This window comes from Mus caroli, unplaced genomic scaffold (assembly GCF_978045245.1).
Source record: "Mus caroli unplaced genomic scaffold, Mus_caroli_1 scaffold_15, whole genome shotgun sequence".
In the NCBI taxonomy this organism is placed as follows: Eukaryota; Metazoa; Chordata; class Mammalia; order Rodentia; family Muridae; genus Mus; species Mus caroli.
Window position 1 is genome coordinate 101,584,706 of NW_028227270.1, and position 72,089 is coordinate 101,656,794.

At 40.7% G+C, this 72,089-nt stretch overlaps 3 long non-coding RNA genes and 1 pseudogene across 7 annotated transcripts; all 4 read right to left on the reverse strand.

The window, feature by feature from the left end:
• Window positions 1-27,352: 27,352 nt before the first annotated feature.
• Window positions 27,353-35,800, reverse strand: LOC110308254 (uncharacterized). Its single transcript, XR_015045470.1, has 2 exons — window positions 34,494-35,800; window positions 27,353-33,648 (listed from the first exon to the last, which is right to left on the reverse strand). It is a non-coding gene; the product is annotated as an uncharacterized LOC110308254 (long non-coding RNA).
• Window positions 35,801-44,008: 8,208 nt separating this feature from the next.
• Window positions 44,009-51,292, reverse strand: LOC110308026 (uncharacterized). Of its 5 annotated transcripts, none has more exons than XR_015045473.1 (3): window positions 50,231-51,292; window positions 47,588-47,736; window positions 44,009-44,253 (listed from the first exon to the last, which is right to left on the reverse strand). It is a non-coding gene; the product is annotated as an uncharacterized LOC110308026 (long non-coding RNA). The 5 variants fall into 5 exon arrangements; XR_002379501.3 differs by having other exon boundaries at window positions 47,588-47,739; XR_015045472.1 differs by having other exon boundaries at window positions 44,009-44,286; window positions 47,588-47,739.
• Window positions 51,293-52,407: 1,115 nt separating this feature from the next.
• Window positions 52,408-55,668, reverse strand: LOC115032936 (uncharacterized). Its single transcript, XR_015045474.1, has 3 exons — window positions 55,434-55,668; window positions 54,667-54,731; window positions 52,408-53,482 (listed from the first exon to the last, which is right to left on the reverse strand). It is a non-coding gene; the product is annotated as an uncharacterized LOC115032936 (long non-coding RNA).
• A 12,847-nt stretch (window positions 55,669-68,515) lies between these two features.
• Window positions 68,516-68,993, reverse strand: LOC110308458 (cofilin-1 pseudogene; annotated as a pseudogene).
• Window positions 68,994-72,089: the final 3,096 nt, after the last annotated feature.

The window sequence follows — 72,089 nt, forward strand, 5'->3', positions numbered from 1 at the left end:
TTTGCTTTTTGAGATTTTAATATAATTATACTTCCCTATTTCCTTCTCTCCCTCTAAACCCTCCCAAAAGTCTTTCAAATTCATAGCCTCACTTTTATTGCTGTTATACACACACACACACACACACACACACACACACACACACACACCACTTGGTATTGTATAACAAAGTGTGTTCTTCCCCTGAAGGCTGTCTCTCCACTCTCAGCATTCCTTATATTTCTTAATTGCCTGTATAACTGTCAAAGGTTCCCTCTCTGTGGGTTTTCTCTCCACCCAAATTATTGTTTCTTTAGGCACGTAGAAGCCCTTTAGTCTTATGAAGCCCACTTATGTGTTGTTGGCCAGTGTCTGAAGTGTGTACTGTCTTCATTAAAAGAGCCTTACTTTCAATTTTTGTAATCAAAGGACAAAGACATTAACTTTGGTGGGAGACTGGGCATCTCTTCTACTCCAGAACCAGAACTTGAAAGTGTTTCCATGCCCAGTACTGGAATTTATTACATAATCTATGACTTTTGTGGGAGAATCATTGTTATCCCACGTGGTATAACTCTATTTAAAAACACAATGTGTGTGTGTCATTTTAAATAAACACAAATCATGTTTCCCTGTGGTTTTTTTCACACAACCTTAGTTTTATGTAGCCCACATCTCTTCTGCCCCCTCTCTGTTTTCTACCCTCTCCTCCCAAGATAAGCTTCCTTCACCCCAGTTGTCCCCACCACCATTTTGTTCTTTTTTTTACATTTATTTATTTCTTTATTTTTTACACTCCATAATTTATCCCCCCCCCATCTACCCTCCGACTGTTCCACATCCCATACCTCCTTCCCACACCCCTGTCTCCACATGGATGTCCCCACTCCCCACCCCACCTGACCTCTAGAACTTCCTGGAAGGGGCTCGGACCAGCTGAGGCACCTGGGAAGGACACTGTCCAGCAGCTACAACACACTCCGGGTTTCTAGCTTTTGTGAACTCTTACCCCTGCTAGGGTGAGCTATTGTGATATAGCACCACAAGAGACATTTCTTCCTTTGTAAATAACCCCTCACTCATATTCCATAGATAACCCCAGTAAACTTCACTGGTTCACCAAGTTGTACCAAGGTATCCATACTTTGTCTATCATGGGCTCCTTACTAAGGCTGGATAAATGTGTGTGTGTGTGTGTGTGTGTGTGTGTGTGTGTGTGTGTGTGTGTGTGTGTGTATGTGTGTGTTGTATCCCCCCAGGAAAAATATCACTAAAAATAGTACAGAAGTTGGCATTTCACAGCTTTCCTCCCTATCAGACAGCTCTAATATTCTTTCTGCCCATTCTTAGATGTTCTCTGGATGGAGGAGATTAATACAGATGACTTATCCAGAGCTGAATATTCACAGTTACTTACATTTGGTACTTTGACCTGTCATACATCTTTGTTTTAACCATTACCCACACCAAAAGAGCCTTTTCTAGACAAAGTTGAGAGCAATACTCATTGATAGGTATGACCATCAAAATTTGGATGGAAGTTTCACAAAATCACCATTTAACATAATAACAAGGCATGTCACCCTCTAGGACCTATGATACCATTAACTTTTGATGAAGTTTTGTGCCTGGCACGAAATCCTTCCTGTTGAGTGGCCTCATATCCACTAGGTTACTATTGTACCAGTGGCTTACAAGCTGTGGTCCAGCTTGTTCAACAATGGCCATCTACCAATGGAAAGTCCAAGAATCTACTAGTTGTTCAGCCATCAAGACTGGATGTCTCAGCTGGTCTTCAATATATGCCAGAATCCTGAAGAAGTCATCTCTAATGCCAGTGAAGAAATGAACTTGCTAGCAAGAGCAAAGGCAAGCAGGTAAGGATAAAGTGCTAACTTCTTTCATGCACTTTATTTAGGCTGCCAGCAGAAGGTTTGGGCCAAATGCACAGTGGATCCCTCTACTTCAAGTATTCATTCAAGAAAGAATTCTTACACTGATGTCCCCAGCCTCTTGAGTTGAGTTCATTAAAGATGTTGTCAAGTTGACAACAAAGAACAGCCACCACACATGCCAACCTTTGGATATGACATGGCTGCTACACACAACACCTCACAGCAACTGGTTAACTTCACAAGACCTGCACAATAGAAAGCTAGTTAAAAAACAAAAACAAAAAACAAAAACAAAAAACAAAAACAAAAAACAAAAACAAAAAACAAAAACAAAAAACAAAAACAAAAAAACAAAAACGTGGTGGCGCACGCCTTTAATCCTAGCACTCGGGAGGCAGAGGCAGACGGATTTCAGAGTTTGAGGCCATCCTGGTCTACAAAGTGAGTTCCAGGACAGCCAGGGCTATACAGAGAAACCCTGTCTCAAAAAAACAAAACAAAACAAAACAAAACAAAACAAACAAAAAACAGAAACAAAAACAAAATGACTAGATAGGAAAGGGTCCCCAGAAGTCCCATAATTATTGACAAAGGATGGTTGCTGAAGAAGAGAGAGCCACTCTCCACTGAGGGCATCCTGGGAGCTCATTTCTGTACTGCAGTGGGCTAATTAGACTCAGGATTATCAATAAAACTAAAATTGGCAGACATGAATTTTGAAGTGAGGGCATGTGGAGGACACTATGGGGAGATATTGGATGTACATGGTTAAAATATATTGTATAAATGTTCAATATTCTCAAAAATTAGTAAAAGAAATCCATGTGATTTTGAAGCTAAATGTTCTGGGTCTTAGAGAGAATCTAGACAAGTCACCTTTCCTTTCCTAGAAAAATAAAGAATCCACAACTTTAAGCATGGTAAACAACAATTTCAAACACAATGCTTAAGAAAAATTCATTGATATAAAAACATGAAGTAACAATGACAAACCAGAACTAATGGGGCACAGGTACTAAGCAGATACACTGAATCAAATAGAAGAGAAAGTGGGAACGAGTCTTGAACTCATTGACACAGGGGGAAATTTCCTAAACAGATCTCCAATGGCTCATGCTCTAAGATCAAGAATTGATAAATGGGACCTCATGAAACTGGAAAGCTTCTGTAAGGCAAAGGACATAGTCAATAAGACAAATCGGCAACCTACAGATTGGAAAAAAAATCTTCACTAACCCCACATTCAATAGAGGACTAATATCCAAAAATATAAAGATCTCAAGAAGCTAATCACCAAAAAAAAAAAAAAAAAAAAAAAAAAAAACCAAACAACCAAATCAAAAAATGGCTTATAGAACTAAACCTAAATTTCACAGCAGAGGAATCTCGAATGGCTGAGAAACACCTAAAGAAATGTTCAAAGTCTTTGTGATCAGAGAAATGCAAATCAAAAGGACCCTGAGATTCCACCTTACACCACTCAGAATGGCTAAGATCAAAACCACAGGTGACAATGCATGTTGGTGAGGATGTGGAGAAAGAGGAACACTCCTCCATTGCTGGTGGGATTGCAAACTGGCACAACCACTCTGGAAATCCATCTAGAGGTTCCTCAGAAAATTGGAAATTGATCTACCTAAAGACCCAACAATACCACTTTTAGGAATATACCCAAAAGATGCCCCACCATGCCATAGGGACACGTGTTCTACTATGTTTATAGTGGCCAGAAGCTGGAAACAACCTAGATGTCCTACTACAGAAGAATGGATACAGAAATTGTGGTTCATTTACACAATGGAATACTACTCAGCTATTAAGAATGAGGACATCATGAATTTTGCAGGCAAATGGATGGAACTAGAAAATATCATCCTGAGTGAGGTAATTCAGACCCAAAAGGACATGCATGGTATGTACTCACTAATAAGTGGATATTAGCAACAAATAGAGAGAGAGAGAGAGAGAGAGAGAGAGGAAGAAGAAGAAATATAGAATATCCAAAATACGGTCTACAGAACTCAAAAAAGATCAACGAGCTAAAGTGCTCAAGTGAGGACAACTCAGTCCCTCTTGGCAGGGAGAAGAAAGCAATCATAAGTGGGGAGGGAGAGAGGGACCAGGGAGGGAAAGTGGACAGAGGGGAGGAAAGTTGGGGTGGGGAAGGGAAATCTAATCTGGTATTGGGTGAGGGGAAAGGACTGAAGCCCTGACAGCCAGCAGAAAGAATGGAAACAGGCAACCTGGGGAGATAGGAGGTCGAGGGACCCTCTAGAATATACCAGAGACCTAGGAGGTGAGAGACTTCCAGGACTCAAAGGAAGGACCTTAGATGAAATACCAGACAGTAGGGAGAGGGAGCTTATAGAGCCCACCTCCAGCAGGAAGGGGGTGCATCCCACAGCCACAACTCTGACCAGGAAGCAGTGCCAGTGTCAGCTTCTCCCAGGCAGCTTGGGCTTATCTGAGAATGACTCTTAGCAGCCTTTCTGTTTCTGTGCCTGATGAATCTGGTCAGTTTCAGGGACTTGTCGTAGCTTTATTTATTTCAATCTTAACGGAGCTTTCCTGCAGGACGGAGTGTTTCATCTCCCACTAGAACATTCTGTTGTTTCACCTCCTTGTAAACATCCTGTCCTAAGTATCCTGATGTTTTTCTTTACTTTTATACCTTAGGTCATAACAAGTTTCCCTGTAGGATAAAAGGCGTTAGTTAGCCTAGGAGGAAACTGCTATGCAGTTCTTCATCTTCTGAGAACTGCCTGTTCGTTTCTTCAGTGATTTATTGGTTGGTTTGTTTAATCCCTTGATATTTAGGCTTTGAGTATTGTATATTCTAGGTATCAATTCTTCATTTTAGCAGAAGATAATTGTTTTCCTATTCTGTAGGTACTTGTTCACTCACAGTTGTTTCCTTTGTCAGGGAAATTTTCAATGTGATGTGAAACTACAGGTCAGTTCTCTCAGCACCACTTCCTGAATGACTGCAGGCCTTTTTCCTCTCAGTTTCAGAGTTTCAAGTTTATGCCTCTCACCTGGTGTTCTTCTCCATTTTCTAACCTATGCAAAGGTTTGCTCTTTCATAGTATCCCAGTTTTCCTCTATGTTCTTTTGGTGTTTTAGGAAGAATTCCAAATTCCTTACTTACTTTGTCTGCATCCTTTACTTTGAGTCCTGACATTCTTCTCCCTTCTGCTTGATTCATTCTACCTGAAGGTCTTTGTCTTTCCTTTTTTAATTGGGTTATTGGGGATTTCAAGTCCGTTTTCATATCAAGTTGGGCCCTCTCTCGAGTTTCTATTTCTTTCCTGAATTTCATTTTCAATTCCTGGGAAAACTTTGTATTTCCTTGTGCATCACTCAAGCATTTATTCTCTTTATTGTATTGACTTGTTTCTCTTCTTTAAACTCCTAGAATTATTTGATGAAAATGATGGTCGTTCTTTTAAATTCTGTGTCCTAGGGTTCATCTAGGTAATTCTTATTGGCGGTCATTTCTACAGCACCAGTAGGGTTTGGAGCAGGGATACTGCCTTGATCTTTCCCATAGTTTGTTTTTATTTTTGTTGTTGTTTGGGTTGGGTTGGGTTGGGGTTTGTTTGTTTGTTTTGCAGCAACATCTGGGTATGTGACTCCTTTTATTTTTTAAGTTCAGTGTCTCTCAAACATAGCACGTTGAGGCAGAAAAGAAGATGTGTAGGCAGGGTTAGGCCTAGAGGTTGGAATTATTTATATAGAAAGAATTCAGGTCAACAAGGGAATGGGCTGGTGTGCAAGATGTGTTTCCTTTTAGAAGCCTGGAGTGTGGGGATAGATCCAGCTACACCCTACAGAAGGATATGAGCATAATTTTTAAAAAGTTATACAGCTCAAAATGTTTTTAAAGAAGAGTTTAACAAAGCTTTTTTAGAAGTTAGAAGAATTTTCCATATACACAAAAGATTTATTTATATATTTAAACAAAGGTATTCTGAATGAAAAGCCACAACCCAGGCAATAATATGTCCGTTTGCCTATGGTCTCTCTTCTCTCGTTGAGAATCTTAGCTTTTGCCTCCAAATCTAGACAAATCAGTCATCTCCTCACAGCAATGCCATTTACACAACCAGCTTCAAATGCGCTGTAAACTTCCGTTTCTGCCCACAGACTTGAAACTGTAACGGAAACAAGGCGCCCACAGAGAGAAGCACGTGGAGCTTCTTTCTACACATTTCCTCTGTACTTTTGAACTGCAATTAGTACTCTGTGCTACAAGATCAGATTTGAGCAGTTTTATTGTAAAATGTCAGCTATTTCCATTTACAATGGGTAGCTCCTAGCTTCTTTGACCTAGTTTCAATAGACGGTTAACTTATTCCCCACTGATGTTCCACGACTACACTGTTGTCACTGGGCTACATTACACTGAGTTCTTGTTTCTAGTACGTTAACTTTCTCATCTTGGCTTTGTTTCCTTTAATTAAAAATATTGTTTTTGTTTTGTCTGTATGGATATTTTGCCTGCATATATGTTTGTTCACCGCATGCAGGTCTGGTGTCCAAGGAAGCCAGAAGGCGGCATTGGATCCCTTGAAGCTGGAAATGAAACCCAGGACCTCTGGAAGAGCAGCCACTGCTCTTAACCACTGAGCCATCACTCCAAACCTTCATCTGGCTTTTCTACAGGAGTATATATTTCAATATTTTAGAAAGAATGAATATGCCTGAATTTTTCCATCCATTATATTTTATGACACACAATTTAGGCTTGCATTTTTTTAATTTCTTTGAATGCACTGTGGTGTCTTTATAAAAACCCAGAACCATTGCCTTAACATTTGTTCTGGGTTACCAGCTGCAAGATGTTAGAGTGCTTTGCATTATAAAGGCAGTTGTTACATTTCCTTTCTAACAGTTCCTGATACATAGAAACAAACTGACCCCAGAGGGTCTCACTTTGTACTCTAAGCTTGCCAAAAACTGGAGATGTTCTTTCTATATCCTCCATGTGCAGGGATTTCAGGCATGAATCACTATGCCTGGCTGAATCTTTTGAGTATTGATTTTATACACAGAATGATATTCTGCTATATTCGCAGACCAGTGTCTTGCTCAACCATAATTAGAGACACCTCCTCCTGCAGCAGATGGGAATAAATATATATACCCACAGACAGACATGACACAGAGAGTGAGAGACCCTGGAACATATCCCTAAATGGGATGTCTCCATCAAATTCCTCCCCTCAGGGCCCAGGGTACCCCTCAGAAGACATGGAATGTTTAAGAGGCAGAGGGGATGGAAGACACTAAGAAAACAAGGCCCTCTCCATCAGCATGAGCAAAGCTCACTGGAACTCACAGAGACTGAATTAACATACACAGGACACACACAGGTCGGCACACAGTCCTCTGTGTATATAGTATAGCTTCCAGTTTAGGGTTTTTATGGGTTCCCTCACGAGCGTGTGAACAAGTGGGTCTCTGATTTTTTGCTTCTCTTGGACACTTTCCCTTCTATTGGTTTGCTCTTTGTTGTGATAGTTTTTGTTTTTATCTTAGACTTTATTTTTGTTATATTCTATTATTATCTGTTAGAAGCCTGTTTATTGTCTAATGAGAGAAAGAAAGGGGATGGATCCAGATGAGAGGGGAGGTGGAGAGGAATAGGAGAAGAGGGAGGGAAAACTGTAATCAGGATATATTATATGAGAAAAAAATCTATTTTTTTAAAAAAGGAAAAAAATAAGTATTTTAAATTCTGCTATTTTAATTTCTCATGGTTTGCCATGTGAATATTTTTCACATAAAAACACATGAACAGAAGACACTAGAAATTAGCTTTATTTTTTCATTTCAAAATCTCATTCCTTTCCCTTGCTTTTTTTAAATTTATTTTTATTTTTAATTTATTTTTTACACTCCATATTCCATTCACTGCTCCCCCATCACCATCCACCCTCTGACTGCTCCACATCCCACACCTCCTCCCCAACCCACCCAGTCTCCAGGTGCATGCCCCCACCCTCCCACTCCACCTGATCTCTAAACTCCCTGGGGCCTCCAGTCTCGTGAGGGTTAGGTGCATCATCTCTGAATGAACACAGAACCAGCAGTCCTCTGCTGTTTGTGTGTTGGGGGCCTCATATCAGCTGATGTATGCTGCCTGGTTGGTGGCCCAGTGTTTGAAATGGGGGTCCTGTAAGACCTCTAGTCCTCCTATGGGATCGCCCTTCTCCTCAGCTTTTTTCAGTCTTCCCTAATTCAACATCAGGAGTCATCTGCTTCTGCCCATGGGTTGGGTTAAATATCTGCATCTGACTCTTTCAGCTGCTTGTTGGGACTTTCGGAGAGCAGTCATGATAGATCTCTTTTTGTGAGTGCTCCATAGCCTCAGTAATAGTGTCAGGCTTTGGGATCTCCCCTTGAGCTGGATCCCACTTTGGGCCTGTCGCTAGATCTTCTTTTCCTCAGGCTCCTCTCCATTTCCTTCCCTGTAATTCTTTCAGACAGGAACAATTCTGGGTCAGAGCTGTGACTGGGATGACAACCCCATCCCTCACTTCCTTTCTCTGTCTTTTGGTAGCCTTAGCATAATGACTATTTCACTATGAACTTGAGCATACTATTGACTAGACAGGCTCATTCCCAGTTTTGAAGAGAATCATTTTCTCATTAAGTATTTGTGACATCTGCTGAAAAACTTTAATTTTCATATAGGTATTTTATTTAGGTTATGAAAATGTATTATGAAAATAGTTTACTGTAGATATTTTGCATTTAATCACTATTGTAGAATTTCATGATATTCATCCTCTACATCTGGCAAGCTTTTCATGGACTTGCACATCTGTCTGATTCTGTTATCATTAATGCTGCTTGTGTGACATTGATACAGGGGATTTAATCTAGACCATCTTGCATGCTAGAAAACTGTTTTACCATCGAACTATACCCCCAGTCATTTTTAAAGCTTTTTATTCCAAGACAGACACTCACTAAATTTCCAAGGCTTCCATATCCTAGCTTAACCATGCCTCAGCCTTCGGACAGGCCAATGCTAAAGGGCCTGGTTGCCTTCAGTTTATCCATGCATCATTTGACTAGCCTCCAGAGACTATGCAGGTGTTGAATGTAACAAATAAAAATGTTCCTGAAGAATGGGGTCTCATTGAGGAATCACTACACCAGTTAGGCTAATGGCAGTTAAAAGTATATCTGTTTAATAAGGACCAAATGTTACAAAGTACTTGCAACACAAGGCATGTAAATGCAAATGCTAGAAGAACTGAAAATAAAATAAAGTAAAATAATATAAACACTTCCCACAGCATTCTAAAATATTTTAATGAGAGCTTCCCAATTACTATGACTAGATAAACATATGATGTCTGGTTTATTCTCAAAAGAGCCTTGTTGTTTCCACCGAAGGATGAAGGAAACTGAAAGTCCCCGTGGTTAAGTGGCATTGCCAGGTATCACACAGCTAAGAAGTGCTGAGGACAGGATTCCGAATCCAGCCTTTTCAGTTGCTTTTGGAGAAAGCAGAAAGTCACAGTAGGCAAGAAATTGCATGAGGTTTAGTTTTGATGAACAATATTTTCTTAAATGGCACTCTTATATGTAAATCAATTCTGATTTACATTCAGATCACAGAAGTTATTCATGGAGGGGATCATAAAGATTATGGAAAATCTTCCCCCACCCCAGCCCCTGTGCGATATCACATAAACTTCTTTATGGGGGGGAAAAAAAAAAAAAACCAGAAAACTTTACTGTGTGCCTTTGGGTGTGTGGGTAGAGCAGAGGACGGAATGCTTGTCTGTTTTGTGGTAAAACAAATTCTTAACTCCCCTTATTCCTTCAACATGAGAACTCTGAATGTTCTTGTACTATTATTTCCTTGAGCAATGCTGGCCCGATACTGTTGTTAACTACTGAAGTAACATATTTAAATTAGCTATTTTATAAGGAGCATGCAGATGCACTGTTGTTGAAATGTCTATTACATATACTGGTGCAATCGCTTGCGTTTGGCTTTTTCTGCTAGCTGAGTAACTGAATCCCTGATCATTGTTTTGAATTATCTAATTCAAATTAGCGGTTGTCACAACACAGGCTGAGTTATACCTTGCTTAGATTGAGTCAACAACAAAACAGAGAATGAGCTAAGGAATCATTCCACTTCTCTTAGAAAACTGTGTTTCACTGACTCCCGGGAGAGAAGGGTTTCCCATAAGTCATGCATTTAATCCCAAACAAAACTTTCTAGATGTTTCCAAAATGATTTAGCAATTCATTACCACTACATATCTAAATGGTTCTTGGAATTGACAAAAAAAAAAAAAAAAAAAAAAGGAAGTACAGGCAGGCTCTGGGGCTCTTCCTGACTAAAGTCTGCAGCCGGACTCAGAACAGAACCATACCTGGAAAAGAAACTCCCTGTGACACACGGACCAAACCAGAATCACCAACAGTGACTGGGTTGTTCAAATATATTCTCCAAAGATGAAAGATTCTATCATGAAACAGCATTGGAAGCCATATGAAAGGGCTAGGTCTGAGGAGGTGGAGATGTTTGACTGGTCTGTTTCTAAAGGCATACACCAGTGTCAGGGTCTCCTAACTGCATCAGCAACACTTGCATCCCTCGGGAACTTGAAGAATGAACTGTAAGATACTAACTCACCAGATGAAAGGAATTATGAAGGGCATCAGTGGGACAACAAAGGGGAAAAGATTTGATGACTTGAAAGCTGAAGTAGTTATCATGGTTTCTTTTCCGCCACTCTCTACACCCATCTTTGACACAGATTTGGAGCTTTATGGTGTTGACATATACTCTTTTGTCTTCTAAACAAGCACAGAGCCTTCTCACATCTTCTTCATTTCATCTCTGTCCTCTATTTCATCTCATTATTATTTCCTTAGTTGTCAGAGTCTGGAAATACTGAATCTATAAGAGTACCCTGTCCTAATTCCTTTTCACTGGGATTAGAAATAAGAAAAAGGCAAAGGCATGGCTTTAGATTCTCTAATCCAGTGGTTTTCAACCTATGGGTCATGACCCATTGTTGGGAGATGACCTTTTCACAGGGGTCCCCTAAAACCACTGAAAAATGCAGATATTTACATTATGATTCATAACAGTAGAAAATGTACAATTATTACATAGCAACAGAAATAACTTTATGGTTGCTCCGCCTTAATTTCTAATAGCAAGTTAGCATTCTGAGGTCAGTGGTGTAGTGTTTCTTGAACCCAATCTGCAAGGGGCATGGCATGAAAAAGATCAAAGGCAGCACATTACCTGGTATGCCTGGGATTCTCTGAAAACAAAGAGGAAGAGTCAGCCTAAGTACCAGCTAGATGGCAGAGAAATAAGTAATATTTCAAAGAGCACTGTAAGTACAGACTTTGAGAATAAAAAGAGCTTAACCTTGAAGAAACTGAAGATGAAGCTGGGGGTCAGTCATCACCCAGGAAGAGCTTCAGTGATAAATCAGATCACCGTGTGGCTGATCCTAGGAGAAGGATGGGGCACCACTTCCAGGTCAGTGGCGCCCCAGAGGCTAAGGTGTGAGAACTGGAGTGGTCACTATTGATGTTTAACTGAGCCACACAGCTGTGAGTCCATCTCTTGAGGAATATCTTCATTATCTCCTGGCTTATGTACAGGAAGAACCACACTTCTCCTCTGTGGGTCACTGAGTAAGATGGGTACCTCAAAGGCTCTAGCAACTTGATCCAGTTTTTCCCTGTTGGAACTTTCTTCTTTTCAAGACATCTTTAGACTTCTTTTCCTTCTGCTTCTCATTCCCTTCTTTTTTTTCTCTCTCCCTCCTCTTCTTTGGATTTATTTTTTGAGTGTGAGTGCTTTGCCTGCTCTTATAGGTAGGTACCACACTCGTGCCTAGTGCTTGTAGAGGTCAATAAAGGTCAGATGCCATGGAATTGAAGAAACAGGAGGCTGTGAACCATGATATGAGTACTGGCAACCAAACCTGGTCCCCTGCAAGAGCAACTAGTACTCCTAACCCCTGATCCATCTCTCCAGTCAGGAGGCTTTTTTATAGACTAGAAAATTTTTTATTAATTTTTTTCCAAAACTAAATCCAGGATATTTGAGCACTCATTCAAGGATGGGACTCTGACAAGGAGAAATGCACCAGTTTGGAGGAGAAAATCTCTGTCCCTAGTAGTAGGTGTTGCTTTGGAGAATGAGCTTCAAGTTACCAGAGCCAAGCAGCAGAGCTCAACCATAGAGAGTCTGCTCTCAAACTCATGCACCCTCGCTCTCATTGCTGCATGACTCAATCTGATGGTGCTTTCTTGGGCATCTTTACAGAGAATGTTTATTTATAATTAGTAATCGAATTTAGGGGAAATTAACACAACTGAGAATCTTTCAATCTCTTGAAATACTAGAAGCGTTTAATTATTCTTCAGAATTTTGTGAGTTTTTCTCAAAAGTTGTTTGTCTATACCTGTGTGCATACGTGAATACTATGTGTGTGGGCATCGGTCAAAACTAGCTAATTGGTATCTTGAAAGAAGCCCCACAGGATAACAGTGCAGCTTGATTCATCTCTCTCCTCTCCTCTCCTCTCCTCTCCTCTCCTCTCCTCTCCTCTCCTCTCCTCTCCTCTCCTCTCCTCTCCTCTCCTCTCCTCTCCTCTCCTCTCCTCTCCTCTCCTCTCCTCTCCTCTCTCCTCTCCTCTCCTCTCTCTTAAAAAACCTAATACTTCTTTTAAGTGTATCTTAGAAGTATTTTTTCTGATGTCACCTCTTAACTCTCCTTATTCTGCTTTTGGCTTTGTTTCAGGTATTGGTCTTCAGCCAGTGCTGAAAAATGGCAGAACTGGCAAGATTGTCCAACTGTGACCTGCCCTCTTGACTTCAAACTGCCTTCTCCGGCTGGTCTTAGTGTTTATTTTCCCTCCCAGAGCTGACTTCTGGCAGACTTTTCTTTTTGAGTTGCTGATGTTTTGTGGTCAGTAAATCAGCATAATTTTAGCGACAGCAGAAAGGGAGGCAAAGTTGTGCAATTCTTTTATTATTCTTAATCTCTCCCCCAAGAGAAATAAATCTGGAAAAGGAATAGGGAGGCACAATGGGAAGGGCTGGAGAGAATGGTGTTTCTGAGAAGACAGAATTATAGCAACAGCTGTGCTGGGTGAGAAGAACTCACTCTGGAGCCCACCATGAACTGCTCACCGCTCCTTACTTACATCTCCCCTCCTTCCCTACTCTCCTGCACTGACACCCACACTACTTCAGGTGGCTTATAAAGTTGAAGCAATCCATTTGGAGGTCTTGGGCCATGTTTGATCATATCGTCTTAGAGGAGAGCCCATTGACATAGAGCCAGACTACCTGAGCAGACTGAGAGCTTCCTGGCATGTGTTTGGGTGAAGAATTAGTGATGTGTAGCTCTTCAAAATTGATTCACTAATTCAAATGTCAAATAAGCCAGGGTACACACCCTGGCTCAGATACAAACTTGCCACGGTTTCCTTTGGACTACGGCTCCTTCAGAACAGCATCATCTTGTGGTAAGCATTCCTTCTTTGTAAGCAGGAATCTGGTACAATAACACCAACTGTAAAGTTGATACAGTTCCAGAGCTGTCTCAAGTGCTTTACAAAGAGTAATATGCTAAACACTCCCAATAAGCCCAAGAAATGTGCTCATAACAGGAAGGTGAGAACAAGCAGAGGAAGGGTTGGTGTCCCATTCTCAACACTAAATATTTGGAGAGCTGGGATTCCTACTGGCATTGCATTGCTGGACTTTACAGTCTAGGCCTTTGTCTTCCCCAACTCATCAGTGTGTAGCAGAAAGTAATAAGCAAGCTAACACACACAAGGAAAGCCTGAGTCAGTTGATGTAGTGGATGTCTTAAAAGTAGAATCAGAAAAAATGTTTTACTATAATCAGGCATTGTGTTTTGTACGTTTCCCACCTGTATCAGAAACACACACCCAGCACTCGGGAGGCAGAGGCAGGCGGATTTCTGAGTTCGAGGCCAGCCTGGTCAGAGTTCACTGACCAAAGACCTCATTGTAATGTGCCTGGGCTAACAAAGGATTAAGGCAGACAGAGGCCCTGGGTTCCCATGGAGCCCACAGTGTTATTCATTAGCCCTCATGTGGTCTTGTCTAAGCCCCTCTCAAAAGCTTGACACAAATAAAAAGTAGAAATGTTGGGTTCTGCCTTGTCTGGAATCTCTTTCCTTTGGTTAAGAAAGCATAATAAAAGAACATCTGAAGGCAAGCTCCTCAGCCTAAGGAGAAAGGCTCAGGTCCAGCTCCTCAGCCTCCAGTGTCACTTTTCTGTCACTCCACACAGGCTTATTCAGGTAAACTTGGTCATTGTAGAATCCTTCCAAATATCACTGAGTTAACTGTCTGATTCAGGTGACTCCTTTTGGAGTTTTTTTTTTTTAAATAATTTTAATGATTTACTTTTTACTTATTTACTTTACATACTGTCATGGTCACCTCCTGCCACAATCTTTCCCCCATTCTCACCTCCCTTTCTCCTCTGATCAGGTGGGGGTCCCCCTGCCAGGTATCCTCCCCCAACCCCACCATCCATCCACTCCACACTTCAAGTCTCTGTGAGGCTAGCAGCTCCCTCTCCCACGGAGGCCAGACAAGGCAGCCCAGCTAAGTAGAATATATCCCATGCACAGGCAACAGCTTTTGGGATAGCCCCTGTTCAAGTTGTTTGCGACCCACTTGAAGACCAAGCTGCACATCTACTACATATGTGTGGGGAGGCCTAGGTTCAGCCAGTATATGTTCTTTGGTTGGTGTTTGAGAGCCCCCAAGGGTCCAGGTTAGTTGACTCTGTTGGTCTTCCTGTGGGGTTCCTATCCACTCCAGGGCCTGCAATCCTTCTTCCTATTCTTCCATAAGAGTCCCCAGGCTCCTTGCCTCAAATTTTAATGAAAAGTCATCAGTGTTTGTAGCAAAATGACATATGTGAGGAGCTTCAGAAGAGACTGGAGAGAATGTAGGTTTACAAATCAATACACAGGAGTTTTGATTTTTGAATAGTAAGCTCTGTGATTTCTGCTGGTTCATATTACCTGACTCTTCCCATGCTAGCTGCGAAGCTGCAGCCTGTCTGTGAAACTCACATGGCTTTGCTGATAATAGCAAGCAAAGCACTTAACTCACTTAAAAAAAATCCCTTTACACAAAAAGCATTTTGCAATTAGCTTCAGTTACATGCTTTCGTTTTTCTTCACTCTCTTCTCCTTAGGAATCAAGAATCTTTCTGAAAAAAGGAAAAAAAAAACTAACCATGGGAGATTTTATGAGGCCATTTCTTACATTCATGCACAAGACTCCGGTTTGAATGTCAGTCTGCAGAAGAGTTCTTGCAAGATGTCTCTTTGCAGACAGCACTTTAGTGACTTGACAGGACGGCTGTGGGGGAGAAGCCTGTGGTGGCTTGTCCAGCCGAGCACATACATTTTTGCTCTTCCCATTGAGTTTAGGGAAGTCAGACTACACCTCAAGTCAGTTTTTACTTTCTTTGTCTCAATCTTCGCTGCATGTAGGAATTGAAAGGAACAAATTATATTTATTTCAAGTGGAACACAGAACACAAAACTGAAAACGACTCATTAAAACCTACCAGTAAGACGACTTATGATATTGGTGACTATGACCTCCTCTTGTAACGCTCAGAAGAATAAAGAGTGTCTGTCCTTTACAAGTAAGAAACCATACCTATGTCCATATGTCCCATACTGTGGTGGTGTTCTCACTACAAATACGCTACCTGTTACATACTGAACATTTTCTGACCCAGACATCTATAATTAGATAATCCATTAGCAAATTATGGGCTGTTACAATGAAATTGCATTCAGCAATTAAAAAATAAATAAGCCATTCATATGCACAGCACATCTTGACACATATCAAAAATAATTCTTAGTGAAAAGAGGATTTACCCAGAAAAGTGCATATTGCATTGATCCATTAGAATGCAATTCTAGAACAGGCAACATTCTTGTATGGTAGGGGTAAAAAATCGGAGCAGTGATTGTGTGGCCAGATGGAGCTGGGACTGGGGTTGGAGCACAAGAACTTTCCAGATGGTTAAGATGTTCTGTATCTTGACAAGAGTGTGTCAATTCTCTTCTAAGTATTCTGTTTAAATTCTCATCTTTGGAGCCTGGGGAGATGGCTCAGGGTTTAGTTTACTGCTGCTGACGAGGACCAGAGTTGGGTTCTCAGCATCTGCATCCGCTGGCTCACAACTGCCAGCAGTGCAAGCTCCAGAGGGACTGATGCCCTCTTCTGGCCTCCTTGAGCACCTGCATATGTGTGTACACAGGAAACGTACAAAAATTTGTTTTTTAAATTGTGTGTCTCACATATGTAAATTATATATGTATATACATTTGTATATGTGTGTATATATGTACACACACATACTATAAATACTGAAAATGTTTGAGGAAAGAAAACTCTTATATACCTCCTATATTTACAAACAGTAAAAATGGATTAGCTGATTTGTGAACACAGAACTACACAAATGGGTATGTGATACAACAACTATAATAAAAATTAATTCTAGACACAACTGTGTTTACAAGAATGTCCTCTATAAAACTTAAACCACTTTTCTATGAACTTGTAAATTTTTAAAAGTTCAAACCACAGTGAGAAAAATAATACCAAGTGATTGTATGCCACACATACTTATGAAACATTTTTAGAAGTCTGATTAAAGCAACAATGCACTCGTAATAGAACACAGTATAAGCATGATTAAATCTTTTGGTGATATTTAGGCCCTTACCCTTTTTATAATAAAATTGTGGGATTGAGGAGGTAGCTCAGTTGGTAAAGTGATTGTCTTGCAAGCCCAAAGACCTGAGTTCAATTATCCAGAACCAAAGTAAAACAAAAGCAAGCAGACAAAGGAACAAACTCTAGGCCATGGACGTGTGGAGTGTAACTCCAGAGCCAGGGAGGTGGAGTCATGTGGGTCCCTGGAACTTCTTCTGGCTTACTTAGTGAATCCTAGGTCAGTTAAAAAAACAAAACAACCAAAACAACAAACAAACAAAAATGCTGCCTAAATCAGTATGAATTGTGCCTAAGAATCACACCCGAGTTGTTGTTGTTTTTGTTTTTGTTTTTGTTTTTGTTTTTGGTCTGTTCTCTATCCTTCTCACACTTATTCACACACACACACATACTTGTATACTCATGCATATGTACCTCCCCCAATGCACACAATAAGACCTGTGATAGGAACTTTGAGTTCACTGATGTGACAAATGCGCCTTTGATCCCACTATTTTCCTCTCGGAGACTTAGAGAACACCTCTCTTCCTCAAAAGAACACTATTTCCTGGAATTCCCAAAGGCTGGGTTTCATCCTTGTGTCTTTTAAAGACACAGTTTTTCTTTAGCAGGTGTCTCCTTTAGCTCTTCAAAAGTAAACAGAAACAGGTGCAAGGAGAAAAGACAAGTTGTGATGCCTGCTTCTGATTCCCAGTGCTACCTGCATCAGAGACCAAAGCTATTGTTACCATTCATTTTCATTATTTGAAAAATCCATCCTTCATGCAAGATCCTCTGATTGAAAGAAAAAAATGTAGTTAATCTAGCACTATTTCTCTATGAACACCCTATAAATGCATATAACATACAAAATTACAAGAGGCATTTACTTTCTACGCCATTGATCACTATGGTTTAAATATCATAATTTGGAAGATATAAGGGCTATCTCTTTGCATTAATAGCAAGCTGTATAAAAACCCAAGACATACCAAATTAGGTTGTCCATGTTTAAATAATTAATAATTTAGACAGTCTGGATAGTAATTTAATGTTCTAGAGGGGCAACACACAAGCAAAACACCCACCTAACTACTCTTATCATCTTCCTCATTGTGGTAGAGACTGCAGAACCCATGTTAGTCTTTTCTCTGGCTTTTTCAACAACAGAAAAAACCACGGAAGCCATCCAGCATGCATGCCAGCTCATGAGCCCAGACAGCAATTTCCCTTTCCCAGCAGCAGTGCATGGCCCTTCCTTTCCTGCGCTTTCCAGACAACTTTTATAGCCATGTATTTTGTTGTCTGTCTAAACAATATAACATTTCATCATTGTGTTACATAAAATCCCAAGATTCAAGCTGAAGATTATCTGCCCCCAGGGTCGATATGAATCCAAAAGGTAAGAGGAGGAGGAGGAGGGAGAAGAAGAAAATATGACTGCGTGCTTACTTATTCCTCTTGACAATTGGCTGTTGAAAAGTGATACATGTAGTTTACAGTTTCTGAAAATGGCATGCAGTACCAAACAATTTCTCAGCATTACTCTGGTATCAGTGTCCAAAAGAGTGAATTTAATTATACAAGTTGATACTAGTGACTATTGGAATTTCATTTTTCTCTCTGACTTACTTCATAATATGTTTTCAGCTCTTCTACCTACTCCACGAACCTTATGACTTCCTGATTATCTTAGTACATTACTATCAACTCCCAAAATAGTTACTACTCAAATATCAATAGTTTAGTGTTCTTTTTAGATCTTGGAAAAAATTCTGCTTTGCTGTACCCATCCAGCAGCCATGGATGAACTGAAAGGGGGTGCTGGAAATGAAATGGATGGGGTGGGAGAGAAGGATGAAGCTAAGACAAAATTTTCTGATCAAGGCTCAAAGCTTAATATTCAACACGTGTTTAAGAGAGAGCCCATAGACCCATCCTTTGTTTCAGTTGAATTATGTTGCTTTGTTTCAGCTGCATCGTGTTGCAAAGCAAGCTCAGTGGGCAGCCTAGTCCTGTAGGAAATTGACTCCACCTGGGTTGTAAGGTCTAACCTTGGCAAGCACTTAAGGTCTATTTAGCCTGCTCAAGGCTGGCCTCCTACTCATTTGCTATCCTACTCATTACTTTAGCTTCATGTTCCTGTTTTGTTTATATACATAAAAATTTCCCTCTTTCACACTTAGCTGTGTTCTTTTGAAATAAGTGTTATACAAAGCCAGTGTGAAATGAACTACTTTCAAATGACTTTATAAACCCAGAATAGTTTTAAAGCGAAAAATAAAATTATATCAAAAAGGAATAAAACAAATGAGATTGAGCTTAATTCTCAACATAAATCAGCATGCATAAACTGAATACTAGAAAAATTTCTTTGTGAGAAACTACTATTGAAGTACCAAAATAAGTTCTCCCTGCTTTAAATTTAGTATTACTTTCATATAGTGTCCTATTTGATCAAGGTGTCTTTGTTTGAAATATTAAAAAGAAAAATTTAGCTGAGTCTAAGAACTGATGACAAAATATAATTAAGATCCAACAGTTTTTAAATGTAGAAAATCTGAGCAAACTTTTAAATGCAAGAAAGACAGAAATATAATAGCCTTTAGAAAAACCAGCTAAGGTCATGAGTTAAATGATGAAATCATTTTAACTAAAGCATATATCCACTATTCTTTTGCACGTTTATATCTTTTTTTTTTATAGTTAGAGATTCTGGTGAATATATGTTGCTAAAATTCTTTCTTAGGGTTTAACATAAAGCAGCATCTGTCCCTCAGCAAAAAGAATGGAACAGGCAACCTCAGGAAGTAGGAGTTTGGGGAGGACACTCCAGAATGCATCAGAGACCTGGGAGGGGAGAGATTCTCAGGACTCAAAGGAAGGGACATTAGATGAAATGCCCTACATTGGGGAGAGGGAACTTATAGAGCCCACCTCCAGCAGGAAGTCAGGCCATCAAGTGAAAAAGAGAGGGTTGCCATACCACAGTCAAAACTCTGACCCATAATTGTTCCTGTCTGAAAAAACTGAAGGGATGGAAATGGAGAGGAGCCTGAGGAAAATAAGGTCCAGAGACAGGCCCAGAGTCCAGCTCAAGGGCAGGTTCCAAGTCCTGACACTATTATTGAGGCTATGGAGTGTTCACAAAAAGGGACCTAGCATAACTGCCCTCCAAAAGACCCAACAAGCAGCTGAAAGAGACAGATGCAGGTATTTGCACCCAATCAATGGTCAGAAGCAGCTGACCCCTGTTGTTGAATTAGGGAAGGCTGAAAGAAACTGAGGAAGAGGGTGACCCTGTAGGCAGACCAGCAGTCTCAATTAATCTGAACCTCCTGAGATCTCTCAAATACTGGACCACCAACCAGACAGCATATATCAGCTGATATGAAACACCCCACCCCCCCTCACCCAACACATACAACAGAGGACTGCCGGGTCTGGGTTCAGTCAGAGAAAATGCAACTAACCCTCAAGAGACTAAAGGTCCTAGGAAGTTTAGAGGTCTGGTGGGGTGGGTGTGTGGATGGGTACATCCTCACAGAGACAGGGTTTGGGGCAGGTATGGGGTGTAGAAGAGTCAGAGGGTGGACTGAAAGGGGAATAAAATCTGGAGTGTAATAAATAAATAAATAAAATTTAAAAATGTGAAAACAACCATCCTAACAAGAGATATTTAGATATTTATTTGTTCTAACAATCAAAATCCCTATGGCATTCTTTAAGGAATTAGGAAAAAAAAATCCTGAAGTTCATATGGACCCACAACAAACCCCAAGGAGCCACAGCAATCCTGTGTGGGACAATGCTGAAGTGAGTGCTATACCAGATTTCAAGAGATATCGCAGAGCCAGAGTAATAAAACAGCTTACTATTAACACAAAACCAGACATGTAGATCTACAGGAGAGTAGCAGACCTAAATGTTAGTATGTGTAACTACAACAACTCAGTGTTTGACAAGGATGCCAAAAGCACACATTATAGACAAATAGGCTTAAATAAAGTGTTTGGAGGAGATAACATTGTATATTAATAAAGGTTCCATTAAAGCAAAAAAGTAACAGGAAACCATAACAATATCTGCAACAAAAACTGAAAGACTTACAGATATTTCTACAGATAGAGGTATAAAAGAATAATAAACTAAGTAAATCAACAGTACATGTACATGTGTGCATACACATACACACATGCACACACACACATGAACATATATGAACATAATAAAAAATTTAAGATTTTTTCACTTACCTTTGGAAAATTCTCTAGGATAGACCACATGTAGGTCACAATTTAAGTCAAACAAATTTTAAATAACAGCCTACAAAGCATGTCCTCTGATTACAACTATGGAGTTAGAAAACAATAATAGCCTAGTGAGATGGCTCAGCAGGCAGAGGTGCCTGCCCACAAGCCTGATGATCTGAGTTCAATCTCTGGACCTATGTGATAGCAAAGGGTTCAGACTCTTTTGTGTTATTCTACAACTTTGTGTGTGTGTTTGTGTATATGTGTGTGTAATGCTTGTGCCACACACTTGTATACACACATAAAATAATAAGTAAGCATAAATAAAAATAATATGGCAAGAAGCAATCTAAGAGAGAAAGGTTTACTTTGGTTTACAGTTCCACAGGGATACAGTCTTGTGGCAGGGAGGAAGTATCTGCTGCATTAGGAAGCTGGCATGTGATATTGCATGCCTATTTAGAAATCAGAAATAATGGAACAGGAAATAATGCTGGGTATAACACCTCAAGGTCACACCCTATTGACCACTTCCTCCAGCGAATGTCTACCTCCTAAAGGTTCCACAACTTTCTCAAATTCACCACCATCTGCGGACCAAGTACTTAACACATGAGCCTACAGGATGCTTTGCATACCTAGCCCACAACAATACACTAACAATAATAATCCTAGTTGAAATTAAGAAAACAAATTTCAACCAAAAACAATGTGAAAATCATAAAAAGTAATGAATTTAGTAAACTAAGAGTGTAAAGACATTGCTGAAAGAAATTAAAGAAAAGAAAGATATCAAATATACCTCAATCAGAAGCCTTAGTTCTATATCATATCATCCCACATGAAGAATCAACAGCATTGCTATCAAAATCCCAATGGTGGCATTTTTTAGAGATAAAGAATTACTTCTAAAAATCAGATGGAATTTTAAGACACCACAAATAGACAAAACAACCCTGAAAAGAAAAAACAGTTTTCTGGGGCATCCACAGTTAGTGCTTTTGTAACCAAACTATGTGTTCCTGGAATAAACATAGTTCCAAACAAGAAGCATCCCAGAAGGCAATGAGAGAAGCTTTCAAAATCAGTGGGGAATGGTTCTGTATGAAGGCCCCAAGGCTATCCCGGGGACAAAGAACAGTCTTTTCAACATGATGCTGGAAAAACTGTACATCTACACACAAAACAACAAAGCTCACTACCGATCCTCAAACATGATATAAAAAATAAACTGGAAATAAATCAAGGGCCTAAACTTGAAAGCTGCAACCTTTAATTCCATCAATAAAAGGGTAAAACTTTTACAGTATTGGATTTCCTAGATATGGTACCAATATATGCTGGTAATAAAAAAAAATGATACATCTGCTTTTAGAATAAAATCTCTTTGCATCACAATTCATTGCCAAAAAAAGAAGAAAAGAAAGACAGAAAGGAGAAGGCACACAGAAAGTTGAACCCTCTGTCCAGGAGAGAATGTATGCACAGAAGGTCCGAACCCTCTGTCCAGGAGAGGATGTGTGTACAGAAGGCCCGAACCCTCTGTCCAGGAGAGAATGTGTGCACAGAAGGCTCTCTGTACCTTGTTGGTAGGAATGTAACAACTAAGGAGAGGAGCATGACAATTCTTCAAAATCTGACAACAGAATGACTCCACCATGCCAGTGCCAAAGTAAGTGAACATATAGTCGTTAATATACATATGTATACCTGTAATGATAGCAGCACTGTTTGCCATAGCAATCTATGTTTCCATCAATAGATCAATGAGTTAGCAAAATTCCTATATATATTTATATGTGCGTGTCCATATACAAATATATTTCATCTTTTTAAATGAAGGGAATTCTGACATTTGTTTTAGTGTATATGAACCTTAGAGACATTTTAAAATATAATCTTATTAAAATTAGTATACAAAATTTTAGGTATCTCTAATGGTATTTTTAAACAAAGTGTACCATAGTTCATTCTTTCTATCTTAATTTCCCCACCCCGACTTCTCCATTATTCTCTCTACCTATTTCTTTCACGTGTCCACAGCCTCCTTAAAATTTGTTTTGAATTTGTGAATCAAATAGTTGCAAAAGGCTGGGAAATGGTGGCGCATGCCTTTAATTCCAGCACTTGGGAGGCAGAGACAGGCGTATTTTGAGGCCAGCCTGGTCTACAGAGTTCCAGGACAGCCAAGGCTACACAGAGAAAAACCTGTCTCGAAAAAACCAAAAAAAAAAAAAAAAAAGTTGCAAAAGGATGTAACTGATGCTACTTAACACATGTGCAGGGGAAAGCAAAGTAGAATGGTGGTACAAGTTGTTAAAGGGGTAAGAATAGACAGTGACTGCTCATAGGACAAAGAGTTCAATTTGCAAGGTGGAAACAGTGCTGGAGATGGAGAGTGATGCTGTTTGCCTTAAAATATGAAGGTGGTAAACATTCATGCACTGGATAAGATTAAGATGGCAACATTTATATGTACTTTGCCCCAAATCAAAATCTTCTAACAAATGTATATTTCAATACTCAAGTAAAGTTTGTCCGTATTCCCCTTCCCAGGAATAACAGGAACATTGAGGGAGAAACAGATGTGAATTCTCACAATGCCCTTGTACTAAATGAAATACTACTTAGACACTCTGACTTTGCTTTAAGTATAAAAACTCTGCAAAGTGGAGCGTTTTATAAAATTGAATTATGACAGAGATAGATACAGTGCTTGCCTGGGTGAAAGGAGCATTTCAGCATCTGCTGGTGTTTTGTTTGTTTATACATGTGATTGCAGAGAAAGGTTTTTAAGCTGTCTTCTTTTACTACGAGAACATTAACTTGCAGCCTCACTTCTTTTCATGGAAGTACATTTGAGCTTCCAGACACAAATTAAAATGGGAACTGCTTCCCAGAATGCCTGAATATTAACCAGGAGAGTTTCCAGTCTTCCTATAAACTGACTCTACAATGTCTGAATACAAGCCACTCCTTGAAACTTCTTATGGGCTACCCCAAGCCTTCAAGTTACTTGCACTAAGGAACATGCTGGCTAATGTTTACAACAGTACCATTCTGAAATAAAAGGGTTAAGAAGATATTCATAGGACCTGCTTGACCTGAGATTGTTATTAATGGCCGATCACATGGTTTTGGCAGACCAAGTGGTAACATTGCCTTCCACAAAAGAGGATGTTTTGGAAAATGATAATATATGTGATTATCTGTGCCAGTCCAGCCTGTGTTGGCAGAGCTTCCATCCTAAGGTCTGTTTCCTTTGGTTTGGCTTAACCTATTTTTTTTCAGTATTGTGAGTTCACATTCTTTCCAAGACTCTGGAAAGGGACTTCCATTTTTTGCTTAGCATCAGATGAGATTTTACTGCAAAACCTCAAACCATATTAAATTTGATCACACTGAAGCATGCCATTGACCTGGAGTTCCAGGGAATCTGCTTAAATGTTGCCTCTTTGTCCACAATTTTCCTTAAAGGAAGTAGACAACCTTTCGGCCTCCAAATTACCAGTTTTTGTGGCCATTATGAGGTGGTTGTTATTTAGAGTCCCTTTCATCGATTCTAAGGTTTTTGTTAGTTAGAGGAGTCATCTCTGGTTACACAGGCTCCAACTGCCACCAGGATCAAGTTTGAGACTAAAGGAGAATATATTCTTTTTCCTGATAGCCAAGACTCATTTGGAAGAAAACATGTGAGACCTATACCAGGCTGATTGTCTAATTTTTGTTCACCAGCTTCATGGCATCACTGTAGCAGAGTTGGGAGAATGAGAGTAAACCAATGGACAAGCCCCATCATATAACATTGTCTGTCTGGTTCTAAAAAACTATTTCTTTCTCACCAGTGCCTTCGCTCAGCATGTTCAGGAGGTTGTGTTTGTGTAGTGTCTGTGTCCTCATCATCTTGAGGAGAAATAAGGAAGAGTACAAGCACTGTCAGTCTTGCATTTCCAAAGAAGCAGCAGGCATAACACACTTAAGTGGGACTACAAATTATGGCAAGCTTCTTCCTCTTCTTCCTCCTTTTCTGCCATGGCTCATTTCTTTAATTCTTTAGAACCTTCTATCTCTCACCAACACTTATTTAAAAGAATTTTTAATGCTAAATATACAGATATGTGTGGACGTGAGATGTTTTGGCTTTGAGTTAGATATTTACACCTGTAGATAGACTTTTTCCTACTGAATCAATGGAAGAACCAATGATGCCGTTGGAACAGGGTTATAGTGCCCTGTCATTTGCATGCGCATGTGTGTATCTTGTTGCCTGTGGTACTTTCAACCTTCTGAATTCCTTTGCTAATCTTTAGCTCTTTATAAACCCATTACTAATAATGAGTATCAGTGCAGCAGGGCAGCCATATGTGCACTGCTTAAGTGAAAACTGGGGCTATGTGCTTATCTGTAGCTTGCCTGCTGTGCCTTGCTCCTGCTTCTCCTTTAAGGATGTTGGCCTTGGAGCTTATCTGGGGCAATGTGTGTGCATCAGGTGACAGTTACATTTCCTATTATGATTATATATTTATAATGAGGAGTATAAAGTACTTGAGTGTGTTTTGAGTTATAAAAGACAATGTATCTGAATTAGAAGACCAGGGTCAGACGTTCTTACTTTAGCAGAGAAGTTAGCTTGTGTTAACAAGGAGATCTGGGGAAAACCTGGCACCAACTGTCTCTGGTCCTTACCTGGATTTTGAAAATGGTATTAGTCCAAATCCTTTGATTCTAACTCCTATTCACTCAGTTTCTCTCTGCCCAGTCAAAGCATTGCTTAGAACCTATGAGCAGTAGTTTTGGTAAAAATACTGGCATATTGTCTAGTTCATTTTCTCTTGATATAGTAAACACTTGAAGATCTATATTTGCTATATAAAAGTAATTTTTATCACAAGATTTTTTAAATCAAGGGTGCTGGGACAGTATCCAGTCTTCTTCATGAGGACGTCTTGCTGCCTCATACGTGAGATGAAGTGGAGTGAGAAGCTAAGAGGAGGCACACACGAACAAGGAAGCAGAAAGGGACAGACTTGCTTCATAAAAATATACTCTTACCAGAGTATTCACTCTTCCAGGCTCATTAGAAAGACACTAACTCCTCTTAAAGTCTCTACCACTTTTCAACAGCACTACATTAGTGTCCAAATCATGACTCTGGTTGGGGCCCAGCTAAATCAAATAACATGAGACTTGATAATAATGATGAAATGTGTTACCAAGCACTTCACGGTAACATTATTCAATCTACTTGAATTTAGGTTTATAAAATATAAATATAGGGACTGGTGAGATGGCTCAGTGGGTAAGAGCACCCGACTGCTCCTCCAAAGGTCCAGAGTTCAAATCCCAGCAACCACATGGTGGCTCACAACCATCCGCAACGAGACCTGGCGCCCTCTTCTGGAGTGTCTGAAGACAGCTACAGTGTACTTACATATAATAAATAAATAAATCTTTAAAAAAATATATAAAAGCCGGGTGTGGTGGCACACGCCTTTAATCCCAGCACTCGGGAGGCAGAGGCAGGCGGATTTCTGAGTTCGAGGCCAGCCTGGGCTACAGAGTGAGTTCCAGGACAGCCAGGGCTACACAGAGAAACCCTGTCTCGAAAAACCAAAAAAAAAAAAAAAAATATATATATATATATATATATATATAAAAATATAAATGCCTAGAATATGGCAGTAGACAGGACTGTAGCAAGGGACACAGAGTCTATCACTATCCACACCACAGCTCAGTATATTTCCTAATAAGAAGCTCACGAATTTACTTGTCCTCCTTGGGCTAAGGAGCGGCGTGTGCTGCCATTTCACCTTCTTCATCCCCACCACCTCACCAACACTCTTTCTTTTTTTTCTGATTGTATCCATTCTAGTGAACATGCAGTGCTGCTTCCTGGCATTTGTATTTGCATTTCTTTATTACCAGATAACATGGAACACCTTGTCACTAACATTGTCCAGTGCATATCTTCTTTAGAGAAGTATCCACTTGAGTACTTTACATATTTTTATGTAGGTTATACTATGGTCTGAAGGTTGGTTTAGGAAACCTAATGCATACATGGTTTGTATTAAGTAGTATTAAATATTGAAGTCTTACAATTGGCCAACGTATAAAGAAAAAGAATGTTCTGCCCTAAACAGGACATTTCTATCCCACTGCATATCACAATTCCTCTCCTGCCAAGGCTCAGGGATCTCTGCAAAAGATGGAGCAGAAAGATTGAAAGAACCAGAGGAAGTAAATAGTCTTCCACACACAGAACCTGTTTTCGGAACATAGCAAGGTAACTGCTCATATGAACAACTGATATCGCATGTTTCAGAACTATGTAAGTCTAATCCAGACAAAATTCCAGAATGAAGAGAAGAGGCATAAAGTCCTACTCCTAGCTAAAGATCTTTTGGCAATTAATAGATTCTGGGAGAGGGAGAATCAGTTTATTTTAAAGGATGAAGCCCTTTGTAAGCTGCCCATGCCTCAGTGAAGGCCGTACATCCTTGAGTAAATGGGCAGCACAAATGGTACTTGAGGGCTTTAAGGAGACTCTAAAGGACACAAAGTCAGGTGGGTAGGGAAGACAGAACTATATCTAGGAGGAATGGAAGAAAAGAGAAATATGATTTAAACACATTGCATGAAGTTCTCAAAGAATAAATAAAAATGAGGGGAAAAAAAGGAGAGTTGGCGTCTTTGGTGAAGCGATGAGTCATGGAAGCTCTGCACACATAAATGGTTTCAGTCCTTCTCATGAGAGTCTGAGAGGATAGCCTAGAGGCCACATGGAAGACTCCATCGACGAGAAACAGATCTTCAGCAGACACAGAATGTGCTGGTCTGATGATTGTGGACCGAGAAGCTTCCAGAAGCAGGAGAAATAAGTTGTGTCACTTGTCAATTCCCCAAAATTGGACTGGGGAGATTATTGTGGGTGAAGCACTTGTCACACAAGCATGAGGACTGGAGTTTGGCAGTATGTAGAATCCACATGAATAGACAGGCTGTTGTGACTGCTGCCCCAGCACTCAGAGCAAGTTCACTAGAGAGACTAGTCTACCGCTGATTGCTGGTTTTAATTGAGAGACACTCCTGCCTCAATAAATAAAGTGGAGAGTGACCAAAGAAGGCATACAGTGTCAACTGTTGGCCTCCATGAGCACATATATCACACACATGTGCACCCGTACCCATCTTAATGCACATTTACATACACACATAATATATATACACACATCACTTCAACATGCTGATACAATTGCCTGCATGTATTTATTAAGGTAAAGAGTTCTTTATAAGTATTCTGAACATTAGATCTTACCAGACAAATGGCTAGCAAATATTTTATTCCACTCTTTTCCCTTTAGTAATGATAAATTTCAGTTTATCTTCTTTTTCTTTATTACTATTTGGGTCAATCATAAGAATTCAAGCATCAGCCGGGCGTGGTGGCGCACGCCTTTAATCCCAGCACTCGGGAGGTAGAGGCAGGCGGATTTCTGAGTTCGAGGCCAGCCTGGTCTACAAAGTGAGTTCCAGGACAGCCAGGGCTACACAGAGAAACTCTGTCTCGAAAAACCAAAAAAAAAAAAAAAAGAATTCAAGCATCCGCATAGTTAGTTCCAGCATATCAAACAACTTCTTCCAGTGTTCATGGACATCTGCATGTATATAGTGCACATACATTGAGTCAGGCACACATATAACAAATAGAGATAGATAGATAGATAGATAGATAGATAGATAGATAGATAGATAGATAAATTGTCAGCTTGACACAAACCTAGAGTTATCTTGGAAGAAGAACCTTAATTGAGACTATACCTCCAGTAGGCAAATTTGTAGGACATTTTCTTGATTAATGATTGATGTTGGAAGAACTACTGAAGGAAGTGCCACCCCTGGGCACAGTTCCATGGCTTCTGCTTTAGCTCCTTCCTCCAGGTTCCCGCCATGAGTTCCTACCATGATTTCTTCTGATGATGAACTATGATGTGGAAGTATAAGGCGAATAAACCCTTTTCTTCCCAAGCTGCTTTTGGCCATCATCTTTTATCACAGCAATAGAAACTCTAAGACAACATTTTCCAATTGATTTATTCCTCTGATATCCTTCTCTGCTCCTACCTGACTCTTCCACCAAGTGTTTTTATTAACATGGCTACATCCAACATCTGGTTCTGAGGGAAAGCTACAGGAAACCATGGCAACACCTTCACATTACTCCTATGGGGTTTGGGGTTGAGAATAAATTTAAACTCTATGTGACCCTAATGAGACTAAAATGAGCAAGAACATAGAAATAAAGTATTAGGTTGGGATCGTAGAAAACCAAATGTCTTGGTTTATGCCCCAAGGTTTTTCCCTCACTAGGATAGGATAGGGATATTGACTGCTTGTTAGAACTAGTTTGCTATGCAACTAATTTTACACTGAAAATGAAGAACACTCATTATGTCTCTGGTAGCTTAAAGTATCATTCATAGCTTTGGAGAGCTAATTATGAACAAATATTCATGAGATCTGTCTTGCAAAACTATTACAATCTGTGCTTACTGCTCAATGGAGCAGAACTAAATATGATCTGAATGGATGTACTACATAGGACCGTGGCAGATTCGCCACAAACTTCAGATCCTTTTACAAAGGAAGTGTGGACTTATGGAACCTTATTATTACAACCACACCAGGCTCCCAGTCCAGCTGCTCTTCTACCAAGAGTATGTGTCTAAGAATATTATACCACAAAAAATGATAGGATAAATAGGGGGCTCCAACCCCTAGTGCTTGGTAAGTGTCTTATTCACTTCTGAAGATTAAGTCCAGCTGCCCCGTGTGCCTGGTAAAGGGGTTGAGTAGCATAGCACAAATACTTAGTAGCATATTTGAACCCTACAGTTTAAACAAAAAACAGAAGTTTCTGTCTGTTTTTGAATTTTCTTTCTAGTTGTAAAATGCAAATTATTTTTTCTTAATCAGATTTATCTACCCATTTTTATATACTGAAACATGGGGGATTTTACACCTGATCATTCTCTCTATATGCATTTATTAAGTAGGCTGTCCAGCTTAACTTCATGCCTGCACTAAATCCCTACATCACGTATGATTCATCAAGTAACTTGACAAAGTTCTTAATCTCAATTCTCCAGTCAGGACATTTCTCTCCATTCAAACCAAAATTTTCTTCTTCTACTTTTGTGGATAATGTTATAATCCCTTTACACATTCAAGTAATCGAATAACCACTTGCCACTCCAATTATAAGGCTGCAAGTTCTGAATAGCTCCTTTGTTTGATTATTTTTCTATCATATTTGTTTTTATTATTTTAATTCATTATTAGTTGTAGTTTATGCTGTATAGAAGCATACTAAACTGGACCTTTCTACAAACTGGTTCCTTATTTTTCCCCAATGTCAATAAAATGCTTTTCTAACTATCAAATGGGGCATGTCACAACTTCATTTTCAATGTCTTGTTTCCATATTACAGCAATGAATAGTAGCTGTGGATTTCAAAACATATAATTTAATGTGTCAAAGATAAAAATTCAGAATAATGCATAGTTTTACATGAAAAACAATAAACTCCTGCTTATAAAAAATGAGAAAGATTTAAATGAGTAGAGGTTATTCCAAAGTAATAGGAAAGAATGGAAAAATACTTACTACAATGCCACTTATTTTTTTCCTTAGCTTCTCTCTCTCTCTCTCTCTCTCTCTCTCTCTCTCTCTCTCTCTCTCTCTCTCTCTCTCTCTCTCTCTCTCTCTCTGACACAGGGTCTCCCTGTATATCCCAAGCTGTCATAGAACTCATGATGTACATCTTATCCTAACATATTGCGCTTATCCTGACTTATTTTGTCAAAACTGACAGGCTAAAAATTTTTTATTCATTCAAGAATAAGAAAACACCCTTGAAGAATACATCATTATGTATAAAGTTACAGCAAACTACTGAAATGTTACTTACACGGAACAACAGGTGCACAGATGAAAGGTTGTTTAGTGTGGGACTATGTGAGTCAGCGTTCCTTTGCTGCAGTAAAGGAAAGAGTAAATGTAAAGAGAGAGCCCATTATTTTACCTGAAGTCTTTAGAGCTTTCAGCCCATGGTCAGCTGGCCACAAGTGCTTTGGACAACACAGTACATACAGCATGGGACTACGGCAATGAGGGGTGAGGAGAGGAAGAGAGTCAAGCTTTCAATATCTCAAAAGAACCTAACTTCTCCCTCAGTTCCAGACCCTAGAAACTCTACCACAGCCCAGTGGTGCCACAGGATGGCACCCAAGTTTTCACATGCAGGATGCTGTGGTCATTTAAAATAGGAAACTTAATAAAAGCCTGTTTGCTTTTACAGGGTTTTTAAAATTGCTTTATCTTATCAACCCTTATCAACTGTCTTAATCTTTAAAAAATCTGCATCTTGTTTTTTCCCCTCTATTTTTTCATTTGTGTATTAATTCAAAGTGAGTTTAGGTGTTTACTTACTACAATCTTTAAAATGATACTTATGTAGCTCGTTTCTCTCTGTTCCAACAATATAAACTGTACATTTCCCTCTAATCAAATTCATCTGTTTCCAAAAATATGTAATGCCAGGACAGCCAGGGCTACACAGAGAAACCCTGTCTCAAAAAACAAAAACAAACAAACAAACAAAGCAACCATAGACAAGATGCGCTTGTTTGTCCTCTCATAACTCACTGAAACTTTAGTGTTAGAGTCTCATGCTCTTGGCCATCATCGACACCACGTTTTGTTCTTTCTCCATCATAGTGTACTGTACCATTTCAACACAAGGCGAAAGTCACGTTGTGCCAATAAGCATATCAAAATAGAGATTCAGGTTTAATAAAACAGACTCCCCAGAAATTGTAAGATAAGCATGAAAAGAGGTAGGCCTTTTCATGGTCATGTTTCTTATGATGCAGAAGTAAAGTATTGCCCTAGTGCAGAAATTGCCCTAGTTTAGTTCTCTGTTGCTGTGATAAAACACTGACCAACTTGGGGAGGGAAGGGTTTGTTTGGCTTACAAGTTACACTCCACCCATCATGCAGGGACCCAAGAGCTCAATGTGGGAACCCGGAGGCAGGAACTGCAGCTGATAACACGGAGCGAAGCTGCTGCCTTGCATGCTTCCCGGACTTGCTCAGCTACTTTCTTATAGAGCTTTGGCCCACCGGCCTCAAGATGGCATGTCCACAGTGGACTCAGTCCTCCTACATCAACTAGCAATCAAGAAAATGTTCCATAGACGTGTGTGCAGACCAGTCTGTTGGAGGAAATTAAATTGCCCTATTCCCAGATTCGACAAGGTGCCAAAATGAACTAGGACAAGTGTGACACCACTTCATGTGACTAAAGAGGTTTCCAAAGCTAGCAAATTTCATTAATGATTAATTAGTTTTAAAAAATCCAGTCAGGGTATATCTATCATCATTAAATATTTAGCATTACATTAGAAAATGTGATTTTTGTCTTTTAATTATAATTTTTACCACTAGGTGGCAGTCACCAAAAGATTTTATTCTATCTTTTATTATCAATTAAATCTGTTTTTATACAATTCACACCTGAACACAATTCATACCCTCTTCACGCAAACCCCTCCTGCCCAGATCATGGCGTCACAGTGGTCATGACTATTTCGTTTGCTTTATGACAAGTGAAACTGACGCGGGGCTATGTGATCATGGTTCTGGAGCCGTATTTCGGAGCAGGGCCCAGAATTGCAGATAGTGCTTCTTCCTCTCCCAGAACCTACCAACAGCTTTGAGCTTAGAGCTAAGGGAGGGGCCCACGAGCTCCCCCTCCCACTTGGCTTATTGTTCCTAGGGCCAGTCTTGTGTGTGCCCAGTGCAGGAAACTACAGCTATTGTGAGTTGATACGTGGAATCGTTGCGGGAACCTACATAATGGCTTTTCGAAACCTTTCACCCTGTCTTCTGGGTCCTACATACGTCTCACTCTCTTCTTCGGTGTTCCCATGCTTTACAGGGGATAGTGTTTCACTTAACCTTGAAAGTGGACATTTATCTGACTGAAGATATTGAATGCCCAGATCTGGACCATGTTTTCATCAACTCTTTGTGTTTTCAAACTTTTCATTTAAAATCAGAAACTTCTATATTATAAAATGATTATGTGTCGTGTATGTGTGTGTCTGTGTGTGTGTGTGTGTGTGTTCCACACTGTCAAGCATCCTGAAGTAAAGTATATCCCGAGATCTTTAAGATTGTGTGTCACAGCAAGTAAAGACATCTTCCATGGAAGTCTTAGGATCTAAATTCCATTCTCAGGACCCATATAAAGGTAGGAGGAAAGACTAAAGAATGGATTCCAAAAAGCTGCTCTCTTGGCTTTACATCCATGCTGTCAGGCATATCCCACCACAACTCTCTCTCTCTCTCTCTCTCTCTCTCTCTCTCTCTCTCTCTCTCTCTCTCTCTCTCGCACGCTTATGCATAATACCTTTTAAATTGTGTTGCTTCTCTTAAAACACTGAAGACCTTCTGGCACAGTTTCTCCTAATAAGAAGCAAACCAGTGGAGGCTCTCTGGTGGGAGCCCATGCACGCTCCATGCCAGCCCCAGCCCCTGTTTATTTTCCTCTCCTTTCATGCATGTTCCAGTCTGGTCTCTGGAGGTCGTTTTCATTATACTCTTTACATTATGGCTCTGCTCAAAGTTTATTTCTGTGTTTTTCTTTGCTATATCTGTTTATTCCAAGACAGAAAATATAATTTAGCATTGAAATACACTTTAGAAATATATTATGATGATAAAACATAATAATATAGGAGATATGATCTACTGACATACCAATGAAGCTTAACTTAAAGACAAATACCAGAGAGCTCAAGAGCAAGCTAGCAAGTAAAATGTTTTAAGGCAAACCTACAGCATTCAGCAAATTCAGTATTCAGTGTCAAGCACTGGTATTGATATTTTTATTTTTCTATATCCATCGATCCATTTTCTTTCTTTCTTTCTTTCTTTCTTTCTTTCTTCCTTCCTTCCTTCCTTCCTTTCTTTCTTTCTTTCTTTCTTTCTTTCTTTCTTTCTTTCTTTCTTTGTGTGTATAAGAATGCAAGGCCAAGAATTGAGTAGTATCCATAACATTATAGATAGCGAGCTAAAACATGTAGATCTGATGGAAAGAAAGAAAGAAAGAAAGAAAGAAAGAAAGAAAGAAAGAAAGAAAAGAAAAGAAAAGAAAAGAAAAAGAAAAAGAAAAAGAAAGAAAAAGAAAAAGAAGAAGAAAAAAAAGAAGAAAAAGAAGCAGCTCGTGCTGTTGGCATGTACTCTAAGGCCTTCCTGCAGAGAGGTTATGGGATAGTAAGTTGGGTTGTAGCTTTCTGAGCCCTCAAAGTGACTGGTCATGGTTATCTCTGTTAAGTGATGAATGGTGCCAGAAGACATGAGGCAGGTGAACATCTCTTTGTGGTCTCCATTCTGAAGTCCCCTGCAGGCTCTGCAATGGTCAGTTTGGATAACACACATTTTTTTTTAACTTGGACACCCCTTCCTGTGAGATCTCCAAAATTCCCCAGATACTAACCTCCACTCCTCAAAAGAAAGATCTGGAAACTCTGCTGACTCTGGAGAAATCCCTTATTTTTACAATTTCTGTCACAGAAAATGGCTAATCTGAGTCTTCCGGAAACATAGCCACCTTCTGCTGTACAGACTTGCTTCAGAGAGTGGTCACCACAGAGGATCGTTTCGGTGACTGACCAACAAACACCAGCACCTGTAGGGACAAGAAACTTGTTCTTTGTGTCACTATCTACAGTAACACTGTCATTAGGCATAGGCTTGGCCCCTCTATACCAATTTAGTTTTATAACTAAGATACTGAATTTACCTAAAAGCTATTTTGATTATATGATCTACATATAATCTCCAGAGTTGCAATGATTGGGGATGTTCATCTTCATCCTTGTATTTGTTCAATTTTGTCTTTCCTCTATCCTCTTCATTTTTCCTCATCTTACCTAGCTTTTGCCCCATTGATCATGACCCACTTTTAGTTAGGGTTTTACTGCTGTGAAGAGACACCATAACTAAAGGCAACTCTTATGAGGAACAACATTTAACTGGGGCTGGCTTACAGTTTCAGAGGTTCAGTCCATTATCATCATGGTGGGTGTGAGAGACCAAACTGTGGGAAACCAGGCCCTCAACAACTCTCACCCTGAAGATCTGGCTGACCCTTTGATGGGAACAGTGTCACCCCCTCCTTCATGTCTCCACTTGGCACCTAGGACTGTTTAGATAGGGCCGGCATTCCAAGATAAGTTGCAAGATGTTTGAAGGCTAAATGGGACTGTTTAGATAAAGCCAGCATTCCAAGATAAACTGCAAGATGTTTGAAGCCTGCAATCAGCATCCACCCCAGATGTTCATCCATCTATCTGTGCTTTGATTGTTCCCCCTCTGCCCCTCCCTATTTTCTCTCACTGTGTGCTTATAATGGAGGTTCCCAGCCTCCATTAAACAGACCTTGACAACTCTTTGCTTGGTCTCTCTCCCTTTTCTCGCCCATTTCTTTTTCAAGCTTGGTCCCCCTCGACCCCACGAATAACTGGGTCCCACAGGTCGGGATAGGTGGGAAGCATGGGAGCATCCAGGCAGACATGGTGCTGGAGAAGGAGCCAAGAGTTCTAAATCTTGATCTGGAAGGCAGTCGGGAAAATGCTGGAATGCTGGCTTTATCTAAACAGATATGTATCAGACCTCAAGACCCCACCTCCACCATAACACACTTCCTCTAATAAGGTCACAGTGTCACTTCCCATGGCACAAGCATATTCAAACCACCACAACTGAATAACATTCTCCCATGCCCCCATGCCAACACAGACCTTGTTGCCAAAAAAAAAAAAAAAAAAAAAAAAAAAAAGCCTATATCCATGATGTTTGCAAGTCCTTCTTCTACCTACAGAATTGTTGTGTATGAATAAAATCACTTTGTACAGATGAAGCATATGCCCTTTATAGCCTTGGATTTAGATTATATGAAGCATCCTCAGAAGTTCAATGCCAAGAAGATGATTTTAAAACCTATTTAAAAGTAACAGAAGTCATTAATCTTTGTTGTATAACAGTTCGGGATGCATACAATCAAACAGCCAATGACAGCTAAAGAAAACTTCCAATTTAGGGGAAAAAAAAGAGAGATTACTTTCAAAGTTTATTCCCATTCTATAGCCTTAAGCAGAGATTTGAGATGACAAGAATGAATAAAGTGCTAAGTATCTTTACTTAGTATCATTTAGCACTGAGTACCACGAAACAGACAGAATGAAAATGGCCATGACTAATGGTTAAATTTGCCCTAGACATATAGTATCACAGAAATAAAGATAGTACTCAACTGTTCAGAGAGAAAAGTTTGAAAAGTCAATCATAGTTGAAATGAACTATGTGTGCCAACTCAGTCTCTGCCACCTATCTCCAAATCATTATTTCTCAAAAGACCCAGCCCGAGACTGCATTAGTTAGGGAAGGAGAAACCGGCCTGAGTAGGACCACAGGCCTCATCCGGCTGGATCAGCGCCGGGGTAGCGGGAGCGCAGGGTTGCCTGACACCCGCCAGCTACCCACGACCCCCGCCGCAGGATTTTGGGACTGCTGGTGAGTGGAACACAGCTTCTGCTCCAACCCAATTGCGCGGGACCTGAGACTGCATTAGTTAGGGAAGCAGAAACCGGCCTGAGTAGGGCCACAGGCCTCATCCGGCCAGATCAGCACCGGGGTAGCGGGAGCGCAGGGTTGCCTGACACCCGCCAGCTACCCACGACCCCCGCCGCAGGATTTTGGGACTGCTGGTGAGTGGAACACAGCTTCTGCTCCAATCCAATTGCGCGGGACCTGAGACTGCATTAGTTAGGGAAGCAGAAACCGGCCTGAGTAGGGCCACAGGCCTCATCCGGCCGGATCAGAGCCGGGGTAGCAGAAGCGCAGGGTTGCCTGACACCCGCCAGCTACCCACGACCCCCGCCGCAGGATTTTGGGACTGCTGGTGAGTGGAACACAGCTTCTGTTCCAGTCCAATCACACGGGACCTGAGACTGCTCTGGTTGGGGAGAGAGAAATCCGGCCTACATAGGGCCACAACCCTCTTCCGGTCAGAAAAGCACCGGGGCAGCTGGGGCGCAGGGTCTGCTGACACTCACCAGCTACCCACAACACCCGCCACAGGATCTTAAGACTTCTGGAGAGTGGAACACAGCTTCTGCTCCAATCCAATTGTGCGGGACCTGAGACTGCATTAGTTAGGGAAGCAGAAACCGGCCTGAGTAGGGCCACAGGCCTCATCCGGCCGGATCAGAGCCGGGGTAGCGGAAGCGCAGGGTTGCCTGACACCCGCCAGCTACCCACGACCCCCGCCGCAGGATTTTGGGACTGCTGGTGAGTGGAACACAGCTTTTGTTCCAGTCCAATCACGCGGGACCTGAGACTGCTCTGGTTGGGGAGAGAGAAATCCGGCCTACATAGGGCCACAACCCTCTTCCGGTCAGAAAAGCACAGGGGCAGCTGGGGCGCAGGGTCGGCTGACACTCACCAGCTACCCACAACACCCACCACAGGATCTTAAGACTTCTGGAGAGTGGAACACAGCTTCTGCTCCAATCCAATTGCACGCGGGACCAGAGACTGCATTAGTTAGGGAAGCTGAAAAACGGCCTGTGTAGGACCACAGGCCTCTTCCGGCTGGACCAGCACCGGGGTACCATCAGCTACCCACGACCCCCGCCGCAGGATTTAGAGACTGCTGGTGAGTGGAACACAGCTTCTGCTCCAATCTTTAAACAGTGACAACGATAACAACTAACCCCAGAGATTACCAGATGGCGAAAGGTAAACGTAATAATCTTACTAACAGAAACCAAGACCACTCACCATCATCAGAACCCAGCACCCCCACTTCGCCCAGTCCAGGGCACCCCAACACACCGGAAAAGCTAGACACGGATTTAAAAGCATATCTCCTGATGATGATAGAGAACTTCAAGAAGGACTTTAATAACACACTTAAAGAAATGCAGGAGAACACTGCTAAACAGGCAGAAGACAATAAAGAGAAAGCACAAAAATCCCTTAAAGAATTTCAGGAGAACACTGCTAAAGAGTTACAAATCCTTAAAGAAAAACACGATAACATAATCAAACAGGTAGAAGTCCTTACAGAAAAACAGGAAAACACATCCAAACAGATGATGGAAATGAACAAAACCATACTAGACCTAAAAAGGGAAGTAGACACAATAAAGAAAACCCAAAATGAGGCAACACTGGAGATAGAAACCCTAGGAAAGAAATCTGGAACCATAGATACGAGCATCAGCAACAGAATACAAGAGATGGAAGAGAGAATCTCAGGTGCAGAAGATTCCATAGAGAACATCGGCACAACAATCAAGGAAAATGTAAAATGCAAAAAGATCCTAACTCAAAACATCCAAGAAATACAGGACGCAATGAGAAGACCAAACCTACGGATAATAGGAGTGGATGAGAATGAAGATTTTCAACTCAAAGGACCAGCAAACATCTTCAACAAAATTATAGAAGAAAACTTCCCAAATCTAAAGAAAGAGATGCCCATGAACATACAAGAAGCCTACAGAACTCCAAATAGACTGGACCAGAAAAGAAATACCTCCCGACACATAATAATCAGAGCAACAAATGCTCTAAATAAAGATAGAATACTAAAAGCAGTAAGAGAAAAAGGCCAAGTAACATATAAAGGCAAGCCTATCAGAATTACACCAGATTTTTCACCAGAGACTATGAAAGCCAGAAGATCCTGGACGGATGTTATACAGACACTAAAAGAACACAAATTCCAGCCCAGGCTACTATACCCAGCCAAACTCTCAATTAACATAGATGGAGAAACCAAAGTATTCCACGACAAAACCAAATTCACACATTATCTCTCCACGAATCCAGCCCTTCAAAGGATAATAACAGAAAAAACCAATACAAGGACAGGAACCACGCCCTAGAAACAACAAGAAGGTAATCCCTCAACAAACCTAAAAGAAGACAGCCACAAGAACAAAATGCCAACTTTAACAACAAAAATAACAGGAAACAACAATTACTTTTCCTTAATATCTCTTAATATCAATGGACTCAACTCCCCGATAAAAAGACATAGACTAACAAACTGGCTACACAAACAAGACCCAACATTTTGCTGCTTACAGGAAACTCATCTCAGAGAAAAGGATAGACACTACCTCAGAATGAAAGGCTGGAAAACAATTTTCCAAGCAAATGGCATGAAGAAACAAGCTGGAGTAGCCATTCTAATATCTGATAAGATTGACTTCCAACCCAAAGTCATTAAAAAAGACAGGGAGGGACACTTCATACTCATCAAAGGTAAAATCCTCCAAGAGGAACTATCAATCCTGAATATCTATGCTCCAAATACAAAGGCAGCCACATTCATTAAAGAAACTTTAGTAAAGCTCAAAGCACACATTGCACCTCATACAATAATAGTGGGAGACTTCAACACACCACTTTCACCAATGGACAGATCATGGAAACAGAAACTAAACAGGGACACAGTGAAACTAAGAGAAATTATGAATCAAATGGATCTGGCAGATATCTACAGAACATTCTATCCTAAAACAAAAGGATATACCTTCTTCTCAGCACCTCATGGTACCTTCTCCAAAATTGACCACATAATTGGTCACAAAGCAGGCCTCAACAGATATAAAAATATTGAAATTGTCCCATGCATCCTATCAGATCACCATGGACTAAGGCTGATCTTCAATAACAAAATAAATAATAGAAAGCCAACCTTCACGTGGAAACTGAACAACACTCTTCTCAATGATACCTTGGTCAAGGAAGGAATAAAGAAAGAAATTAAGGACTTTTTAGAGTTCAATGAAAATGAAGCCACAACATACCCAAACTTATGGGACGCAATGAAAGTATTTCTAAGAGGAAAACTCATAGCTCTGAGTGCCTCCAAAAGGAAACTAGAGAGAGCACACATTAGCAGCTTGACAACACACCTAATAGCACTAGAACAAAAGGAAGCAAATTCACCCAAGAGGAGTAGACGGCAGGAAATAATCAAACTCAGGGGTGAAATCAACCAAGTGGAAACAAGAAAAACTATTCAAAGAATCAACCAATCAAGGAGCTGGTTCTTTGAGAAAATCAACAAGATAGATAAACCCTTAGCCAGACTCACTAGAGGGCACAGGGAAAGCATCCTAATTAACAAAATCAGAAATGAAAAAGGAGACATAACAACAGATCCTGAAGACATCCAAAACACCATCAGATCCTTCTACAAAAGGCTATACTCAACAAAACTGGAGAACCTGGATGAAATGGAGAAGTTCCTAGACAGATACCAGGTACCAAAGTTGAATCAAGATCAGGTTAATGATCTAAACAGCCCTATATCCCCCAAAGAAATTGAAGCAGTCATTAATAGTCTCCCAACTAAAAAAAGCCCAGGACCAGATGGGTTTAGTGCAGAGTTCTATCAGACCTTCAAAGAAGATCTAATCCCAGTTCTTCACAAACTATTCCACAAAATAGAAACAGAAGGTAGTCTACCCAACTCATTCTATGAAGCCACAATTACTCTGATACCTAAACCACAAAAAGACCCAACAAAGATAGAAAACTTCAGAACAATATCCCTTATGAATATTGATGCAAAAATCCTCAATAAAGTTCTTGCTAACCGAATCCAAGAACACATCAAAACAATCATCCATCCTGACCAAGTAGGTTTCATCCCAGGGATGCAGGGATGGTTCAATATACGGAAATCCATCAACGTAATCCAGTATATAAACAAACTCAAAGACAAAAACCACATGGTCATCTCGTTAGATGCGGAAAAAGCATTTGACAAGATCCAACACCCATTCATGATAAAAGTCTTGGAAAGATCAGGAATTCAAGGCCCATACCTAAACATGATAAAAGCAATCTACAGCAAACCAGTAGCCAACATCAAAGTAAATGGTCAGAAGCTTGAAGCAATCCCTCTAAAATCAGGGACTAGACAAGGCTGTCCACTTTCTCCATACCTATTCAACATTGTACTTGAAGTCCTAGCCAGAGCAATTCGACAACAAAAGGAGATCAAAGGGATACAAATTGGAAAAGATGAAGTCAAAATATCACTTTTTGCAGATGATATGATAGTATATATAAGTGACCCTAAAAATTCCACCAGAACTCCTAAGCCTGATAAACAGCTTCGGTGAAGTAGCTGGATATAAAATTAACTCAAACAAATCAATGGCCTTTCTCTACACAAAGAATAAACAGGCTGAGAAAGAAATTAGGGAAACAACACCCTTCTCAATAGTCACAAATAATATAAAATATCTTGGCGTGACTCTAACTAAGGAAGTGAAAGATCTGTATAATAAAAACTTCAAGTCTCTGAAGAAAGAAATTATAGAAGATCTCAGAAGATGGAAAGATCTCCCATGCTCATGGATTGGCAGGATCAACATTGTAAAAATGGCTATCTTGCCAAAAGCAATCTACAGATTCAATGCAATCCCCATGAAAATTCCAAATCAATTCTTCAACGAATTAGAAAGTGCAATCTGCAAATTCATCTGGAATAACAAAAAACCTAGGATAGCAAAAACTCTTCTCAAGGATAAAAGAACCTCTGGTGGAATCACCATGCCGGACCTAAAGCTCTACTACAGAGCAATTGTGATAAAAACTGCATGGTACTGGTATAGTGACAGACAAATAGACCAATGGAATAGAATTGAAGACCCAGAAATGAACCCACACACCTATGGTCACTTGATCTTCGACAAGGGAGCTAAAAACATCCAGTGGAAGAAAGACAGCATTTTCAACAAATGGTGCTGGCACAACTGGTTGTTAACATGTAGAAGAATGCGAATCGATCCATTCCTATCTCCTTGTACTAAGGTCAAGTCTAAGTGGATCAAGGAACTTCACATAAAACCAGAGACACTGAAACTTATAGAGGAGAAAGTGGGGAAAAGCCTTGAAGATATGGGCACAGGGGAAAAATTCCTGAATAGAACAGTAATGGCTTGTGCTGTAAGATCGAGAATTGACAAGTGGGACCTCATGAAACTACAAAGCTTCTGCAAGGCTAAAGACACCATCAATAAGACAAAAAAAACACCAACAGATTGGGAAAGGATCTTCACCTATCCTAAATCAGATAAGGGACTAATATCCAATATATATAAAGAACTCAAGAAGGTGGACTCCAGAAAGTCAAATAACCCCATTAAAAAATGGGGCTCAGAACTGAACAAAGAATTCTCACCTGAGGAATACCGAATGGCAGAGAAGCACCTGAAAAAATGTTCAACATCCTTAATCATCAGGGAAATGCAAATCAAAACAACCCTGAGATTCCACCTCACACCAGTCAGAATGGCTAAGATCAAAAATTCAGGTGACAGCAGATGCTGGCGAGGATGTGGAGAAAGAGGAACACTCCTCCATTGTTGGTGGGATTGCAAGCTTGTACAACCACTCTGGAAATCAGTCTGGCGGTTCCTCAGAAAATTGGACATAGTACTACCGGAGGATCCAGCAATACCTCTCCTGGGCATATATCCAGAAGATGTCCCAACCGGTAAAAAGGACACATGCTCCACTATGTTCATAGCAGCCCTATTTATAATAGCCAGAAGCTGGAAAGAACCCAGATGTCCCTCAACAGAGGAATGGATACAGAAATTATGGTACGTTTACACAATGGAGTACTACTCAGCTATTAAAAAGAATGAATTTATGAAATTCCTAGCCAAATGGATGGACCTGGAGGGCATCATCTTGAGTGAAGTAACACAATCACAAAAGAACTCACACAATATGTATTCATTGATAAGTGGATATTAGCCCTAAACTTAGGATACCCAAGATATAAGATACAATTTGATAAACGCATGAAACTCAAGAAGAATGAAGACCAAAGTGTGGACACTGTGCACCTTCTTAGAATTGGGAACAAAACACCCAGGGAAGGAGTTACAGAGACAAAGTTCGTAGCTGTGATGAAAGGATGGACCATTTAGAGACTGCTGTATCCAGGGATCCGTCCCATAATCAGCTTCTAAACGCTGACACCATTGCATACACTAGCAAGATTTTGCTGAAAGGACCCAAATATAGCTGTCTCTTGTGAGACGATGCCGGGGCCTAGCAAACACAGGAGTGGATGTTCACAGTCAGCTATTGGATGTATCACAGGGCTCCCAATGGAGAAGCTAGAGAAAGTACCCAAGGAGCTAAAGGGATCTGCAACCCTATTGTTGGAACAATATGATGTACTAACCAGAACCCTGGAGCTCTTGTCTCTAGCTGCATATGTATCGAAAGATGGCCTAGTCGGCCATCAATGGAAAGAGAGGCCCATTGGACTTGCAAACTTTATATGCCCCAATATAGGGGAATGCCAGGGCCAAAAGAATGGGAATGGGTGGGTAGGGAAGTGGGGGGCGCTATGGGGGACTTTTGGGATAGTATTGGAAATGTAATTGAGGAAAATATGTAATAAAAATATAAAAAAAAAAAAAAAAAAAAGACCCAGCCCTACCTACATCCTGTGTTGGAGCTAGAACATCAGACTTGTGAACATCAGTGTTACCCAATTATAAGTAATCACACCCAACTTCTGAACACAGGCAAAACATGGCCTTCACCAACTAGGAATATCCAACAACTTCCGGAAGTGGAATTGACACACATTCTGCCAATCCATTCTGGAGCACTGGTCCTCCAGGAACACTTTCTGTTACTGTAGTATTAAGTTTCATATAAGATAAGAACTGACTTGAAGGACCCATTTATCACTAAAATGGATGTTGTGAAGCATTTCTTTTTACAACAGTGTAGAGCACACTGTGACGAAAAATGATAACGATTACATTTGCAGATGAATCTTAGAGACTTTCAAACTCCTTTTTGTTTCCTTTGTCCTTTTAATGAGCAAAGTTCATTGCCTAGGACTTTAGCCTTCTCACCTGTTAGGGAAAGTGAAAAGAGTTTCACCACTCCAAGGTTTCCTGTGCTTTACTAGAGAGAAAAGAACATCATCTTCCCAAGCCGCTCACCCCCACAGCCAGCATGTTCTATGTTACACTTCCAGGGCATCACTTCAGAATGCTTGGTCAGAGGTAAGGAAGGAAGGCTGTTGACATTGTGGCTCTTCGTTGTGGTTTGGAGGCAATCCGAGGGTCAGAATGTGCTGTCATACTTCAATTCTCACGGAGTATGGTGGGATCCCGAGCTCCAGGCTGCTGCAGATGAAAATGGAGACCTCTTTTCTGTGGCTGCAGAGTGACATGCAGCATTGTGTCACTTCATCAGAATTCAGTCTTGCGACCAGAGTGTTTATTACAGAATGCAGTGAAGCAGAACAGAACCACAGGCCATCAAGAAGCCGCTCCTATCCTTTGTAATTAGTTTGAGGAAACCCTTTTCCTTCAGGGAAGAGAAGAAAAAAAACCCTCTAGTGCTCACTCTACTCAGTAGCTCTGTCTCACAGAGTGAACATCTCACCAGCTGTAGAAAAATATCTAACAGAGAAAAGAACCAGATAAATACATATTCTGCACACTATTGCTTAGGGGTCTTCTTAGAATGGCAGATACCATTGAGTTTGAGGTCTGGAGAAGGGTCTAGATGTAAGGATGCTTTAGGACCACAGGTTAAAATACCTGAGCAAGGCTATTTTTTGGAGTTAGAAGAGTGCTGAAAGAATTCAATACATTTATAACTAATGCATGTAGGCAAAGATTCTAAAAGTTTATCACTAGCTTGTTGATCAGTCTCTGTCTCCAGCCCTATTTTTGGTTTGGATTCATCAAAGCCAATTTTGTACTTCTGATCTCTATTTTGGCATGATTAAGGTACAGGGAGGAATATTCAACTTGCCTTTTATTTTTTTTGTTTTCCTTTTTTATCATTCCTTTGTTTAAAAAATTCAGTTGGCTAGAGCTTCTCTTCCTTCATTGCTTGAGGTGGACATGCAGCGGGAAGGTTGTAGGATAAATCAAAGCAAGCTGATATCCTTTCTAAATCATGAAACATTTACATTTGACTCAACAGAAAACTTCTCTTCCTAAGTGTCTTCAGCCCTTGGTCGAGCAGCAGCATTGGGAAACAGTAATTTGTAGATTATCTCATTCTATCAGACAGCTCCATTCACCTTAACTATGTTGAGGGATTGGGAACATCAAGAACTAGAACTTTTAAAAACATCACATTCAGAATACAGCAATATTCTAAACTAGCAAAGTAAAGGACAGGGTAGTTCACAGCGGTATTGGTTGAACTTCACTAGCGTAGGCCAAAATGAAAAGTTGCTTAGATGGGCGATGAGTCTCAAAGGCAAATGGATGGAACTAGAAAATATCATTCTGAGTGAGGTAACACAGTCACAAAAGAACACACATGGTATGTACTCACTGATAAGTGGATATCAGGCAAAAAGCTCTGAATACCCATGATACAATTTCCATACAATATTAACTCAAGAAGAAGGAAGACCAAAGTGTAGATACTTCAGCCCTACTTAGAAGAGGGAAAAAATAATTACGGGAGGTAGAGGGTGGGAGGGACTTGGGAGGAAGAAAGAAGGAAAAAGAGGAAGAAAACGGGGCAGGATCAGGTGTGGGAGGAGATAGGGGAGATGTACATAGTGTTGGGTAAATGAACAGAGGTGTGTAACAATGGGGAATGGGGAACTGAGGATAGCCAACAGAAAGTCTCAGACGCCAGGAAAGTAAGAGACTTCCAGGACCCAACAGGGATGACATTAGCTGAACCCAACAAAGAAGAGCGAGAACCTGTGGAGATCATATCCAGAGGTATGACACAGCCCCCAATTAAGGGATGGGGCCACCTACCCTTCTCAAATTTTTAACCCAATATTGCTCCTGTCTAAAGGAAATACAGGGACAAAGAGTGGAGCAGAGACTGAAGGAAAGGCCATCCAGAGACTGCTCTACCTGGGGATCCATCCCATATGCAGCCACCAAACCCAGTCACTATTGCAGATACCAAGAAGTACAGGCTGGCAGGAGCCTGATATGGATGTCTACTGAGAGCCTCTGACAGAGCCTTACTGATGCAGATGAGGATGCTCACAGCCAACCATTGAACTGAGCACGGGAACCCCAATGGAGGAGCTAGGGGAAGGACTGAAGGAGCTGAGGGTGTTTGCAACCCCATAGGAAGAACAAAAATATCAACCAATCAGACCCCCCTCCCCTGCCCAGAGCTCCCAGGGACTAAACCACCAACCAAAAAATGGAGGGACCCATGGCTCCAGCTGCATATATAGCAAAGAATGACCTTATCTGACATCAATGGGAGGGAAGGCTCTTGACCTGTGAAGGTTTGATGCCCCAGCCTAGGAATGCTATGTTGATGATGCAGGAGTGGGTGTATTGGCAGGGAAGCAACCTCATAGAAGTAGGGAGAGGAGTTGGAATAGGGGGTTTTCAGAAGAGAAACTGGGAAGGGGGATAACATTTGAAATGTAAATAAATAAAATAACCAATAATTTAAAAAATAAAAGAGCCTTTTATTCTCCCAAAGGTCGGAGAATTGGTCCCTTATGAAGAAGTAGGAAAGCTGGAGTGATATAAAGCAATCAAGAGCACAGCATGTAGAGGCAGCTTCTAATCTGACAGGATTAAGGAAGTCTTCAAAGATAATGGATATTTAACTACAAAGCAACAAACCTAGTGTGCTCTGGTTCCTGTGGGAGCTGTAGGTAGTAATGCTTACGGGTACAAAGGAAAATCAAATTAAATGCTGACAATCTGTGCTGGGAGAAGAAGAAATCATAAATCTACTCTTTCCATTTTCCAAAAACTGTTTCTATGACGCTTCCATTTGCATACTTTGCCGATTTGGCAAAGCCGTGGTTATCCACAGTCTTTAATGAGAGCAGCCCAAGAGTTCCACTTTTCCATAGTGTTTCCAAACCTCCAGCCTAAGTCATCCTGTCTCTGACCATCTTTAAACATTACACTTAGTATCAGATTATTCCATCTCATAGCATTTTATTAAAAAGTATTGAAATAAATGTGCAATGGAAACTCCTGCGGTACAAACACCTTGAAAACAGCCCTGCTGGTGGTAGCTTGCAATCCCAATCTGTTGGGTGATGTTTGAGGGAAGTTTACATGTTGGCTTTACCCATTCTTCCCTGTAGTCAGCACTTTCCAAGATCTAATTAATAGTTACTTTGAACCAAATTCTCCTTAAATGCTAAGGAAAATGGGATGGGAATTAGAGAAACTGTTGAGTCAGTAGTCCTGCTCTCCATTCTGCTGTTATTGATCTGGGTCACTGATGAAGACACAGTTGGGTGTGATTGAAACCATTTTGCGGGCCTTTGCCCTCTCTCACTGAGCTGAAAGGGCAGCCTGGTTAATGTAGGCCTCAAAAATGTGTGTTGGTTCTAAAATCACAGACTGTGAAGCCCTCTACCCTCTCCATGACCTCCCAACCTTCCATTTCTCAGAGGATCATCTTCTTTTGGCTCTGCCTTTATTGCAGAGAAACGTTTTGTTGCTCCTCTCCCAACCCATGACTCACTGCAGACGTCCCTTTACCCACCTGGGCCCCCGGAATTGGTCTATCTCCTTTCCCACCAGAGCCTCTAGCTGCTTCTGTTCCATGCTCCCACCTGCTCATTCTGGATGCTGCTTGCTCTTTGCAGAAAAGTAGTGGTGCACTTTTGTCCTCTGCTTCCCCGGGACAAAGCCCTGCTAGAAGACATATGACCTTGTGAAAGGGGAAACCAAATCTGGGAGTATCCACTTTGTGAAGCCACTGGTCTTTCCCAATGCCACTTTTATGTGTGAGCAGTAAGTGCTTCCTTCCGGCCATGGAGGAACTTTCTATATCTGAACTCTTTCAGATGCTTGCTGGCAGGGGCCTGATATAGCTGTCTCCTGAGAGGCTCTGCCAGAGCTTAACCAATACAGTTGTGGAGGCTGGCAGCCACCATAGAACTGAGCACAGGGACCCCAATGGAGTAGTTAGGGGAAGGAGTGAAGGAGCTGAAGGGGCCTTATCAGCATCAATGAGAAGGGAGGCCCTTGATCCTGTAAAGGCTTGGTACCCCAGTGTAGAAGAATGCTAGGGCTGTGTGTAGAGAGTGGGCAATTGGGTAGGGGAGCACTCTCATAGAAGCAGGGTAAGGGGGGTTAGGATAGTGTGTTTGCAGAGGGGAAACCAAGAAAGGGAATAACATTTGAAATGTAAATAAATAAAATTAAATTTTTTAAAAATGAAAAATTCACATTGGCAAGATAGGATATATGGCATGTTTTTGCTGTTTAAACCGTTTATATGGTATTAACACCCCTAAAATAGATTTGTGTGTTGCTGAAACTTAACTTTCTCATTTCATAGAATGATATTTTCATTATTTAGAGGTGTTATGTCTGGTAGTTGCTTGAAACAATGTATGTGGAGAGAAGACACTATTAAGCAAACACATCAAAGGAGAATGGTGAGGATGGCATCATAGTAAAGTGTTCTTAGGACCTGGATGTACGGAACGGTGGCTTTCCTCACCTTCCCGTGCACACTGTTCCCATACAAGGATGTCACTGTTTCATTCGGAAATCCTGTCACAGGATTGTGGACAATTTTGTATGTTCCTTCTAGTACTTTTTAAGAATGGATCTGTCCACGTAGCCTAGGTTAGACTTGAGCTTGCTCTTCTGTGTTAGCCTAACCAAGGGCTAGAATTAAAGGTATGCACCGCCGCTGAATTTCACTTATTACTTTCAACAGAGAGGGCGTTGTGTCCTACATTCTCTATGTACAATCTCAATCTAATGCCACAGAGTTAGTTTTCAAGACATTAAGATAAACATTTGTTTTCAGAGGGGAAAACTAGGAAAGGGGATAACATTTAAAATGTAAATAAAGAAAATATCTAATAAATTTTTTTTTAATTTTTTAAAAAGGAAAAACATTTGTAAGATTATTTCTTTAAAAAAAAGATTATTTTTTTTCTTGGAGATTCTGTTTTTGAAATACATGAATTTGCAAGATTTTCATCTCCACATGGTATCAGAGTTTGCTGTCCTGAGAAATTATCTTAATTTGGATCCTGGATAAAATGTATATTATGTATACTGTAAAAAGTGCTTAGCTTTCCCTCAGCTATACACACATCTACAAAACAGGTTCTCATGCTCCTCTCTTCAATAGTCATATGGGGTACTTCCATAAGATTCATAACAACACCTTAAAAAAGAGTAGTCCTCCCCTTGATGTAAAAAATTAGGTTATTCCTTTGCATATGGCTCATATTCTTTTTTAAAATAGGAATACACAATACACAATAACTTAGAAGCAACAGCCATTCTAATTTAATTAAGGATGCAAATTCAATGAGTAGTTATATACAACAGAAGCTGGGCTAGAGAGAAACTTGGAATTTTGAATCAGAAACTCAAGACGCCAGATGAGCATACATGCCAGAACCAATTTGTTTATTCTAGGGAGAGATTGCAAATGCATGTTACAGTGTTTATAAGCTGAATGACTCTAGTGTTTACAAACTCCCTTGACTATGACGCTCCTTCGAGGCATCTTTAAAAGATGGGAGGTGTTCAGAAGCCCTCTCCGTGAGTGTATGGGAGCCAGGGCAGGACTCTGTGCTTCATCTGGTGCCTCTGGTGGTTCTTATGGCCAGGCAAGTATAGGAAAGGGAACATCAGATGAACTGTCTGTTTTGCTGACTTAGAGAAAGTGTATATATGCAAGCTAACCACAAAAAAATTACATTTTTTCTAAGTTATAACATAACCAAATCCAATCACTGCTTTCTCAGAGTTAGCAGTGGGAAGGAGCCTGCAGGGCTAAAAAATTAATTTCAGTGAAGATCATTTGGCCACACAGCCTTCTGCGGCAGGGTTGTATTTCTAGGTTAATTTATGTAGCAATTCCTTAATTTCCTCCCTCACTGTTTCTCAGTAGTGTATCAGGAATACTGCCATTCCTGAACTAACACTAAAGCAGAAACCAAGAACAAAAGAGCTTTTAGCAAAAGATCAGCTTGTCTCACAAAGAAGAAAGATTTGTGCTCACTTCCCCTTCTTCATTCTGGGACTTTCCTGGTTTGAACTTGTAGAGAGGTCTTGTGGATGCTGGCACACCCTCTGTAGTTCATATGCACATCAGCCCATGGTGCCTAAAAGAAGATAACAATAAAACCATCCCCACAGGCTAGAGAGATACCTCAGAGGTTGAGAGCAAGGACTGCTCTTCCAGAGGTCCTGAATTCAATTCCCAACAACCACAGGGGCTACCATGGACAATGATGTCTGGTGCTCTCTTCTGGTCTTCATACATATATGCAGGCAGAATACTGTGTACATAGTAAACAAACAAACAAATAAATAAATCTTTTTTTTTTAAATTCCCAATGACATTGTTATACTGTGGGGCTGAACCCTCAACAAAGAGCTTGTTTTTGAAGAGTATAGTAATGTACTCAGAGCCTCTCAGTGAACAACAAGCAGAGAGTGAGAAACTGTGGAGCACTCAGGCCTAAGAGGGTCCTTAGTATCACACCCCTCCCCTCCAGGCTCAGGGAACTATGAAGAAGATGAGTTGGAAAGACTGTAGGAGCCTGAGGTGGTAGGCAACTCCAAGGAATGGCACTTTCTGGAAAGGAGTGTTTTTCAAAGTATAAGCCTGGAGGTGGAGACAGTTTACTATCCAAGCAAGGATGGCATAGTACCACTCTGTCCGAGTGTGTGGGTGACTCCTGGAAGTAGTAATGGGACTTCAAGCATGGAAAGTATAACAGACTCATGGTGACAAAGGTGTATGCTTTAAAACTTGAAGTAGTTTTTCAGTACAGGCGACACTTTGACAAAGACAAGACTTTATCTGGTCTGGAGAGAGGCCCTAAAACTAAGCATTTTTCTAAGATCAAATCAGAGTTTAATTTTCAAACAAGAGGAAGCTTCCCTGACCATGAAAGAAAATAAAACTTGAGACCTGTGACTCATGTAATTTATGTCAAATAGCCCAAAAAGTTGTTTGTGAGCTTTGAAACCTGGGGCTGAGAACATAGCAGAACAGGCCAGGACACGCCTGGGCAGGCCCGTTAACATATTCCTGAGGCTGCTTGGCCATAAAGATAAAGAGAATGATATGTCCTGACTGGCCCAGCGGCTCCCTATCTCCCACCCTTCTGACCTAAGTTAAATGTTATCTGCATGTACAGTCTGAGGATGTTTAAATGGACCAATCATGTGAAACCACGCCAATTCCTCCCCCAGCCCCAGCCCCAGCCCCAGCCCCAGCCCCAGCCCCAGCCCCAGCCCCAGCCCCAGCCCCAGCCCCAGCCCCAGCCCCAGCCCCAGCCCCAGCCCCAGCCCCTTTTCTATAAAAACCCCTATCTTCCAAGCCTCGTGGTCGAATCTACTGTCTCCTGGGTGAGATACGTTTCGACCCGGAGCTCCACCATTAAACTACTTCATGTTTTTACATCAAGACGGTCTGTTTGTTTGTGATTCTTGGGTGCACACCGAATCGGGAGTTGAGTGAGGATTTCCCCACTAGGTTCTTTCAATCACAATCTTTGGACTGTTCCCTAAGCCCACCCTTCCTTCACATCCTAGTTATTTCATCTTCTGTGAGGATTTCTCATATTCTCTCCGGCAAAGTCAACTTACCTGTCTTCCATTCAGTGACATGGGGCTATACAATAACCTCGTCTCATTGCCCTGTGTTAGTGGCATATGTGCATAAATGGCGTATGTGTCTTGTCAAAATACTAGACGGTCAGCGGTGATCTGGACACCAGGATGGTTTAGTGTTTGTTTGTTTGTTTTAGTTTTAGTTTTGGGGGTTGTTTGTTTGTTTGTTTATCCTGAAAGGGCTACACAGAGAGATTCTCACCATTAAATGGAAAGTCAAGACATACTGACTGGCTGAGTCTAGTCTAATTGGCTCCCTTTTGCTGCAGTCTTTAATCTCCACTCCATCACAGAGATGCAGCTCAAAGAATCCACCCTTCTACAGACGTTTTTGTTTTTGTTTTGTTTTTTGCTAATAGTGTGCTTTAGCATAAAGTAATTACTGGCACTGGTTTCAGCTTTTGTCCTTTGTTCTGATAGCTAGACCTGCCCCACCTCTCCCCACCCCATGTGTATCTGAGTGTTTGTGTGTGTATGTGTTTGTGTATGTGAGTGTGTGTGCTAGGATATTTATGTAACCTATTGCTACACTGGCATAAATGGTGCTAGTAAAATTGGATAAACATAAGCAAAAACAACAATAGCAAAAACAAAAGACAACAAACAACAAAACATTTAGTTTTCATACTGAAAGAACCTAGTGGGGAAACCCCCACTCAATTCCCGATTCGAAGTGCACCCAAGAATCACGAACAGACGACCAACTTGATGTAAGAACATGAGGTAGTTTAATGGCGGAGCTCCTGGTCGAAACATATCTCACGCAGGAGACAGTGGATTCGACCCCGAGGCTTGGAAGCTAGGGACTTTTATAGAAAAGGGGTGGGGCTGGGGGAGGAATTGGCGTGGTTTCACATGATTGGTCCATTTAAACATTAACAGACTGTCAGAAGGGTGGGAGATAGGGAGGCACTAGGCCAGTCAGGACATGTAACGACGGACCTGCCTGGGCATGTTCTGCTATGTTCTCAGCCTCAGGTTTCAAAGCTCACAAACAACTCTTTGGGCTATTTGACATAAATTACATGAATCACAGGTCTCAAGTTTTATTTCCTTTCATTCCCCTCTTCTTCTACTAAGTAATTCTAATCTTAGAATTTTAGAAGTCTATATCTCTATGAGGAGAACAGAAATCAACAGAATAAAAAGGGATAGTAAACAGAACTAGGCAGGGACCCTTCTCCTGAGGCTTGAGGGTCTGGGAATGATGTAGGTGTACGTGGATCAGATCTCCGGCTGCAACTGGTGAGATGTCTTTTGTGGTACCCGGATCGTTCGCTGTAGCCAATTGTGACCAGTCTTCTTTCTGCACCACCTGTAAGCCTTTTAACTTAGCATACAGATTATTATTATAACAACATGTAGGTTTAAACACATCATTTAAGACAGTGATGAACATGGGATCCCCATAAAGGATCTTAAAAAGAGTAAGGCTGAATCAAAAGGGAGTATTTCTAGTTTAAAATTGGGCATGGGGAAGGAGCACCAAATCTGCATCAGTCTCTTTTAGAATTTTATCTTTTTTACATGTCCTGAGCTTTGGAGCTTGTATGCACAATGTAACTTCTAATTAATCTCTAATATCTTGGCCAGTCCCTGATTTACCTGGGCAACAAAGGCAGGTCCATTACCTCTGGAAGATTTCTTTTAGGATCTTCTTGGCTATCACATTGGCTGTCTCAGTCCTTTAACCGCCAGGATACTGCCATTCGTGTACCAGCTTGAACTCTCAGGCCAAGGCTGATCTGATCCTTCAGATCATTTTGAGTACCAGTTTTTTCTGTCAGAATGTCAGTGCAGTGATGAGTAGGTGAAGTCTTGGGCAGTAGGGTAGTGAGAGTGAGGACAGCAGGTGGAGCGAAGGTCACTTGTTCAGTCAACAAAAAAGCTCTGATAATGTGTCATAGGAGCATTGGTCGTCATCCATCAGTCAGGGGGCTTTCAGATAATGCTTTTAAGAGTGTGGAATGCCACTACAGTTATTTGCTGTCCCAAAGTGAGCTTATCAGCATCCTTGACAAGCAGAGCTATCGCATCAATAGCTTATAGGCAAGAAACCACCCGCTGGCAACAGGGTCTAACTTCTTGGATAGGTAAGCCACTGGCCTTTTTCAAAGTCCCAAAGTTTGAGTAAGGACTCCTCTGGCGACCCCTGATCTCTCTTCCACATAAAGAGTGAAAGACTTGGTTAGGTCAGGCAAAGGCTGGCCATTAGTAGGGCCTTTTTTTATTTCTCTAAAGGCTTTCTGGTGATATGGGGTCCACAAAACATTTCCCCTTCCTTGGTTAGGGGGTACAACAGGGCAGCTAAGGTCGCCAACCCAGGTATCTAGAGTCTGTAGAAGCCAGCGGTACCCAAGAATTCTCTTACTTGCCTTGGTGTAGTTGGGGTGGGGATCTGAGTTACAGTCTTTTTTTCTGGCTTTCTTTAGGCACTGCTTCTCGTCTTGAAGGGTGTATGCCAAATAAGTAACTTCAATCTGACACAGCTGAGCCGTTTTAGCTGAGGCTCGGTCTTCTGTTGCCCAGATTTCCTGTCTAGATCTTGTCTTTTTCTTTCTCTCCTATCACTGCGGCCAAGATTCTAGTCAAATTTCTCTCTTGTCTACAATCCCTCTTGTCTTCTCTTTCTTCTGCCTCTCGCTCCTCTCTCTCTCTCTCTCTCTCTCTCTCTCTCTCTCTCTCTCTCTCTGTCTCTCTCTTTCTGTCTCTCTCTCTCTTTCTGTCTCTCTCTCGTAATATGTCTTCTCTGCCTTTTACTTACTGGTTTTACTCTAAATATTTCTCAATTGGTGTATCTCTCTCATCTCGGACCCCTCTAATCTCTTTTATCTCTATTTTTACTATCTCTCCTGAGTCTGCTAGAGCTTTGCTCTTCCTTACAGTCTAAGCTCACTTTTTTCTAGACCTCTATACCCATTTGTCAGAGCCTGGTGATTAGACTTGTAGGCAGGCGCTCCTTACCTGGGACAGAAGTTTTAAGTGGGCAGATGTCTCTCTCGCTGGTTAGCAGCTTAGGGTGGGTTGCCCTAGAAGAGAAAATACATGGGGCAGGGAAGGGAAGGCAGCTCTCACAGATGGCTGCACCTGGCCAACTTGGGGAGGCGGGGGAAGGCAGGGGAGGTGGGGAAGGCGGCAGGGGAGGCGACTCTAGTTGGCCCTAGAAAGCCAGGAGGGGCCTGCGCAGGGCCCCACGGGTCTCGCCCCTCTTCCTTTTCTTGCCAGTCCCACAGGCGGTGAAATGCATGGTGGTAGTGGGGCGGGCATCCTGGGGAAACTTTCTCACGGTGGCGCCTCACACACCGCTGCTGCTGAAGCCGGAAGTTCTCAGTCCGGCCCTGTAGCTGAGGATTGACTATCACTATTTGTCAACTATCACTGACAAATTCTGTCCTAACATCAGTCCAAGTCTACAGTTGGCACCACACACAGTCTGTCCCATGACAAAAACCACAAACAAAAACAAGACAGCAATAGAAAAACAAGACAGCAGCAGGGAATAAAAGACACCAGTATCTAAGCACACTCGTTTCTCACTCTGCCAGATGTAAAACCAAGGCATGAGGTGGGACTCGAACCCACGATCTCGTAACCCAAAAACCAAGGCACGAATTCACAAACCAAGACACAAATTTACAAACTAAGACACAAATTCACAAACCAAGACACAAATTCAGTGGTGCCACACTTAGACAACTGACAACATGTAAGCCGCACACAAACAAACATACCTCCAAGTGGTCTTTCGGGGCTCCTGGGTGTCACGCAGATCTTGGTGGGACCTCCAAATGAAAGAACCTAGTGGGGAAACCCCCACTCAATTCCCGATTCGAAGTGCACCCAAGAATCACGAACAGACGACCAACTTGATGTAAGAACACGAGGTAGTTTAATGGCGGAGCTCTGGGTCGAAATGTATCTCACGCAGGAGACAGTGGATTTGACCTCAAGGCTTGGAAGCTAGGGACTTTTATAGAAAAGGGGTGGGGCTGGGGGAGGAATTGGCGTGGTTTCACATGATTGATCCATTTAAACATTAACAGACTGTCAGAAGGGTGGGAGATAGGGAGGCACTAGGCCAGTCAGGACATGTAACGACGGACCTGCCCGGGCATGTCCTGGCCTGTTCTTCTATGTTCTCAGCCCCAGGTTTCAAAGCTTACAAACAACTCTTTGGGCTATTTGACTTACATTACATGAACCACATGTCTCAAGTTTTATTTCCTTTCAATACTTTGTTCAAAAGTAACTCCAAATGCATTACAGACTTAAACATAAACAGAACACTTTAAGATTTTTGGTGGGGAAAAGTGAGAGGAGAAGATCCTTGGATGTTCATAGACCTGGCTAAAGCACATGGAGGAAACATAACAGCTTATCTTTGTTATCAACTTGACACACCAAAGAAGAGAGAACTTCAGCTGAGGAATTTCCTTCATGAGATTGGATCATGGGCAATATAAAAAAAAAACTTTTTAAAAATTTTTATTTTATTTTGTGTGTATGAATGTATTGTTTGTATGGAGGTATGTGTACCATATGCATGTCTGGCACCCTCAGAGGTCAGAAGGCACAGCTTGTCTTGGAGTTGGAGTTATAGATGGTTGTGAGCAACCATGTGGGGAATGGGAAACAAACCCAGGTCCTCTGAATGAGCAGCAAGTGCTCTTAACCACTGAGCCATTTCTTCAGCTCCTGTGGGCATTTTCTTGATTGCTACTGGATCTAGGAGGATCCAGTTTGCAGCCGCCAGCAGCTTCACGAACTGGGTTCCTGAAGGAGAGGCTGGGGCAGTATGGGAGGAAAGGCAGGAGAATAACCAGATCAAGACAAGATACTGATCAGGCCCCCAAGTTTACTAAGTGTCGGAGATTATAAAGGGGGAAGGCCCATCCCCTGCCACAGCAGGCTCTTGATGCTTTGTTGCCAAGCTGTCAGCATTGGTCAGCCAGGCTGTTGCTTTTTCAGGAATGTCTCAGGAAGACAGGTTCAACCTCTCAGCGGGTAGTGGAGTCTTGGAGAAAAGCGCAGAGGTGGCAGAACAATAGACCTATTCTAAGTCAGAAGACTCCACCCTAGGTGGTCTTGTTCACAATGGCAGAACAGGTCTGAGCCAGTCTGCTCAAGGCTGGGGGAGGCTACACAGTTCACTGTGGATAGCACCAGCCCTAGTCATATAGGCCTGGGCTGTTGAAGAAGGGGACCTGAAAATGAATGGGGTGTCACAAGTCTTTAATCCCAGGAATAGGGAGACAGAGGCAGGGAGATCTCTGTGAGTTTGAAGCCAGCTTAGTCTGCAGAGCAACTTCCAAGTCAGCCAGAGTTACATAGCAAGACCTTATTTTAAAAAATAGTATTTGAGCAATCCAGAGGAATGTTTATGCATGGCTTTTATTTTACTTCCTGCCTCCATGTGCTTGTCTTGGCATTCTGCCTTGGCAATCTGCCTTGGCTACCTGCCTTTGCTACCCAGGATGTTACACTAACCTTTAAGCCGAAATGGACCTTTCCTCTCCACGTTGATTTTGATGGTAGTGTTTATCAGAATAACCAAATTAGGACAGGAAAGACTTTTAAACTGGGCTTCACTATCATTCAAAGATGAAGACTAGCCATAGCCACAAATCGGAAGAGATGTTTTTTAACTACAGATATTACAAATGACTAGTAATTAGGATAACATAAAGTTCTTACAATAGAATAAAATAAACAATTCATTCACAAAAGCAGGAAGATGACATTTTGCAGAAAAGGATGTGCAAATGGCAAATAACTACATGTAAAATAAAATATTTTAATGCCATTAACCACTGGGAATAGAAATTTAAGCCAGAGTGAGGTATCGCTACATACTTGCTAGAATGTATAAATAAAAAAATGTAAAATAAAAATAATGGTATTGAATATACAATGGATCCTGGGTCACTCATACCCTGGTGAGGATGTCAAAAAACTTAACTGTTCATATTCTGTGTGCAAATGAAAATCTACTGTTCATCCTGACATCAGTTTGGCCATTTATTTTAAAAATTAACCATGTAAGTACTCTTTAATCAAGCAACTGAACTCTGGAACATTCATCTAAAAGAATGAAAATTTATGTGCATGCAAAATCTTTATATCATTTTTAGAGTAGTTATACTCATAATAGCACTTGGATCCAAACTAGACGTACACTCATAGCAAATGGTCATTTAAACCAGAGGATACTCCTATAGTAGAATGTGGTTCGGGAGTGTGCAGGAACAAACAATTATTATGTGTAGTAACTTGGATGATCTCCAGAACGGGAGAATACACGTTATAATAATAGTCCTCCTAATTTAATCTCTATACTCAAGTACAATTCTAAGCATAGACTTACTAGGCTTTCATTTGGACAAACTGATTATGCATTCACATAGAAACAAGGAAATGCTAAGGGAACAGAAAAATATTAATTTTGAAAAAGGGAAGATACATTTACAATATGCTATTTCAGCTGATTTTTCAATTTCAAAGTTATTTTACAGAGCCACAAATACTAAGACATGGTTGTTTATTTTAAAAAATAGACACAATGATGAAAGGAGTAGAGGAGGCATTCCCAAGATGAAAGAGCAGCAAGTGCTCTTTTTTTTTTTTTTAAAGATTTATTTATTATATGTAAGTACACTGTAGTTGTCTTCAGACACTCCAGAAGAGGGCGTCAGATCTCCTTACGGATGGTTGTGAGCCACCATGTGGTTGCTGGGATTTGAACTCTGGACCTTCAGGAGAACAGTCGGGTGCTCTTACCCACTGAGCCATCTCACCAGCCCCCAGCAAGTGCTCTTAACCATTGAGCCAATTCTCACAGAAAGAAACCACAGGGAGATAGCCAATTGATTTCCGATGAAGATAGCTGCACAGTTCAATATGGAGGAGAGGGGTCGATAAATAATGTTGGACACTTAAACTTGTAAGTAAGAATATCTCAATCTATAAGATTTCTTGTGAAAATAAGAGTCAATCTTTATGACCTAAGATTAGGCAAAGATTTCTTAAATAGAAAAATCTACAAACAGTAACAGAAAAATAAGTAATATGGTCTTCAAAAGTCAATCGTAGGAAATGAAATGGAAATCCGAGAAAACATTTTTTTGCAAAGTCTGAAATTAGCAAAGAGTTTCGGCTCAGGATATATACACAATGTTTGTAACTCTGTAGTGAGAACATTTTCTATTGTGAAATGAAAAGCTTAATGTCATAGCTGTGCCTACTTTGCCACAATGATCTACCAGTCCACTGGAATTTTGTACAAAATACAAAGGGCTTGCTTTATGAATGCAGTTTGGTGAGCTGAATGAGGCTATTATGGGAATGCAGATGGACAGCCAACAAATTCCTCATGAAGGAAAGAAGCCAAGGAGACACTTTCCCAGATAATCAGAAAAGTTCTCATTTCAAGGCAATACACTTTGAAAAAGACCAACAGGACAGAATGGACAGTATAAAACAGATGTACATACACGAGGAAACTCCATGAATGGCAAAGGTATCACTGCTCATCAGGAGAGCAAGACTGGTTGGTCTTCTACAGGAAAATAAGTCTCTGTTTTCTGTCTGTCTAATTCTGAGTTGATACAAGTCTGAGTTAAACCAAAACAAATGTAAGAGACAGAACCTTTTAGAAACAGAATAACAAATACAACTTCCAAAACAGGAGCAGGGATGGACTTTATTCAACAAGAGACAAAAGTACAGACATAAAAAAAAAAAACAAGTCTATTTACTGCATTAAAACGAGTCACAGTGAGAAAGTCACCACCATAAAGCAGTTAAAGATGAGCAATAAACTTTAAGAAAGTTAGAAAATACAACCACAGAAGTTTGTCCAATAATATAGCAACCACAAATGAACAAATGTGGAAAATGCTGCTCAAGAAAGATGAATACAAATTTCATTAAAGAGGAAGGAAAGCAAGTTCTCCTTTGTTACCATTCAGAGGCAACTAGAAAAATAAGAAACTACTGTTGGGGCTCTAGACAAGTCTCTGAGATAAGTAGTGTTAGCTTCTCTTCCAGAGGACTTGAGTTCTGTGCACTTACACTGGAAGATTCACAACCTCCTATAAGTCCAGCTACACTGTAGCTGCTACAGGGAATCTGATGCCCTCTTCAGTTTCCTCAGGCAGATACACACACACACACACACACACACATTAAAAGAAAAGAAGCAAAACTGCTGTCATCTACAGGAAGACAAATTATGTAAAAAGTCTCTAACAGAATGTGAGGAAAACTGAGACCTTGTCCACAAAATGGCTATTGCATTATATTGGTACATATCACAATAATTATGGAAAGTGAGTTTGACTAAACATCTTCCTTTAATCTATTATTATATGTTTTAAGAAGCGTCTACTTATTTTTTATTAGATATTTTCTTTATTTACTTTTCTTTATTTACCTTTCTTAGTTTCCCCTCTGAAAACCCCCTATACCCTCCCCCCTTCCCCTGCTCATCCCTACCCCCTTTCTGCTTCCTGGTCCTGGCATTCCCCTATATTGGGACATAGAACCTTCACAGGACCAAGGGCCTCTCCTCCCATTGATGACTGCCTAGGCTATCCTTTGCTACTTATGCAGCTAGAGCCATGAGTCACGCCATGTGTTTTCTTTGGTTGGTGGTTTAGTCCCAGGGAGCTCTGGAGGTACTGGTTAGTTCATATTATTGTTCCTCCTATGGGACTGCAAACCCCTTCAGCATCTTGGGTCCTTTCTCTGGCTCCTTTTTTAGGGACACTGTGCTCCGTTCAATGGATGTCTGTGAACATCTACTTCTGTATTAGTCAGGCACTGGCAGAGCCTCTCAGGAGGCAGCTATATCAGGCTCCTGTCAGCAAGCTCTTGTTGGCCTCCACAATAGTGTCTGGTTTTGGTGGTTGTTTATGGGATGAATCCCCAGGTGGGGCAGTCTCTGGATGGTCATTCCTTCAGTCTCTGCTTCACACTTTGTCGTTGTAACTCCTTCCATGAGTATTTTGTTTCCCCTTCTAAGAAGGATCCAAGTGTCCACACTTCTGTCTTCCTTCTTCTTGAGTTTCATGTGTTTTGCAAATTGTATCTTAGGTATTTCGAGCTTCTGGGCTAATATCCACTTATCAGTGAGTGCATATCATGTGAGTTCTTTTGTGATTGGGTTACCTCACTCAGAATGATATCCTCCAGAACTATCCATTTGTCTAAGAATTTCATAAATTCATTGCTTTTAATAACTGAGTAGTACTCCATTATTTAAATATACCATATTTTCTGTATCCATTTCTCTGTTGAGGGACATCTGGGTTCTTTCCAGCTTCTGGCTATTATAAAAAAGGCTGCTATGAACGTAGTGGAGCATGTGTTCTTATTACATGCTGGAGAATCTTCTGGGTATATATATGCCCAGGAGTGATATTGCTAGATCCTCCAGTTGTACTATGTTCAATATTCTGAGGAACCTCCAAACTGGTTTCCAGAGTGGATATACCAGCTTGCAATTTGACCAGCAATGGAGGAGTGTTCCTCTTTCTCCACATCCTCGCCAGCATCTGCTGTCACCTGAGTTTTTGATCTTAGCCAGACTGGTGTGAGGTGGAATCTCAGGGTTGTTTTGATTTGCATTTCCCTGATGATTACTGGTGTTGAACATTTTTTTTTTTAGGTGCTTCTCAGCCATTCATTATCCCTCAGTTGAAAATTCTTTGTTTAGCTCTGTACCCATTTTTAATAGTGTTATTTGGTTTTCAGGAGTCTAACTTCTTGAGTTCTTTGTATATATTGGATATTAGCCCCCTATTGGATTTAGGATTGGTAAAGGTCTTTTCCCAATCTGTTAGTTGCCATTTTGTCTTATTGACAGTGTCCTTTGCCTTACAGAAGATTTGAAAGTTTATGAGGTCCCATTTGTAGATTCTTGATCTTATAGCACAATCCATTGGTGTTCTGTCCAGGAATTTTTCTGCTGTGCCCCTATCTTCGAGGCTTTTCCCCCACTTTCTCCTCTATAAGTTTCAGTGTCTCTGGTTTTATGTGGAGGTCCTTGATCCACTTAGACTTGAGCTTTGTACAAGGATATAAGAATGGATCAATTGGAATTCTTCTACATGCTAACTGCCAGTTGAGCTAGCACCATTTGTTGAAAATGCTGTCTTTCTTCCACTGGATGGTTTTAGCTCCCTTGTCAAAGATCAAGTGACCATAGGTGTGTGGGTTCATTTCTGGGTCTTCAATTCTATTCCATTGATCTACCTGTCTGTCACTGTACCAGTATCATGCAGTTTTTATCACAATTGCTCTGTAGCACAGCTTGAAGTCAGGGATGGTGATTCCACCAGAGGTTCTTTTATTGTTGAGAATAGTTTTGGCTATCCTAGGTTTTTTGTTATTCCAGGTGAATTTGCAAATTGCCATTTCTAACTCAGTGAAGAATTGATTTGGAATTTTGATGGGGATTTCATTGACTCTGTAGATTGCTTTCGACAAGATAGCCATTTTTACTATATTAATCCTGCCAATCCATGAGCATGGGAGATCTTTCCATCTTCAGAGATCTTCTTCGATTTCATTCTTCACAGACTTGACGTCCTCATCATACAGATATTTCATTTGAAGCATCTACTTATTTGCACTATGCATAAATACATAAAAGACAAAGTCTACAGTCTCTAGCATCTGTGCTTACAATAATAAATCTTCAGTGTTCACTGAAAATGTAAAGTTGTGCTGCAGTCATACAATGGAAAACTATTCAAGACCAAAAAAAATTAATGCAATGCAATAAGGCTTACTCTCCTCAGGAAAAGTTATTCTTCAACACTATGTTGAGTAAAAAAAAAAAAAGCAAATCATGGACGGGAGGGGAACAGGGAAGCAGCAATTTATACCACACTGCATTCAAAACCATAGAACATTCAAATTCTGTTAGTACTGAAATTCAGATACCATGTTACTCAAAGGTACCAATGAAAGTAAAATTAAACAGCTGGGAAAGAAAGAGTGAGGCTAAAGTGTTTCCCACTGATTGACAGTGTAGAGGAGGGATAGGAGATAACTGGAGGGAGAGGCTCCCAGTGGACTCAGGGAGACAGCAATACTGTTTTCCTTGCTCTTGGTGTTGGTAAAGAATATGGACAGATCATAATTATACTTTAAGCCAACAGAATATGTTCTCATAACCACCACTGTAAACAAGCTCTATTTCTTCATTTATAAAGCATTAGAGACAACAACTAAAACCACAGGAAATCTATAGATCTGAAATTAGTGCAGGGAGGGAAGTATAGAAACTTTATGAACCCTATGTAGAAGATATGACATAGCTTGGAAACAAGACAATCACTTTCTCAAGCAGAAATTGGAAGAAAATGCAATGAGTTCCATAGGCCTAGCCCCACAAGTGCTGTGGTAAATCTCCAACCCAAATATGCCTGGGCAATGAAAACACAACTCAATTAATATGCATACATGCTGTGCACCTAGATTGGGCAGATCTACTGTACACTACCATCTTGCACATCTATGAGACCCCTTAGAACTTGTGGTTTCTCCAGGCCATGTGTTTCTGCTCTGCTTTTCTTCTTCTTCCTCATCCTCTGCATTCTCTCCCTCTCCCATTTTCTCCTTCTTCTCTCTCCACCTTCCATTTTATCTGCCCAATCATCAGCTCTCCCTTATTTTAGAAATTACGGTGGGAAGCAGGGTTACAGGAAATCACCTGAGTGCTGACTCATTCCTTTTTCGCAGCCACTCACAGGAGAACAGAATTAACATCAAATATTAGCCCCAGAGCTATCCACAACACACAAGTCAGATGAGCTCTGGAACTGGAATCCAGATTCACGTAAGCGATATTAAGAGACTGGAAACACAAGGTATCACAGACTCAGACTCATGACTTCATGCCTGGAGGTTGTGTTGACCACGAAGGAACTCACAAATATGAATGTGGGTGGCATGGTGGGGAATGCCCAACAAACTAAGACTAACCAAAGCAGCAAGTAGCTAGAGCTTTGAGGAAGCTATGGGCAGCAGGAAATGGGGTGCTGCAAAAACAGCCCCACAAGCAGGAATGGAAACCAGCTGCTGACTGTATCAGCTTTGAGTGTTATATAAATCTAGTATGCATTGAAATGCTGTGAGGTCCCAATGAAGGCAACCTGAAATCTGAGTCTGGGAGATGAGAGAGTAAGCAACTGGTAGACAGGCAGGCAGACAGACAGACAGGCCGGCAGGCAGACAGACAGACAGATGGGCCTGAAAAGTTACATTCCAAAACATGAATATCTAAGAGCAACCAATAAAATATATAAAATAAGAACATTTTGACATCACTTCCTTACTTGGCGGTTTAAAAAGCACATGGAAAACGTAGGAGCATCGATAGAAACAAAGAAAACTCACAAAACATGAAGAACCCTGTGAAACTGAAAAGGACGATTCTAAAATAGAACTAAAACTTCAGAAAGGCAAAATGATCTCAAGGAAGGTGATGGGGACAGTATGAACTAGCAAAGTGGAAAATAGAAAGGAGGAGTGCCCACAAGGCAGAGCAGCAATAGTTAATATATTCAAATGCAATGAAAACAAAAGCCAAGGGACACCAAATTGTGAGTGATAGGGATAGGTGTAACAAAAGGTGAAGTAACAACAGTTGATAGAGAGTGTGCCAGGAAGAAAGCTCAATCATAAAGAAACAGCATCTTACAGAAGCTGAAGGTCAGGAATGTTGGTTTGCGCTCCCTCCCCAGTCAAGGTAGCTAGCTTGCCGAGGGCCAAAATTGCATAAATCTTCCCTACCTGGTAAAACATTTCTGCACTCTAAGTAGAAAATTTAAGTATAGGAACATATATGTGTATACACTGTGTCTATGTGTGAGATACACCTAAACTGGCCAGTATATAAATGCATCGTAGGCTGTAGAATCAGGTTTGATCCCTGGAACTTGATGATCCCAGCAGCTGTCCCCCTTCACCCTTTCCTCCTTTCCTTCATTTCTTTTGTACCACCTTCCAAATTTGCCCAAGCAGTAGACTGTAAGGCTGAATGAAAGCCAGTGAGGAACTTGCTCTGTGCCAGGGATAAAAGATGGAGACGACCTTTGCCCTGTGTGCTACTTGCTAGACCAGTTTGGGTCATGGTGCATAACTTTTTACAAAACTAAATTTTCCTGCTTGATACTTTTATTTTGTTCAAGCTGTTTGTGCAGCAGTAAGAATTGCTTCTCTCACAAGTAAATGACAATGAAGTTATAGTCAGAGACTTCAATAATCTGCTTCTAGTAATGAATAGAACAGTGAGATACCAATAGGCAATGTACAACTTGAACAACATTTACATATCAGCTACACATAGATATACACAAGAGTACAACCCACCACCAAAAGAGTATTCATTATCCTCAGTAGCATATTTAACAGCCTCCAGCATAAACCTTGTGCCAGGCCTTAAAGCAGACCTAAACAAATTAAGATTTGCGTCCTATAGAGTAATAGTTACAACTATGTGTTGGCTAGTTGTATGTCAGTCAACTTGACATACACTAGTCACTAGGCAAGAAGGAACGTTAATTGAGAAAATACCCACATCAGATTGGCCTGTGGGCAAGCCTGTGCTGCACTTTCTTAATTAGTGAGTGATGTGGGAGGGGCAGCCCATTATGGGTGGAGCCATCCCAAAGCAGGTGATACTGGGGTATTTTAGAAAGCAGGCTGAGCAAGTCAGTGAATAGAATTTCTCTATAGCCTCTGTTTCAGTTCCTATTTCCAGGTTCGTGCCTTGAGTTCTTGACCCCCACCCCCGACTTTTGTTGATGATGAATTATAGTTGTAAACAGAAAGAAACCATTTCTCCCCAGGTGGTTTTGGTCATAATGTATTAGCACAGCAATAAAAACCCAAAGAAAAACCACAGTAGTATGGGATTAGAACACAGTAGCAGGAGACCTGGATGCTTCCTAAAAACTTAGAAATTAAACAAGTCTTAACAAGGCCAGTTCAAAGAAGGAATCTAAGGGAACATTTGATTACACTACAGAAAGTGAAAATACAGTGAACCAAAATGTACTAGCTGCAGGGAAAGAGGAATGAAGGAATGGTAAAGGTGTGAATATTTTCATTAAAAAGCACATCTCAAACCAACAATCTAACTTTAAATCTCAGTAAACGAGGACAGTAACTTAAGTCAAAATTTGCAGAGGAAGAATGCAATAAACATTAGAGAATAAATAAATTAAATTTTGTAATTGAAAACCATATAGAGGCCAACAAAATTAAGACTAACAAGATAGACAAAATTTTGGCTAAAATATGAAAAAAAACCCCAGAAAATTCTAAAATAAAATCAGATGAAAGTGGAAATACTATGACTGATGTAACATAATGAAAAGGATTCTAAGGGTGGAGAGTTAGAGTGTTTTGGTTGGGTGGGAGTATGATTTTTTTTTTTTTTTTTTTTTTTTTTTTTTTTTTTTTTGCTTTGGATTGGTTTGGCTTTGCTCTTACAGTTACAGAGGACCTAGCTTCTGCTCCCATCACCCACACGGTAGTTCACAACCATCTGTAACTCCAGTTGCTGATGACCCACAACCTCTTCTGACCTACTTTCTCAGGCACTGAGCACGCGTGATGTACAGAGATATACATGAAGCCCTACTCCCTACACATTAAAGTAAAAAATATTCTAAGAGATTAAATAATTATACAACAAATTGGATAACCTAGAATTTGGATACATTTCAAAACCATACAATCTATAAAGATTAAAACATGTGCAACTGAAAATTCTTAAAATATCTGTAACCAGGAATTAAAAATATCTCCCCACAAGTCTATGGCAGATGGGTTTCCCACAGAATCTTATAGTGCTTTTAAAAGAGAATTAACATCAATGCTACGAAGGACTTCCAACATACATACTGAAGGAAAGGGAGGACTTCCAAAGTCAGCCCAGGACACCAGAGATTACCTTGAATCTAACACCAAATATCAAGTCAGTGTCAAACTACAACTAGTGTCATACATTTCTATACATTCACAAGGGAAATTTTATTTGAAAATATTAAGATAATCATAATATACTACATCAAAAATAGTAAAATTGGGCTGAGAATATAGCCTACTAATAGAATACTTGCCTAACATATATGTAAGGCCATAGATTCTAATCCCAGCATCACAAAATATAAAATAAAATAAGTAGGTATCAACAACGTGGCTCAAAAGGTAAAGACCCTTGCCTGTAAGGCTCATCACCTGGCTTTAGTCCCTGAGATCCACATGGTGGAACAAGAAAAATCAATAGCTTATATAAATCATCCCCCAATCTCCACACTCATGAGTGTGAGAACACACAAAATAAATAAATTTAATAAAAATAAAATAAGTCAGAATAAAATTAATGAGAGCAAAGAAAGGCTTGTAAACTTCAAACTACAACATCCTGATAAAATTGATAATTTATAAGGACAAGGAAATGAAGGACCATTCTGTGAGCATGCACTGAGGGACGGGATTATCACTGGACCCACAGTCCTTAGTGGGGATCTCAGATTCAGCACAATCCTCATAAAATGTCAATGACACTTCTTTTTCAGAACTATGTAAAGCAACCCTAAAACTCATATGAAGTAGCAAGATACCATAAACAGCTCACATTTTGCTAAAAAAACCAAACCAACAAATAAACAGAATTAAAAGAGCTGACTGAAACATAACAAAGCTAGAATAATCAAAACCAATAGTGCAGAAAGAGAGGTAGTTGGATCAATAGAATAGTAAAGATCTGAGGAAAAAAAAGACAACTATGAGGTTGGTGTTCCAAGATCATGGACAAAAGCAACAAAGTACACAAAGAAATGGTTGCACGGATTAAGGTGTAGTGGGAAAATCTGATAGCAGCATGCAAAACAGTAGACATGCAAGATATGATATGTATTAAAACTAGCAACAGATTAAAAATAGAAATATTCCGCCTAAATCTGGCATAGGTACAAATTTTATGATACTGAATTTTGTAATTTTTATTTTCTTCTATAAAAAAATCATAGGAAATAAAAGCAAAAGGTTAGGCCTTTTAAATTTGCATATCAAAGGAAAATACTAACAGGGTGAATACATATACTTCAATAGAGAAAATATTTGCAAATCATATGCCTTACTAGGATCTAGTGCCAAAATACACAAAGAATTCCTACAACTCAGCAAAGAACAAAAAACAAAAGCACCTCAATGTGGTTGGACTACATTGACTTCAACACTGACAACAGCTGTGAGCCAGATATTCTAGAAACTATGCTTTCTTCATTGTTTTTGTTTTTGTTTCTTTCTTTCTTCTATGACAAAGGTGCTGGGTGGAGGAGAGGTTGTGAGTGGAGGGGGAGTAAAAGAGGGAGGGATACTCCTCTAATCTCCTTTCCCCTAAACTTCTTCTTTTCCTTTGTCAATTAGCCTTTATTGTGTCCATTTTGTTTTGTTTTATTGAAGATCCCTCACTGACCCTACTTCCATGAATGACCAAGATCAAGGCGGGGGGCACCCAGCTGCCATAGGGAGGGTCATTTCCACATCTCATCTACACACAGAACTAAATGGACAAGCAGAATCACTGTTGTGGTTAGATGTTGGCAGCCTAGGATGGGGAGGGATGTAAGGATGTTGTTAGAAAGTTACAGGCTCTTCCTAAACTGAGTGCCTGTAGAGGGACTTGGTCCGCTTCCACCCAAGAGGAATCAGAAGATCAAAATCAGTTTGGGAAAGCCAGAACTGGCAGGAAAGGGGGAGCCTGCAATCCCCATGGGAAGGTCTGGGGCTGCTAGATAGTCCAGGCTAGAGGCTGTTGCCAAAGGCTTGTCCTCCAGAAAGCAAGAGCTGTTACTAGTTTTTCAGCCAGGGTGCAGCGGTTCTGGGTAGCCATTCTACGGTAGCAGTTAGATTCCAATTCATGCTTGATTCCTGTTAGCTTTGTCTTGATGACATCCTTGGAATTGGCATAGATCATTTTGCTCTTAAAGGGTACATTCCCAAGGGTCCAGAAGATGAATACCAGGTCCTCCTTCTTGTTCTCCTTGGTTGTGTAGGTTGCATCTTAGACAGCTTAGTGGCAGTCCTTGTCTGGCAGCATCTTCATAAAAGTGGTGCAGGGGACATCCACAGTTTGCCCTGCATCTCCTACCGGGAACTGCTTGCCCTCACTCAGGCAAAAGAAAACTCACTGCCTTTTTGAATTTCTTCACTTCCGTGTCATTGAATACCTTGATGACACCATTAGAGAGAGTCACACCAGAGACCATGTTTCAGAGGCAAAAGGGAGACTAAGCGAGCTACGGAAGAATTGAGCAGCCACAGCTGGTCTAGGTTCTGACTTATCACTAAACTTCTAAACAGACTGTCTTTATACACACACACACACACACACACACACACACACTCTAAACAAACTAACAAATAAAAACCTCAGAAACTCTGCCAGCCCCTATTTAACAAAAAGCGAGGTTCACCAACAAGTGCTGAGCACTTATTGGTGCCTGCTGTATGATTGATTTATCTGCTTTCCAACGAGCGTTATGAAGGACATAATTTTATGGAGAAACTTTCCACCAACATAGGGCTATCAAAAATCAGGAATTACTAACTTAAATTTACATTTACTTAAATTCTGTCACCACAGCAAGCTTACAATAAAACTAGAAATTCTCAATGAGAGAAAAAAGCAATGAGGATAATTTTCTTTGAAAACAACCATGACAATGGTAAAGGTTTCCTGGATATGCCACCATTATTTTGGCCCTTCCTCATACATTACCACGAGAACCTTCAGAAGATTTTTCCTGCCAAAATAAACATTGTGTGAAGACTTTATAAGAATAGCTGGGAAGAAGAGCCCGTGACCTCTAGGTGACTCCTTGGTACTTTGCAATGCAAAGGCCTAATTTGACATGTGGAATTGGTGGTCTAACCAACTTTGGCTAGCAGTGGGTCCACATGTAAGGGAGAGACAGTGGCTCCTGACCTAGGTCACCAGCTCAGTCTCATGCATAGTGAGTCATGGTGGCAGAAGGGGGCCTCCTTCCTGGCCGTCTTGACTCACTCAGTGGAGCAGGAGTGAATTCTCACTGGAGTTGTGGTCCTGAGCTACAAGAGAGACCACATTGAGCTAAACGGTTTCACCAAAATGCAACTGGATCCCTCATGTTTGGAGGGAACAGGATGGAAATGACCAAATTCACTGATTACTGGGGTTGGCAAAGTTCTACCAAGTCCTAACATTAGCTATGGACTCATAAATCATATTTTCTTTGTGTTTTCAACTTCTTAGAGATAATTTGCTGCATCCGAATCAGACTTTTCAATGAGCTTTATAGGGTGTTCCATCCTATTCACTATAATAAATAAATTAGCATTCAAAGTCCACTCAGAGTAGACCCAAATGTCTCAGTTTGTTTTAGAATCCATTGTCTGATAGCATGGATTCTCCGCCTCCCAATGTCCTTTCATGGTCACATTCTTTCCAGGAGTGTCATTTTCTTTCTTTTTATTTTCCTTCCTTCCTTCCTTCCTTCCTTCCTTCCTTCCTTCCTTCCTTCCTTCCTTCCTTCCTTCCTTCCTTCCTTCCTTCCTTCCTTCTTTCCTTCCTTCTTTCCTTCCTTCCTTCCTTCCTTCCTTCCTTCCTTCCTTCCTTCCTTCCTTCCTTCCTTCCTTCCTCCCTCCCTCCCTCCCTCCCTTCCTCTTTCTCTCCCTTCCTTCCTTCTTTCCTTTCTTTCTTTTTTAAGTTGAAATTAGCAATCCTCATTTTAAACATTATTTATATGAAGAACATAATTTTTGTGGAAACTAAGTTGTAATTAAGTAAGTAAGTTGCCTTTGTAGTTTGTCTATTACTTCAAAATTGAAGGGTTGTTCTTCTAGACAAACTCCTAAAACTATCTTAATTGCAAATTAATAGAAGAAAGGCATGGAAAATGCTGGAACAAACCCTTCTTTTCTTCCTTCCCTCATCAGATCATCCACGGCAAGCACTCTCAGAATTGGACTGATTTTTTAAACATGTGACACCATGTGCCATTTACCGATTTCTCTAACACATGGGTTTCCATGCTCCATTCAATCAAGGCTGCCCTCAAGGATTCACTGACTCTTTTCATGGACTTTCTGATAATGCTTGTCTTTCTCCATTTTCTACTTGTTTTCTTATGCTTCAAATCAAAGGCTAAGGCTATTGCTACCGACTTTACTCTTGGTCTCCTTAAGTAAATATTTGTCGACTATGTCACTGTTCCTACCTTTGTATTCTCATCCATTTTGCTCTTATCTGACTTGTTCTGAGTTAAAGTCCACCTCACTCCATCCCTCAAGGCACTGTTTTCCCATGTCATCTGTGGTTACTCAACACAGTCTTCACCGATTTAAGTCCATATTCTCTCGGCTTCTTGATGTCTTACACTTCTGTCTGTTCTTCAGATGGTGATGTTTCCTAGGACTCTGCCTGGGTTCTCACTTCCTGATTTCTTCATTCTCCCTGGATGAAAATGATCTGTGCTGTGTGAATGAGACATAGTCTTTCTCAGCAATATGTGATCTTATCTTCGGGAAGTATGGTGCTAGACAGTCATGATCACCAACACAACCTTGAACTAGGGGCTTACAAGTTCACTTTCACTGTCTCCAAGTCAAGAAGAATAAGAAAACATGGACAAGAATAAATAAGTAAATAGTCCTTTATAGTAAATATATATAATGGTACATAATAAAATGCTTATTTCTATATTTGCTTTTATGGGTTTTATGACTTTAGCTGTTATAATTGTCATTTTTCCCCATTCTGAGTTAATAATTGTTAATAATAACGTGAAATGGAGTAGAGGTCCAACTTCCTTGTGCATATGCGTACCCAGTTTCCTTAGCACAAATTGTGGAAGAAAGTTTTTGCTCAGTTGTCCCTTATATTATTTAACTTTAAGAAAATGTAAGAAGTCCTTGAAATAATGAAGTTATAAAAGACAAAGGCAATCTTAGCTTACCATCTCAGAGTCTTTGGTCCAGAGACATTGAATCTGCTGCTTTGAGCATGTAGGCACTTCTTGGTAAGAGTGCATGGCTGAGCAAACTGCTTGCTTTGTAACACAACATGAAAAACCTGCTAACTTTGCCTAAACTCAGTAATCCTGTCTTTGCTCCTTTAGTGGATGTCCCTTTCATGTGCAATTTAAACTTCACATGAATGTATTTGCATAATTCAGTGTCTGTTTCGGGGAGAATGCAGATATTGGCAGCTGGGAGTCAAGGTCCTAGGTTCAGCTTGACTTCAGAAAAAAAGGGAGAAAAACTCCATTCTGGAGAGAAAACTTCTAGTTATCAGGGGTATTTCCCACAGGTTGTTTCACTGTAGC